The sequence below is a fragment of the Drosophila willistoni genome, assembly GCF_018902025.1.
Source record: "Drosophila willistoni isolate 14030-0811.24 chromosome 2L unlocalized genomic scaffold, UCI_dwil_1.1 Seg168, whole genome shotgun sequence".
NCBI lineage: Eukaryota > Metazoa > Arthropoda > Insecta > Diptera > Drosophilidae > Drosophila > Drosophila willistoni.
The window spans coordinates 5,719,908-5,791,505 of NW_025814047.1; the positions used below are offsets into that span (position 1 = coordinate 5,719,908).

The window sequence follows — 71,598 nt, forward strand, 5'->3', positions numbered from 1 at the left end:
CATATATATTAAAATGTATATATAACCTTTTTTTTGTTGTTTTCTTTGTTTTTTTTTTTTTTTTGTATTTTGTAATTCAAAGTGAAAACGTCTGCTAAAAGGACGATCGAACCTTTAAGGATTCGTTATTCTTTTTTCTGCTAATGCATTTTAAACATTTACAATTATATAAGCCGAAGAAAAGAAGATCTCTCTATATATGTTTTTGGGGAGGGGAACAGGATCCTTGTTTGGTTTTTTGTTTGTTTTTTTTTGGAGGGTTTGGGATTTTGGGTGGCATCCGGGGGCGGAAATATATTTATACTTGTATTTGTATATGTATATGTAAGTAAGTATGTAGAAATGTATGTGTATGAGTGTGTGTGTATATGAATGGTGTGTAGATGTTTTTACGTACAAACCTAGAAAGAAAATGTTGTTGTTTGTTTTTTGACTGGAAATTATGTATTTAACTTATTTTTATGGGGGGAGGAGGAGGTTTTTTTTCTTATTTTTCTTTTTTCTTAGGTTTGGTTTAAGTTTTAAGGATTGTATATTTTTTTGTATAATTTTCTTAATTTTTTTTCTTGCTCATTTTTTACTTAAAAAATTACATTAATAAAATGTATTTTAAAACTGATGCAAAGATTTTTCTTTGTATTATTTGTTTGTATTGTGGAGTGGGAGGGAGGAGAAAGTGGTGGAGTGGATGGTTTTTGGGTATGTGTGTGTGATCTACTCGCTCTCATCGTCCTCTTCTTCCTCGGAGGAATCTTTCTTCTTGGCCTTCTTTGGCGCTGGCTTGTTGGCAATCTTCTTTCGCTTCTTTGGCGCACCGGAATCGGTGCCACCATTTGCCTCATACTCCTTAACTGCCTTGTTGTATTCTTCCTTCTGTTTGATGGCTTTCTGTTCCCATTCCTAAGGAATAATAAATAATCATAGAGTATAAATCTTTGAATATAATAATTTTTTTTCAGTTTTTATACTACTTACCGTCTTATCCTTAAGGCCACGCCACAGTTCACCGCCACGTTTGGCAATATCTGTGACCTTGCTGCCAGGATTATCTTTTTTGATCTGTTCACGATTCTCGTTCAGCCACAGCATATATGCTGACAGAGGTCTCTTTGGACGTTCACCGCTCATATTGATAGTTTTTTGTGTTTTATTACTTTGACTTTAACGAATTCTGCAATAGAAGATAGAAAATTTAGTTAATAAAACTATTGAAAACTTTTTAAACGGCTTCATATATTCCCATGTCTTCTTTTATAATATAGTTTATGCTTCAAGGTATCTACAAAAAAATTTGTCTTTGCTACACTTACTCGCAAAAAATTAACAAATTTTTTTGATTCTGCTTTTAGAAAACCCTCGGCATTGTTTTGTTTAAAAAGTCTAAATATTCCCGAGTCAACCAGTTCAGAGTTCATAAAGAAGAACCATCTCGCTATCTGCCTTTTACTTGAAGCTCCAAGCGCTCATGGAACAAACAGCTCATCTTATGATTCTGAAGGCATTTCTACATATATGTTATAGTTGTATAATCTGTTTACTTTCCACAAATCTTCTATGTGTATTCAAAAGTAGCTTAAGTACAAAATGTTTGTACACATACGTTAAAAACAGACCGTATAATTTCCAAAGAAACAGACAGACCATTTTATTATACCCTCAGCAAGGGTATAAAAAAATAATAAACAGAAAACGAAATTTAACAATTGCATATTGGCCGTCAGGCAAAACAAATAATAATTAAATTCCAATAAATTGCATTAATAGCAACTGTACAAAAGTTCTCTGAAACTCACACACACGCACACACATCAAAGCACACACAAACACTTACATATGAATGCAATTCTCATTTTATATGTATATAATGTATTTATTTATGCAATTTATGTATTGGCATTTATTTTGTATGTGAAATAACTCCAATTTACTTTTGATCCTGTTGATGGGTGAGAAATTGAAGTGCCCAGGGCTGCGGGTTTGGGGGGAGGCACTTATGTACATACATATATACCAATTTGTATATAATGTAATTATATATAATTGACTTCCAGTGGTCAGTTTCTCTACCTAGATTTTCCTATATACATTAATAGCCATACATGCAATAGGTGTGAGTGTGTGTGTGTATGGTGTATGTGTTATGTGGCCTTTGAACTCTATCTTAAGGGTTAGATTAAAAAGGATTGATTAAGAGGTTTGAGTGAGCGAGAAACAAACACACAGAAAATGCAACTTAAGATAGCAAATTGAATTGTTGCGGCTATCAAATTTGATAGACGTTTTGAATAGCTAAAATTGGGTTCAAAATATACAAAAATTAATCGACTATAACATATGTAAAAACATATATATAAACTTTGTTTAAATAAAAGTTAATTCAAGACTAATGAGTGATTTAGATATGTATATAGAGATATTTTTGTACCTAACTACCCAAACTAACTAATTCGAAATATTACTATTAGTTAGATTTAAAAATATCTTTATATAAACCCATTCATAGTTTTTTGAATCTCAATCGCTTCTTCATAGATTTTCTAATGTAAGACTTAAACTAATTAAAGAACTATGCAATTTTTCTGCAGAAAAACTTAAAAACTCGAACTCCCAATCAAGGATTTTTTTTTGTATTTGGGTAATGATTAATTAGACTGATTGATGGGTTGATTGATTTATTGATTGAAGGAATATTTGGATTATGAATACAAAATGCACGATATAAGTAAATATTAACCTCATCTAGCCAATTCAATCTTATATAAGTCGCATTTGCCTAATGTCAAATTCCCCTAAAATAAATTAACTAAACATATAGACTAGACTTTTGATTTTGATTAAGAATAATGAATTTCTAGGCTCTTTCTTTTAAATACTTTATAAATATTTCAAGTAGAATTAAAATTTATTAAAAATTCAATTGAAATGTTTTGAAATCATCTTTAACCAAGTTAAATGCACTTGACCTAGATATGAGCAAATGGAGTTAACAGCTGAGAAAATGCACGAGACGATGGTCTCTTTGTTGTTGTTATTATTGCGACGACAACAACAAGGATAACGATGTGAATTGGGTTAGCAAACGACTTGAACACAGCTAAAAGTGGAGGTTGATAGGTAGGATACAACCACACAGGCAGACAGACGGACAGAAAGAGAGACAGAGGGACAGAGAAGATAGACAAGCGAAGCATAAATCAACAGGGAGTTGGCATATCAATCACACCTCTCCTAGCTAAAGTTGGACGCACACAACAACGTCATTATCATCATCATCATCGTCATCATCATCAACAACAACGTCAACTGGCCACCATTCTGTGTGTATGTGTGCCTATTAGCCTGGAGGAGTCTGTTGGCAGAAGGCGTCATCATTTTGTTGCTATTTTCACGCGTCTCGCGCACACGCATATCCTTCACACAAATACAAAACACACACACACAAAACACGTGATGCAGCAGCAAGGATTCATTCCTCTTCTTACCAAGGCAACCTAGAAAATTGAAAGCGAAATTTATGCTCCATGTCTGGGTGGCAAAACATACACACGCACACTTATATATCGTTAGATATATGTGACTGAGTGGGTGTTTTGAGTTTAGAGGAAGTTAGAGGAAGAAGGACGAAGGAGTGGAAAAAGCAAAGATTTGATGACATAATTGGTCATTTTCAAATCAAAATTAAAATAAACCAAAATTAAGACGAACATTTTATACAATTTGAGAAAAAAAACAATTGATTTTCCCCCCAAACACACACAAAATACGCATATGAAGAGAAAATGTTACGCATACGCAGCGTATTACGTGGGGCATAATAAATACTTGGAAAAAGGCAAGTCTCATTTTAAATGGCATATGAAATGAGATGGGCAGAGAAAAGGACAGACCACCCAAGCAAACGTTTCTAGATCTAAAATTGAAAAAGCCAACGACGACAACGTCGATGCCTACGTCGACGTCAGCGCTCAGCCGCATCTCTGCCGACGTCGCTGTCATCATCAACTGGAAACTGTAGACTGGAATGAACGAAAAATAAGAGAAGTCAGCTCGTTCTCAATTGTCTCATGGAGGAAATTTTTTATGGGCCCCTCTCTCTACACCGCACCACCCCACAATAAACACTTTAACCGAAAAATGAGTCAGCAGCGACGTTGACAGCGCTGCTGCGAGTGGTTGTTCCTGCTGCCGTTGGCGCTGCAACCACCCGAACAAAATTCACGCTAGTGCGCAGTAACAGCATTCGATAGATACTTTGACAGGGATTTGCGCAGTGGAAGGCAAAATGGAACAACCGTTATATGTACAGCCAGTCGTATGTAAGCAATGTTTCAGGCATTTACCGTTAAAAAAAAGGTTGAACCGAGAGAGAGACTCAGCAACATACACAGCCATACACACAGAGAGCCCTCTGTGAACGCACAGTGGTGACTTTTAATGGCAAAAAAGGATACATACCTTAAATCTATGTACATAGCCCGTAAATGTGGGCTATAAAATTGTCTCTGACGCTTTCGGACAGTGTATTAGTTACATACAAGCGTCAAAAAGTACAGTACAAATAATCAACTTATATTATTGTTATTAAATGCCTTGAAATTTCAACTACAACAAACACAAAAAATGAAACAAAAAAGGGTTTTTTCCTGCAGGGCCTACTGGGTTTTTATCAAAATTGCGTCTTAAAATTAAATGATGGTTAAAATAGTAATAAAAAAAACTACAAGAAACGACTATCTACACATAAAAATCTAGGTGTTAAAATGGGTTCCCTTTTTATTTAATTGACTTTTTGTCTGATAATTCTATGGCGCATGTCTGTTTTAGCCCTAACTTATTAAGTAAATAAGTTAAATATATTTAGTCGAATGGCCACATTCTTGAAGTCATTTATTAGATTAATGAATTGTTTAGCTTTAAAATTGTATGCAAACTCAAAATAAGTTAAATGCTAATAAATCGATTGAATATTTTCAAAACTAGTTTTTATGGTCTAAGAATGATATACACTTTAGCTTTAACTAACTATTTAAACAAAATTGTAACTTCTTACCAATAAAATCATTTTCGTATGTAAAATTTTTAAAGTAAAAATGATAAGTTCTAAAAATGGCGATACAAAAACCTTTTAAAAGCAAATATTAGAAAATGTATTGGAGTTTCTTTCCTTGTAGTCGAATTCTAATTAAAAAAAGTTAAATTTTTTTTATTAACCAAGGGTGAAAACCATAACTTAAAACTAACAACAACCAAACAGAAGAGTTTTTTGTTCTTGTCTAATATCCTTTAATCCTAAATAATGTGTTCCTTCTTTTAAACTATTTTTGCATTTGATATATAATATTATTTTTTTTATGGGATAACGAAAGTTTGTAAGCTTTAGAAGCAGAGATTATTATTTTTTTTTAATTTTTGTATTATCTATTTCACCGTTACAAATGAAAAGAAACAATCTAACTTCAAGGTTTGGTATCAAAAAAATTTTTCTCGCTTCTTGTTTTAAACCTTAAACAGTAGATGAAGAAGAATGTGTCTCATTTCAGTTTCAATTAGAAACTAAAAATAAACATGAGCTTATACCTTTAAGGATCTTCTTATCTTTCTTCCTCTATTTGCTGTCAACCACGAAGCTACCAAAGTAAGAAGTATCTTCTAATCGAGTATTATATTTTTATCCTTCCACAACGAAGCTTTTTCTTTACCCATCATCTTTAACCTTTACCTGAGAACTATTTAAAATCAAAGTTTAAAAGCTTTAAATGAAATAATTTTCATCCAATTTTGGACAAAGATTCTCATTTATATATTCATCCATCAAACATAGTTCAAAACCATTTAAAATCGAAATCTGTTAGCTTTAAACAAAGAGATCATCTTTTCTTAGTGTTTGTCTTATCACTTGATATTGATCCTTTAATACTTCTTACCAATACGGAGCTTTCAGTGCACTGAGCAGTTAAACAAGCTTTATTCTAATCAATTAACAATAAAAATGAACAAAAATTTAAACTACATAGAAAAAACGACAAACGAAGATTTGGTACCTTTGGTCGTTTGTCAAAATGACTCAATAATTTATTAAAAAATCATTTCGATTAACCTTCAGTGCACACGGGAATATCAACAACAATGAAGAAAAATGGCGCGAAAAGAGCTTTATAACTGTAAAATGCAAGCTTCTTACGCTCAGTAGTCGCGTAGGTGTGGGTCTGTGTGTGTTTTGTGTAAGAGTGTATGAGTGTATATTGAGGGGGGTATAAAAAAAACACACAACACTTTTGGCGGCATTTTTAGTTTTTGCTGCGATGCGAGAAGAGGGCAACACGCGAAAATGCGCGCGAAGAAGGAAAAATAAGAATAACAAACGGAATTGGAGGAGAAAGTGGGTGGCAATAAGAGGATAAACAGAAAGAAGGGATACCTACAACATCCTGTTACGACAACTTAAAAATTTCCAAAAAGATCTTTTAAAAATCCCAGCATATCGATATTCCAAAACCATATCCATTAACTTAAACCTGCGGCCCATTTGCCCCACTGCCCCCTGAGGAACCCATGGAAACATTGCAAAATGCATTCTAATGCAAAATAAACAGACGAAACGTGACCAGCGACAAGTGAAGCGATTTGGCGACACTTTTACCCAGACATGTGACTGGGTCTAAGAGTCAGCCGGAAGCCTCGCGCGGGTGCCACAAATCCTGCGCAAGAGGGGGACAAAGAGAGGGGGAATAAGAGAGATGAGTTGTCGACAGGTGGCTGATGGCTATAACACAAAAAGTCAACTTGGATTTTGACCAGAAGGACTAACAGCTAACCACATACATTTATGTAGGTTGGCCACAGTGCCTTGCAAAAGTTTGACAACCAATCATGAAATATAAAATGCAAGAGAAGATACTTTTAAATGAATGAAATCGGTCTTGTATATGGGAAACTGACAAGTTCCTTATATGTATAAAAAAGGTAATTAAATGATTAAAAATTACTTTATGAGGGGACTAATTTCACACCTCACACCTCGAAACCTGAAATTAGTTTGAGTGGGAAATATCTTTTAGATATCTGTTTAAGCTGTAAACTACCGTTTTTGGAAAATAAATTTTCTTAATTACCTCAAAATCTGCCAATGACAAAAAATTAATCACAAATTATTAATACAATTAACTAAATATTCAATTGATTTTTTGCTATACAAATGCTTAATGAAACGTAAACCAATTGATTTTTAATGCCATATTTTCTCAACCATATTTAGCTAATCAACAACAAATTTACTGATAAGAATCATTGAGAGGGGCGAAAAAACAAAAAATAAATACACATGTTGTACCATGAATTTGACGCTCACTGTACTGGGGCCCAGTAAAACGTTAAACGAGAATCGACTAATGACAAAATTATACTCATATTCCAAAATGTATCTGTATCTACATATATGTTTGTACGTACATTTTTGCCTTGGGTTTACACTTTTTGCTTCACTCGTCTGCTTCTGCTTCTACTTCTGCTGCTTCTTGGCCCGGCTGATGATGAAAAATCTACCTCATACAAAACACAGGCGAAAAAGCCGAACAAAATGTACTGCGAGCGTCTATAGAAAACTGAACTGAACTGAAATTCAACTGAAGCAGCTGTACCCAAGGCATACACAGAGAGTAGAGCGACCACGACAACGACGACGGCGACGAACAAGCGACGAGACCATCAAATAGTCAGTACAGGCGGCAGCTAAAGCAAAAGTATCTGTATCTGAGAGTCGAACGAACGACCAGCCATACAGCTATACAGGCAGCCAGCCAGCCATACAGCCAGCCAGGCCAGGCCAGGCCAACCAACCAACAAACAGCAGCAACGTAAAGTGAGTGAGTCGTGAGAGAGCGGAGAGTGAAGTGGGGGGAGGGGTGTGAAGGCGACAGCCGCAGCCACATCGAATGTATTACAGTGCTGGTCGCAACGAGTGTGTACAGAGAGAGAGAAAGAGCACAAGCAAGCGAGCGAAGCCCTCTATGTATCTGTATCTGCTGCTGTGAACGAATACAGACACCGACCCAAAAAATCGTTCCAGCTGCTTGGCAATAGAGAATACAAAATTGCTCACAGAGCGCATGCACAGTGCTGGCGCTGAATATTGGAAAAGCCCAAAAACAAAATATGCTATATAAATCATAAAGTTAGAAGCCATAATGAATGAATGAAAAATCATTTCTAGTAACTTTTTTAAACAAACTGATTCTTAAGAGTAGAGACAATTTTTAAAATTTGAGTCTAAAGATTAGAGACTAAAGAAAGTAAATAATAGAATGACGAAAACTATAATTTCTAGCCTTAAACTTAACCTTTACTTTTAAAAATCTGGCATTCACATTATTTACATAGGAATTTACTTTGTGTGAAGGAATTTTTCTTTATAGAGCTATAATTAAAACTGTAATTTTAAAAACGTTCTAGGTCTTTTATCTTTGAAATAGTTAAGATAAAAATGTTTTAAATTTTGTATTTCAATTTACACAATATTCATAATATTTAATTTGGCAACTTACAGTGAATTTGGACAGTTTTAAAAAACTACGACTATCGAAAGTGTTTGGAGAACTTAGTTTTTAAATATTTTATGAAAAAATTGATTGATATAATTGAAAAATATCATAATAAATTGAGTAGGCAAATTGGAAAAATTGTTATAAACTGGAAATAAAAACAAAGTAGCCCTTCACTGGAAAATAATTATATTTAGGCATGACAATATCATTTCCCAAAGACTATTTGCGAATCAAGTTTTGTTTTCAGAGTAATAATGATGAAATAGCAGGCCGATTTCCAGTTCGTTTGGCATTGTGTCATTGATTTTTGCCGCGACTGTACCTCATAATAGTACTGTGTGTGTCTGCCTGCTGTTTGCCTGCCTTCTGGCTGGCTGCCTGCTTATATTGCTCACCCATATACATATACAGAGATATGTATATATATATATTTATATATATATATGTGTGTGTGAGTGTGTGTATAAAAGCGTGGAGCGAGTTTTGTGCGAACGAAACGAAATGAAATGCCAGTAGCATTTGGCGGCGACGGAGGCGCCGCTGCCAGTTCACCCCTCACCGCCCCCCTCCGTCCCCCTCCTCGGCTCCACCTCACCTACACTAAATGTTTACCCCTAGAGCCCGCCTCGCTGTTGCCCATTTTGACGCCCACCTGCCCCTCCCCCACCCCATCTCTCTCTAACCCCTCTCCTTTACTGCCTTCCCCCCGCATTCCTAACTCTCTATCCCTGTCTCTTTCACTCTCTCTATCTCTCTTTCTCTTAGTTGCCCTCTCCTACTCTTTCTCTATCACTTTCTGCCTCTTTAAGACAAACAACACAAAAAAAAACAAAAACAATTTTACAACTTTACAAAATAATCAAAAAAAAAAAAATATCAAATTAATTTTTGTCTTAATATTATTAATTTCCTACCTATTTTGACCTCTGTAACTTCCCTGCCCCTCTCTTGATAAAGTTAATATTTTGTTCGATTTTCAAATAATAACCGTCAATATAAATTGCGCGCCCGCCATTCAAAAATTTGAAATTTCAATGACTACACCGCCAACGACTACACGACTACCAAACCAAAACCAGAGACCCCAAGAACAGAAAAATGAGAAGAAAAAAAAAACCGTACAGAAAAATCGCACAGAGCCACATAAAGGCGCTCCTCCATACAAAATTGTACGACAGAACTGGCCGATCAGAAATTGGGTCGTTTAGTTTATTTAGCAAAATTTATATAATAAATGACCAAAATGATGGGACATTTTGATCAATATATCTAGCGAATTTAATGATAAATCAATCATAGTGAAACACTTTGCACTCACCCGTATAAAATAGTCGCGAAAATTGCGTTTCAATTTGGCTAATATGTTGTATTTTTCTTCTGGGTTGTGTATATAAAAATGTTTTTTCTTTTTGCTACAGCCAACACACCACACACAGAAAATCGTTCACAGAAGCGCGTTCACTTTATAAAATTTTCTTCTACTATACTGCTGCTGCCTGGTGAACAGAGAAACAAGCAACCAACAAAAAAAACTCAAGTCTTTTCGGTTTTGCCTTGCCTTGCTAGTTGTATGTAGTACGTAGTACAGCTTTTGCCTTCAGTGGAATACAGAACGAATGCCCAGCTATAGTCAGAGCACCAGAGCCAAAGCCAGATACCACCAGCTACAAATTTCAGTACCGAAGCATAGCCGAGTACGACGCAAACGCAGGCAAATGTATGTGTTGGTGTGTGTGTATCTGTGTATCTGTGTGTGTGCCTATATGGGAAACTCACACACCGATTGTATGTAACTGAACTGTATCTGTGTATATCAGCCCTGGTTGTTATTTAACATGTATTGGTGACTTATTTGTGGGTGTATGTGTATCTCTGTCTCTGTATTTCGAGGTACTGTAGCTGCTGCTGTAGCGCGCTGAATACGTCGTGTGTTCGTTATATGAACACACACAACACACGCGGTTGAGATGGATAGAGTATGGGAGAGAGAGTGAGGTAACAAGGGGCTGTCCGTGTGGCGCGGGGGGAGGGGTGGTCCGGGCCCAGAGCGCAGAGTCAGAGTGTTGAATATGTTTTGCCTTGTGATTGCGGCTGGTTTAATAATGCCCTCCTCATATGTACCACCACCACCCCCTTTACCCTCTCCCCCCCCAAAAAAAAACCCCTCTTCTTTCATTTGGTTACTTTTTCTGGTCATTTTGGATGATAGACTCCATTTGAGTATTATCACCGTAAACCTTTTTTTTGGCCATTTATGACCCATATTTGCATTGGGGGATCTTTTCTGATAAGACTGTAACTATTCACTAGATAAAGATACAATCGATAGATCAAATCAAAATATATCTTTTCCTTTAATATTTTTGGATGTTGGGCTTCATTTCAATATTAGAACCATGAAGGACTACTATTTTTGACCATAATGCAATTTTTGATCCATATTTACACATGAAAATTTTAGTTATCTTTTAACAAGGTCATGATACGGACACCGTCTCAAGTTGTTCTCCTTGGGAAATACTACATAAACTAAAACACTGCAAATTATTCCAATTTTGAACCATCATTAACCCTAATTTATTTCAAAGTTTTTAAAATTCTTTTTTATGTGGAAATTTTGAGAGAAAAGTATCATTAATTGGCTAAGGATAAAGTCATTACCTCTAGAATAGACTACAAAGGATATAATTCTTATACTACTGGACGCCTTAAAACAGCAAAGTAGTGTCACTACTACAGATACTTTGGAAAAACTAGAACCTGCAGAAAAATGCAATTTCTTCGAATTTTAACCATTTATGACCAATATTTATATGACAATTTTTTAAGAAGTAAGTTTTATATGGAAATCTTGATTAGAAAGTATCTAAAGATCGACTCTCCATACTACTAGAAACAGAAAAATACTGTTTGTTCCAAATTTTCACCATTAATTAGCCATATTTACTAATATGAAACTATTTAAAAAATATATTTTATACCAAAAATTTGATAAGTATTTAAAGACAGTGCCGTCAAGTCTTTGAATTTGCCATCTTCACAAAAGAAAAAAATATCAAATTTTTCGCCAATTTGTTAGCATAAATTTCACTTGTTAATAAGAAAATCTTGATAAGATGTAATGTATCTTTATCTACTTAATAACAGTGGAGCTACCTTAAATTATAGCTCTTCTAAAAGACTGCAAACGAATATTACTCAAAAAATCTGTCACAGTGGAAAAACATTAAAATTTCTGCCAATTTCATACTAAAAGTGACCAATAATTATTTACGAATTTTGATAAGAACGTATCTTTTGCTAGCTAAAGATAGTGCTCCTACCTCTAGGTTTTTGCTTTTTGATGGACTCTACATTAGTGGGGCCAAATAAAGCAATAACTTACCAAAAAAAAAATATTTTTTCCAATTTTTGATCATAAGCGATATGTAAATGTACTTTGGTAAGCCTTTATATTAAGAAAGTACCTCTTTATTAAGTAAAAATTACCCTTATTCTTGTTTTTGACCCTCTGACTTTACTTAATTTACCAATAAAATTGGGAAAAACATTTGTAAACATGTTTGTAAACAACTTTTGCGAAATGAATAGCAATTTTCAAGGGGTTTTTGGAATGTTTTTAAACAACTGAATATCCTAAAAAATAGGTTCCTTTCCACCAACTAACTAACTACTTTCAACATTTTTCATGAATTTAATTAAATTTTAAACCATTTCTAAAACATTTTTTAAGGTAAAGAATTGCATTTTTTTTTCTGTTCTAAGAAATAGGGGATTTGTGATTTCGAGCAAACTGATGACTGGTTTTCAGCCCCGTTTTGCCTTTGCCTGCTGCGAGTGTGGCTACAATATCTCGCTCTATAGAGAGCTCTATGTGGTGAGGGTACAGCTACGGCAATACAGACAGCAGCAGCAGCAACAACAGCAGCAGTAGGCAGAGCTCTTACCGAACGAACCGAATGAACGAGTGCAATACACACAAACACACGCAGACACACAGTGAGAGAGAGAAATATAATGGATGAATGAGGGGGTGTATGAAGTCGGGGGGGTAATCGTATCGTATCGTTGTCGCAGTCGTTTGCCGTTGCCGTTGCTCTGGCGTAAATTTGTATCTGTATCTATGCGAACAACAGCCAAACTACCATTACTTATGAGGGGGCCTTCACAGAGATATACATACGTTTAGGTTTTAACGATTCACCCTATGCATTTGAGTGTAGGGTATACATTTCCATTCAATGTAAACAACATTGAAAACATCTCTAAATATCCAGGCTCTATATAAATACATATGTATAGGTATAGTTAACTAAAATTCAAGACTTTGAGACATTGAGACGATTCGAATACAAATATTAATTGGCTAACGAACAAAAGGTCATTGACCTTCAATGAAATGGAAAAAAAAGGCTTCGAAAGATTATAATAAGCTAATTCCTTGCCATCCACAAGTGAAAAAATATCGTATCCTAAACCGATAATCTGTTGCTTTTTTAGACTGAAAATCTCATGGATATTTCAGGGCATTGGGCTTACCATTCAGAGAGGTTGGGGGAGGGTTTCACAGTGCCGCCAGTGGGTCGATTATCATGGTTGTTGTTGTTGTTGTTTGTCGTCTTATTTCAGCCGTGTCGGTGTCTGTGTAAAGCTAACAGGCCGATGATATCGTCAATCGGTAGGGTGGGGTGGTAGGGGGTTGGGTGGATTGTGAGGTGAGGTGCGGGAGGGTGGGGGTAACTATGGGAGGATTCGGGTTCGGGCCTTTTGGGTAAGAGAGAGAGTGATACTCTGACGTCGTCGTACTGATGTCGCCGTTGCTGTCGCTGTCGCTGCCTGCCTGCTGCCTTCTGACTGCTTTTGGTGGTGGCAATTGTCAGGCCTCTGTGTGTATGCAAAAAGGAGAAGCTGAAACAGGGAAACAAAAAAAAGAAGAAAAAATAACCGAAAGAATGAAGAAACCCAACGCAGGCCAAGCGGTAGGCAACGCAGAGGCAAAACGTGAGCCGGAGAGCTAACGAACCGAGCACTTTCTGTCGACAGGATGTGAATATAACGATGCAAAAGAGAAAAAGAAAGCATAGAAACAAAGTGCAAACTGGTAGACGCATTATACCTACAATCTGCCCGTGACAAATTCTTTTTCAAAACTATTCTTATAGAACACAAAATGCTCTTTCGAAATTGAAAAAATAATTTCATAAACTTCAAAAGAACTTTTGGCGTAAAATTATCTTTTACTGACCTATCCTAATACTTGTATACTATTTCAGCAAACTACCAGGGCAAAAGGGTTTTCAATTTGTTATTCAATTGTTATCAAGATCTTAGATTTTTTGACAAAAACATCCTTGTAATAGAATTTTTACTGACCTATTGCAGCAATTTTCTTTAACTTTCTCTAAATAAATGTCTAGGATAAGGAAGATTTCGAGTTTTCTTACGCTTTAAGTCACTATCCTAAGTTCATAAGGATAAATAAATTATGAATGAATAAATTATTTCTTTCAAGGAAGATAAAAAAAATTACTACAGGTCCTTCCTAACCTCTTAACATTTGCTAAGATCAGAAATTGTTTATATAAATTTGCCAGTTTGTCTTTGATTTATTTTATTTCTGCTATATTACTTTTCATAAGGCTTCTTTCACAGGATATTTGTTATTTTGTAAGGAGTTCTTTCAAGATTTATTTTAGAAGGCATATCCTACCAAAATAGGTTGCCATTTGTTACCTAAAATGAGTTCAAACCTGTCTAACCTTTTTTGATACACCTTGAACATATTAGACATAATTTACTTTAGGAATATTTCCCAATCTTAACTTTTGTCATGGAAATTGTTTTCTACATTATTCGAAAGTGTATAACTTATGTCATTGAACGACCTGTTCTGTTGTTGAGGGAGCTTAGTTGCATTCCTCAACGCCTTTAGTACTGGGTAGTACTTGGCATTTGTGTGTTGGGTATGAGTATGCGTTTTTACTCCCTGGCGTTGAGTAAGTGAATCTTGCAGTAGTCTCAAACACAGTGAGAGACACAAACACACACACACACACACACTTCAATCTACAAGTACTTGAGCACAGCAGGATGTTCTGGCCAGACCAGACCAGACCAGGCCAAGGCACTTGTTGTTGTTGCGCTGCTGCTGCTGCTATATTTTCCCCCATTTTTAGTTTGATGGAGTCTCTTGTTGGCTTTTGTAAATATGCTAGCCATATGGATGTAATATACATGCCTGAATAATACGTAGGTACATACTGAATGCAATTAGGTTGTAAGTTTTTCATTAAAAAGTGATCTAAAGGCAAATGACTTAACCAAAAAGGATCTTGTATTGATTTTCGATCTGTACCTCCAAATATTGTTCTATAAACAGGTGGTAAGGCCAACCACCTGCAATACAATTGAGTCATAAAGCATTTTATTCTGGTTCTCTTCGACTTTCGTTGTCGTTCGTTTTACACCCGAACAGCTGAGTGGGAGAGCTCCGTGTCTATGTGTCAGTGTCTGCTGGTTGTTTGGGTCTGGCTGTGTCTGTATCTGTGTGTGTCTCTATATATGTATCGGCTGCTGCCGGCCGGCCAAAACACCAAAACCGATTGGCCCCCACAGTGTCTTTCAAAGGCCAAGTTCAGTATCTTAAACACATTTCATAGCGCCAATTGTTGTGCCCGGTTGGGTTCGCTGTTGCAGATGATGCGCGATTTGGAAACCAAACAGGAAGAGGACCCGACACATCCAGAGCCGCCTGCACTTCTGCTGCATGTGACCCAATTTCCTGTGACAAGCAGGAGCATGAAAAGTTGGAGGAAGAGAGTAGGTGGCTGTACGCGAAAGTGAAGCCCAGCGGGTAAAATGACTTGACTCCTTGGACCATGTCGATACCATAGAACTATGCATTCGACTGCATAGGGCATGCATGTATTTACTTCTGTGTGTGTGTGTGTGTGTGTGTGTGTGTGTGGGTGCATCACGATTGTTTATTGAGGGCAAGGGCATTCTATAAATTGTTTAACCTGGAGATCTTTAAACACGCAAGAGAGCTCGAGCACATTTAAATCAGTAGATCTTTAATATTTTAATTAAACAAAAAAGTATGTATATAGAGTGAAAACTCATGTATTTAAAAGATTCTTGTCGGCCTCTATAAGCTAAGCCAATAAGAACTGAAATCGTCTCTAATTATCTCCCTCTAAAATACACAGCTCCTTAAGGGATAAAAAGTGGATAGAAAAAGAGGGAGAGAGATTTATTATTAATTTAATATTAATTATTTAGTAAACCTTATTTACCCATGTACTTGTGGGAAGTGATCTCTTATGATTACTTTATTAATTCGTCTGTATTCGTTTTTTCACAAGAACGACTAGGCTAGTATACTCAGACTCTGATATTTCGCCATTAAATCATTTGTGATTTTTATCTTTTTTTTTCTCAAAAATAAAAGTCTTGCGTTGAGGGAATAAATAAGGGAATAAAATATTATCGATTTTAACTGGAATAGACATAAAATTTTAAGACGACGTAACTTTGCACGTATTGGCTTTATCATTTTTGACACTGCTTGTTGGGCACTGCTTGAAACTTGTAGTTTTTTTGGATATTGCTTGCTAACAACATTGTTATATTTGTATTCATTTTTCGATTTCTCGCGCATAACTTCAAAAATTTTTCGCTTCTGCTTGAATTATTTTATATTAATACACCTGTATAAAATTGATTTGTTATTACCGTATCGTCTATTCCATCAATCACATATTGTATTAGCAAAGAGTCTTCAATATTTCCGATCGTTTGACAAAAATAACCTTTTGTAACTCGTTCCAACACATAACTGTTGCCATATCTTCAAAATCTTGGACTCATACTTCGATAGATAGATTGTCTATGTATCTATCAAAGTATGAGCCCACTCTTAGTTTTAGGAATATTTCTTTTAAGCCCGTCGTATTTTCTTTAACTTTACACTTTTATGAAACACTTCCTTTAATTTTTTCGTTATACGTTTTTTTCAGTAGTTCCCTTATGTAGAGCCTCAAAATGTGTGGGCCTTTTCTTTTATACTTAACTCTTATACACTTTTGCTTCTTTTACACTTTTAGCTCTTTTTTTTAGGTTAAGCCCCAAAAAATGTGTGGGACTGGGGCATTGATTAATGCCCCGATATAGTTATATGGTTATTTTATTTAATATTGGGATAAGTATTAATTTTTAGATAATACTAGATTTAGATGAATTAATGTTTATTGTCTTTCGTCGTTTTTGTTAACTTCTTTTGTCGTCTTTAATTCGTCTTTTCGTCTTACTCTTACGGCATTTTTTTGTGCGTCGTTCCACACTTCGTCTTTTTTCACACTATGTCTGGCCGGCATGCCTTCCTTTTCTTCAATCTGCTGACTTAGCTAGGGCTGGTTAATTAGGATTGCCAAACCATTCCATTTTAATCAGAATTTCTCTGAAATCTGATCAATCTTTCTACTAATTGTTGAACGAAACATTTGACTTACGAAACTTTATAAAGATAGTCATTATTATTACTATGTGTAATGTTGGTAAAGTTGATGACTTACTTAATTACTTCATTTAAACAGTGTATTATTTTTAAACGAGATCAGCCATATATTAATGGTAAAGGAAAGTCTCCCTGCTCTTACTAAATCCGCTCCTCCTTCATTGTGCGATCGCTTTGTAGAGTATCATATTATGCGTCAAAGCCGAATGGCTGATAAAAAAAAATTCAACAAGCAAGACCAAAAACAACAAGCTGTCAGCAATTTTGTTATTGTGTCCGATTTCCGATTCCCGGAGTGTAAACACATGCATATGTACATGTATGGATGTATGTATCTGTGAGCATACGTAGCGTGTTTGTGATTCATGTTTACCGAATACATTGGCGTTGCTTTTAAATCAGAAATCGTCAATTTGGCAATAATTTGACAAACATTTCATTTTTTTCTTACACACACATAAATTCTAATGTGCAAACTGAACGAAACTGCAAAAAACAACAACAACTACGACAACGAGAATCGCAAATCACCCACACACACACGCATACACAAATAAACCTTTGCTCTTTATCACTCTCTGAATGGTTTTAGCTCTCTCTTTCAATTGAATCTCCTTGTACAGTTTTTAGATGCGTGATACAGTGGGCATTCCACTTAATATTTTCAAAATACAAAACATTCAAATTTTTTTAAAAACAAAAATTTGTTCAGACTTTATAGAAATATTTAAAAAAAATACAATGGAGAGTATTGTTAACAACTAAAAAACATTAAAATAAATTCACATCAGTCGTATGGCCATTTATCTTGCGACGTTCCATGGATAGTAAGTACTGTATTTTCGATTGCATAATCATGGCGCTCTCTAGCGGCATATTGCGAAGTTGGGCCGCAACGCTTAGGCCAAAGAATGTAAACTCATCTTCCGAATGCCGTCGCCCACCTCCTCCTCCTCCGCCTTCTCCACCACATCCTTCATTTGGTGGCATTTTCGTTGGGCTTATCTCGCAGAAATGCGAAACTGAAGATGAAACCACCGGAGGCGGCGGTGGATGTGTAATAATGGCAGGTACCAAAGGAGTCGGAGGCGGAGGCATCGGAGCTGGCAATGTTGTAAATGGTGTACGTTTTGGCTCCTCAACTGTCACAAGAACTCCTTCAGGTTCTAGTTTAATCTGAGTTGGTAATGGAAGTTGCTTCAAGCGTGTTAGTCTAATTTTAAATTGTTTCAATTGTGGCGACGACAAGTCTCTTTTTGGATCCTAAAACAAAGCAAACAAGAACAAAGGCTACAGAAAACAAGATCGTTTTCAGAAATTGATAACATACCAGAGAATCAGAGAATTCGCCAAGAAAGGCATGCAGTGGTTCAAACCATGAAAATTTTGGTTTATAATTTTGATTCAAGTGCATCTTTCTCAATTCCTGTGTGTAAAGACGTCGCATATCCGATATTTTGATCTTAACACCATCTAAATGCAGTGGAGCCTCGCGACTCATAAGTTGAGCATTTAAGCCGGCTTGTATGCGCTTAAGAGCAGCATTTCTGGCTCTCATTGAATATGGTCGCTGGTTCCAGAGACATGGCTCACGGCCTAAAAGTTCCACAAATAAAACATTTCGTTCATCTGTGAAACGGAACGTGGCTAGATGACGGCGATTCCCATCAGATCCGGATCTAGCAACAGCACTCATTTGTGCGCCGTCACTTTAAACCGGTCAAATCGAGTGTTCTTCGGGTACTGGTCGTGCGGGAGCCGCGAGTAGCTTTTGTTTTTGTCGCTTTTGGCTGACTCTTGCTCTCTGTGCTCAATATTGGTTCGGCAGGTACCGTTAGCCGCGACTCTCTCTCACCTACGCAAACGCTAACATGTGATTGCCGACGCATTTAAAAAAAAGCAACAGCTGAAAATATCTTCCTACCTTCTGGAAAAGAATTTTGGAAAAATAAGTAAAGTAATTTCTTTAAAAATCAAAATTAAGCTTTCCAATGTTTTTGCTGTTGTGATGAGAAAACTACATACACACATAAATATATTTCCTTTATGTACTGCAAGAAACAATCTTTTTGTTTGCTGGAAATTGCATCAGAATTCTCCCCTCCTGTGTCTCTTTCAGTTGCAGTCTCTTATGCTGCACATATTATCCCATCATTCTCACCGAAGGTCCTATGCCAACCCAGCTTAGCTAGAAATTGCACACAGACACACACACACATGCCAAGGACCTTCTGCCTTGTTCTCGGTCTCTTTTGGTCCTTTCTACCCGTGTTTATCGTAAGCGTCCGTCTCATCGCATAGCCTTGTCGTTCATTGTGAACTTCAAACAGCGCGTGACATCGTTATCCTTTTGTACGCAGGAAAACTGCAACACAACGTTTCAGTATACATTTTCCTTTTGGCTTCATTTTGGTTTCCCATTATGAGTTTTTTTTGAGCGGGAAAATGTATCCTAGCATCGTGCGCGTCCTGACCCTGTTAAACCCCTGTTCACCAATCCATACAGAATAACCATAAGAAACACATCTGTACCTACATTCTTATGGGATATGTTTCTTTGAAATATGTCCTTTTTTTTAATTCCTTTATTTAAATTGGTACAGATATGCTGTACCTATTCTTATGTAGCATTTATGACGTCACATACACTTTCCGTTTTACCCTCTTAAAATTTCTTAACTTGCCTGTTGTTTGTCTACATGACAATTAGCTGAATGCTATGGCACAATATTTCACAAGTTTAATATTATTTTTTAATTTTATGTTTTTTAGAGTGGTAACTAAACAATATTATATAATTATCTTACGAAATCATTTAGAACAAATCAATAAGATTAAATCAATGTACAGTGAATGTCACTGAAAATCGTACACTTTTTGTGGATTTATAATTTGCTTCATAACTTTTAAAGTAAACATCATTTTTGTACAAAATATGCTTTAAAACAGCGGTGAACTAAAATATTTTAATAATATTAGATTGGATTGGCAATCCCATTTTTTCTCAAAATGTTTTAATACTCAGAAATGTACGAAAACATGCTGTCACTGAAAATCGTACAGTTGACTCTATAAGTTCTTTTTTTTTTGGGAATTCTTCTGCTTTTCCAATTGAAATTTGGAATTTTATTAACTTATAATGTTTTAAATGATTTAACAATATTTTAAAATAGTTTATAGCACTAGTGGCTTTGTGTAAAAACCGAAAATTAGCTATCCCAACTGTGATGTTTGGCCATAAGTTCCAGACATGATAACTATGGGTCTCAAGTATATTTCCAAAATTTTACTAATGTAAAAGAATTCAATGTATTAGGCCCCAGTCCAGCGTTAACAGAACCACAACAGAGCTCTGTTATCTTACAAACGGGAGATAAAGCGAAAGCAAAAACAATTTATGCGAAGGGACAATAAAATAATTATTAATTATGCGAGGACGGTTCTAAAAATGAATTTTGAATGAAACATATGCCAAAATAAACTAATAAATTATTCACACTCTCTACAAGTGTTGCTTTTAAAGATAATTAGAGATAATTACGGAATTAAGCTACTGAAACTTATGTATGTAGAAGTAGTTTACTTCTATCAACATTCTTTGCTCCATCATCTTAGTCAATGATGATTTTGCTAGGGCATTAGTTAATAACAAAATTTAATTAAATTATTGTCTGATACACAAAACGTTCTTAACATTTTGGCGCCATTTTTAAAAGAAGAGGCCAGCAGAGGCCCAGAGCAAATTGAGAGGCGGCTTGCTTGTGCTCACCACGGTGTTGTATGTATGCGTAAAACGTTGTGAAACTCCACCTAAGAGCCAATTATTCAACCATACATATAATCGAGTAAAATTTTCTTGAAATACTTTTTTCAAAAAAATGATTCTATTATTGCAGGATATGTATTCCCCAATGCATTATCAATTTGCCTGATTTCCAATTTCCTAAGCGTTTTATTTGTTTTTACATTGTTATTTATCTTGTATTCCGTTTTAACATTTATTTTCACTCTCTCACGCGCTCTCTCATGCTCTCTCTCTCGCTCTCTTTCTGTGTGTTTCTTCTTACCTCTCCGCTCCCCTGTTGATGACATTGCTGCTGCTGCCGCTGGCTCTGCCGGCATCGCAGATTTTTTTTTTTTTTTTTTACCTACTCGCTTTCCTTTTGCCGAACGACGCTAAGGTCCGTACAGTACAATTTGAGCAACTCACGAATAAGGTTGGTGAATTCTTCTAATAAAAATAATAATTGTGCAAAATCACATACACACAGAAAAACATTGATTAATGGAAACAAAAAATAATACAAAAAAAAAAAACAAAACAGTGTTATCTACAAGACTTTGTGTGAAAAATAACGACTTTTAAACTCAGTTTTGCCTATAAATTCATAAGATTTCTCTGAAAACGAGGTTTCTCATTATTTTTTTTTCTTGTTTTACATTTTCGCCTCTTGACTACATACTGTTAGTTTTAGAATGTGTTAATATATGTATTGTGGCTGGAACAACAAAAAAAGAAGAAAAAAACAGAAAAAAGCAAAAATTTCAGTGCTGGGGCTGTACCCCATATAGAGTTGAGTCGACGAGAGAAAGCAAAGGCAAAAAGCGCTTGGTCTGCTTCGTTCGTCGAGTGTGTGTTAAGTATGCGTGTGTCTGCTGTGCTCCTCTAGTACAAGATGGCTGCCTACAAGAAAAAGAAACGAAAATGTCTCAGCATTATTTCATCAAAAAAAGAAAAACTTTTGTTTAACTTTTGTTTAATTGTTTCAAAGCGCGCGCCATAGATCAAAAATGCGCGCCTTTTTATGTTTCTCATATATAATTTTTTCTGCATAGTTTTCTATATATTTGCTGTATTTGTTTTTCTCTTTTAATTCGCCGGTTCCGCAGAGAGCGAGAGAGCACAGTTAGCGAGAGAGAGTAAAAGATAAAAAGAGAGGCATTTTGTTAGAGCTGCCAACAAAGGTTCATTTTCTATTGGTTCTTATCAAAATATTACAACCAAAATATACAGTTTAAACTAAAACAAAGTTTTTTTTTTTTTTAAAAGATTTTACAATTTGTACCTAGTTTTTTGTTTCACCTTTAACTATATATTTATCTGTATACACACGTAAATACTTGAAACGAGTTTCTCTCTACAAACGAACTAGTTCCGTTACCTACCCCCCCCTCGCAAACAGCCTACGCTTGAAAACATCTGCCGCGTTTTCTTTGCATCTCTGCTAACGTCGCTGCTTCTGATACTTCTGCTCTGCTGTGTGTGCCTTCGTTTTGTTCAGCGCAAAGCAAAACCGTACAGTTATATTCAAGTAGTACACGAGCAAGGTTGGTTTTTTGGTGCAATTCCCTTTGCCAAAATAAAAAAAAATATAAAGTTTAATAAAAATAAGAAAGAAAAAGATACAATCTATTAGCAAACGTTTAAAATAAACAACATTGAAAGTGGAGTTCCTAATAAGTGCTAGTAAAACAAACAACATGTCTTAACTAAAAGCAAACTTTTTGGTGTAACTTGGCTTGTGTACAGCCCCAGCAATTACACAAATACAGACGGCATTTAAATAATTAATTTAATTTTTGCCATTTCTGTAAAGTTTTTCTTTAATAAATTCTTTTTTTTTTCTGTTTGGTTGGCTAGCATTTTTTCTTTCAATCTCGCTTCGTTGAGAGCGCGCGCCTGTACCCCAGTGTATTACGCTGCATACAGAAAAAGAAAAAAGTGTGGCCATTTGCCTTAGAGCAACACTCGTTGGTGTTTTCACCTAAATCGAGCTTGTGTGTGTTAAATTATTAAAAAATTTTGCTTAATTAAAAATTAAATATTTTCACTCTATATTAATTATGCGCACTGCAATTAATTACATGGAAATTATTGAGTGGCGCGCGCGTTTAAGTTTAATTGAAATTGGAAAATGATAAGAGCGCGCGCGCGCAATTTATGCGCTGGTCTCTCTCTCTCTCTCTCTCTCTTTCTCTCTTCGGTTGTGGTCTGCTTGACGCCTGGCTTGGACGCTTGTATAGCCATCTCTCTTTTCAATAAGTATTAGTAGTAAAGGGAGAGTATCACAGTAAGAGAGGGAGAGAGAGAGAGAGAGAGGGAGCAAGCTTAGGCAACGCCGTCAGCCATTGGGTTTTTGTTGAACGTCGGCAGCTGCTGCTACTTTGCGTTAACGTTTATTGTTGTTGTTATTGAAGAAATATGGCGCTAACTTTTTTTTGCGGTTTTTCTTCTACTTGCAGCTCTTCTCTTCTTAATTACATTTTGAAATTACATTAAAAAACATAATATAAAATGGCCGATAAACCAAAACGCCCACTCTCCGCCTACATGCTGTGGCTTAACAGTGCCCGCGACTCGATCAAGCGTGAGAATCCTGGCATTAAGGTTACCGAGGTCGCCAAACGTGGTGGTGAATTATGGCGGGCCATGAAGGACAAGTCGGTGAGTAATCAATCCATCAAACAAACAAATACTAAAACAAAACCACATTTTGAAACTCAAACTAAAATTGATCAATTTTTTGTTTCTTTCCCCCGCTTTAGGAATGGGAGGCAAAGGCTGCCAAGGCCAAGGATGACTATGATCGTGCCGTCAAAGAATTTGAGGCCAATGGTGGCAGCAGTGCTGCCAATGGCGGTGCCAAGAAACGATCAAAACCAACGAAAAAGGTGGCAAAGAAGAGCAAGAAGGATGATTCCGATGAGGATGATGATGATGAAAGCGAGTAGATATTGTATTTGATAATTGAAATACACTCTCTTCTCTCACCACCACCACCACCAACAACAACACACACTCTCTTCAAAATGTAACAAAAAATAGAAAACACAAACTCATCGACAAGTCACAATCAATAAGGGAATTGCAAGGATTCTCACAAAAAAAAACTCCATTTAAATAGATTACAAATCCATAAACACACACACATAAACACATATACACACACAAAAGAAGAGCGAACAGAATAATGTATTTATAAATAAGAATTTAAGTTTATTGTAGTCGTTTCTTTTTAATATACCTTTATATATACAAAAAGAAGAAGGAGACAAAAACCCATCATCATAATATGAGAGAACAAAAACAAAAAAAAAAGCAAGGAACACAATTTTTGTAAGAAGCAAAAGAAAGTCAAGAATGAGCGCGTCTTTCTTTCCCTCCACGTTGTCCCTCTTTGCGGGGATCGTGGGTGGGGGTGAAGCGTGCCGAGGCGATGATTTATCTAAAATTGTAAAGTAATTCCAATTAAAACAAAACAAAAAAAAAAAACAAACGAAAAAAAAAACAAGAAAAAAAACTAAATAAAACAAAGAATTATATTAAAAAAACGAAAAAAAAACAAACAAATAAGAATTGTAAAAACCCCAAGTTTTGGAGTATAGAAGAAGATTTCACAGTTATTGCAGAGAGCCAACGAGAGAGAGAAATGGAGAAGGAGAGGATTTGGATCCAAATGTTCTTTTTTTTTCGTTTTGGGGAATATATTTATATGTATACAAAATGTATAAAAAGTATAGCGAAATACCAATTGTAACATTTAAACATTTTTTGATGTGGAAGAGAGTGTACAAAAAAAAAGATAAACGAAATTTCGCTCAGGTTTATTCGCAAATATTCTCACACTTCCCCACTCCCAAAAACAACAAACAATTCCCTCAAATTTCTCCTTCACCTTACCCGAAACCCAAAAAAAAAAAAAAAAAAACCAATACGTTCGTCTTGTTAGCTAAAGATTTATATAGCAGAAGCGTGTAAGAAAAAAGATAAAGTCATGATGTTATGGAGCTGATGTAACTGCATTTAATCGGTAGACTTAATTTAATAACAACAACTATATACGATGACGACGACGACGATGAAGCAGGGCAGTTTGAATAAAAACATATTTTTTTCGGCAAAAAAAAAAAAACTAAGAGTTTTATTTTCATGGAGTTCTAGTCCGTATCTAGATTATAGGACAAAATACAAATTTGTTTTTAAATAGAAAACTTAATTTATCTTTAAGTCCTTTTAGTTGAGGCATTATGAAAATCATCGTTAGAGAAAAATTGAAAATTAGACTTTGTAAAATCGTTTCTTTTCGATTTTGAATTAGTTTATTCTTATTTTAATTGGTTGAAGATAACTTAAATTCATTTTAGTATAGCATAGATCACTTTTTTCGGCTAAAAACGATATATTACCTCTTGAACTATTAATATTTCAATACCCAAGAACTATTTCCTATTTAAATTACCGCAAAACTGATTTTTGTCAAGCTGTAATCATATTTAACGACCTAAATGTCCTTTTTGATACTCTTTACGTCTAAATGGCATATAATTTGATTAAAAACAGAATATTTTAAACGTTAATGGATAATGGTAAAGAAGGTGGATTAAAGAAGTAACGTCCAACTTGTTTAAAATTTGTTTAACAGTTTTTGTTGTCATCTTTCTGGGTTTATGGTAAAATAGGGTTTATAATCAAAGAAAGACAGAATTTAGAAATTTTACTCTCGTAAGCTCAAATTACAAATTTCAAATTCCAAAAGTACAATTCCCAAGATATTCTTTTTCTTCGAATTCGGGGCAAATTCCCCTTCAATCGCATGGACCGCCGTATCCATTGAATAAATAAATTAAAAATTTAGATTTTCGAATAAAAAAACACAAATCAGTTGATCAAAGCGAAAATATGACTTCATTAGTAAGATTGAAATCAAAGTTAAATGAGTTTCGACCTATTGGGGCTAATATGTACCGATTTTGTTTGAATTTTCAATAACAAAGGCCAACAAAACTCTTACCCAGAGACCAGAATACAATATTTTATAGGATTATGAATTCGAGTCCGACGTCCGAATGTTTAGATTGGCTTTGGGATTAGGGTATATAGTATTTCAAAAGCTAAGATAAAACACTTTTGTTTTAGACATCTGCAAGGATCATTTTCCAACATTTCTTAAAGTAAATGTATTCGAACAGGGTTAAGTTTGAATGAATGCGAAAGATACCAGCAAATTAATATCTACGGATTTAAGATCTTCATCATTATGATAGCATAATAGCTTACTGAGTAAAAGGAATGAGTATAAAGGAAAAATCTAAACGAATGAATTCAAATAAGTTAATGACACTAAATTCAAAACAAGGCCCTGAGAGTCATGTCCGATGCCAACATTCTTACGTTCAATCCACAGTACGCTGGGAATTCCATGGGTAACGGACGAAATTACAAGGCTGACCAGAGCCCACCTGGACCGCCTTGACAGGCACTTGAATCCCCTGGCCATCAATTTGCTTGACAACAGTTCTACCACCAGACGACTAAGAAGGCTCCACGTTCTTGACCTGTCGCATGGAGTGGACTAAACAACAGCTTGCTCCCACCCCCCTATTAATCCAATTCTCATCATTTTGAAATTTTAAAATTATAAAATGTTATATGTACCTTTTCTTTTTACATGTATAACCTTCCAAATGTCCCGTTTGTCACTGATTTTCGCTGATTACCCACTTTTTGGATAGATTGCAGAAAGAGGACTCTCCCCGCAATTCTTGAATTGCTAAATTCTTCATGGCTTCCTCTAAAGTTTATGTTAAGTATGGTCCTATACTTTATATATTTAAAACTTTCTTACAGAACTGAATAAGTTAAGTCCAAGATTAAATACATATAAGCATTAAGCAAAGTATGGCAGCCTTTTAAGGCAATGTTTTTAAATGAATTTTGATTTCAAAAAAGTAAAATGGAAACTATCCTTTCACAGATGGATTAAATTACATAAATTATGAAAAACAAAATTTTAGAGAAATTTCATTGAAAGTTGAAACAATTAGTCCTAAAATGTCTCAAAGTTAACACTCAAGGATAAAGTGCATCAAGGCATTGAATATTTACTTGAGATATATACATTCAGTATCATATTGAAGCAAAATAAAAGGGTCTTAATTCATATATCTTTATATTGTTTAATTATGCCATTGAAGTGACGTTTTAATGCTCTTTATCTTGGTATTGGGACAGTAAGGAATTAAAAAATTCATTCGACATTTTCAACCTTATTCATTAAGGTTCTAAAGTTCTTGTTAGTTTCCTAATCATTCAAACCACTAATTGTGTTTATAAGATTGTTAATAACTTTTAGAACAATATTTTGTTGTTTAAGCTACTTTCCATTTGATTTTTATTGAATGCTCAGTGTTTGTTTAAATGTATTCATTTATTAAATCGATTCACATGGCTAAATACTAAAAAAATGATTTCCAAGTAATATCTTCAACATTCTCTTATTTTTGGTTAGATGAAAGTGAATTGGGATTGCTTGTTATGTGTTTAGTTTTTATATATATTATATATTTATAATTTTTGTTTATCTAATTGGTAGGTAGTTATTTTTTTTATCATATATATTATGTATAATCGTATGGGATACAAATACCACTTTTTTCTGTTTCGCTTTGGGATTACTAATTAATTAATGTTTAACAACAATTGGTTTCAGGTTTTTGCTTCCTTTTCATGTTTTTTGTTTTCAATTAATTCTAGAAATAGTTTAAAAATAAGCACACATATGACATTTTTCACTTTTTTTTTTTTTGGGATCTCTTCAGATCATTTTCTTTTTTGTTCACAAAAATGGGATTGGTTTTCGTTATTAAAGCTTAGTTTTGGTGGTAAATTAATGTTGTTGCATCTATTCAAAATTGTTGTTGTTGTGAATGTTGCGCTTATTTATTAAGACAGGATGTAGAGGAAGAACCTTAAAAATTTAACAAAACTATGGCAAACGAGAAAAAAATTAAATTATCGTCTCTCTCAGAGCCAAACCGCAAAAGAAAAATGAAAAAAAATAACTATAGATAACATTTTTGAACTTGAAATTAAAATGTTGTAGATGTCCAAGTTGTTGTTGTTGCTGTTGTTGCTTGTTGATGATGATCATGTGTTGCCCCCCCGCGTCGGTCTTTTATAATTTTTAGTTGCGATTCAACCAGAATATGGTCTTTAGAACAAAATATGCCAAGCCCAGGCAATAGACAATCTTTTCACGCTGAACACGTTGCTCATTATTGATCTCGATATTAAGGACTCGGCGATTCAGTTTGGCCAATTGGCGACGTAAGTACAAGATCTCCTCGTGGGGTGTCAGCTCGCCCATGGGTGTGCCTTCACGTTGGGCCAGAAGGGAAGAGTCCAGATTGTATTGCGTCTGATGTTGTTGATGTTGCGGAAGCTGCGAACGTTTGCTGGCACTGCCCGTGGTAAGCTAAAGAGAAACGGAGACAAAAGCTGGTTAGAAAGGACTATAAAGAAATTTATAAATAAATATATTCGCCTACATTAGATTTTGGATAGACCATTTTGAAAATATATACATATATGAAATATATATCAAATATTATTTCAATTCAATTGACATACAACAACAGAGTAAAATAAATTCCTATACTAGAAAAATTTCAATAAAATTTTCTGTCCCACCGCACCATCTGAAATCACAATGTCCTGCAAAACAACAAATTTTCTTCCCCCCGACGAGGAGGCAGAGGATTTACCCAAATTGGAGTCCATAATCAATGCCTTGAAATGTGAACAAAGTGGCCATATTATGGAGGCCATACTCCTCTATGAGGAGAGCATCCACAAGCTGAACCAAATGGCCACAGCTGAGCCGAATAAAAAGCAATTGTGTGGCAAATATCTCAAGACATACGAGAGTCGTGCCAAACAATTGCGGGATCAGGTTAAAACGCATTTGCATGCGAGCAAATTGTTGGATCACTTAAGTATCGAACGGGATGCTCGTGGCAGAAGCTATCAGCGTCTATTTGGTCCATATTTGGATGATAGTGTCAAGGAGGCCCATTTAAATGAACCTCATCTTACGGAGCAGCAACATTATCGTAATCTAGTGAATTTTTTCGAAGTTCTTGTCAAGAATTGTCGTTATCTGAAGTATATACGTCTGACAACACGGCCCGATCCAGTTGTCCCCAAGAATCAAATGCATATATTGCAGCAAATACGTTCCGATTTGGCCACTGGCAATATACAAATGAATTTCCAACTCGATGATACTCTACACGATCGTAAGATTGTCCTTAGCTCCGGAGTAGTCATTAAAATTGGACGTGGTTTGCATTATTTTGAGAATTGCGAGGATATTCATTCGTTGGGCATGTGTGATTTTGATTTTCGCAAATGTCTGGCCACCGACGTGGATATATGGAAGTGTCGTGCCTTTGCCAAGAGGCCACGCATCACAGATCACGAGGATCAGGTTGACGATCGAAATGATGACGAAGACAATGATGATGATGATGAGTATCAAGAGCGTTGCTCCAAAGATGACAGCAGGCAGAGGGCAACAGCTGCAGCCATGTCGCATGCTGCCTACTCCAGTGAATAAACTTTAAATGAAACACTCAACACTCACTTCTTCTTTTCTGGCACTACAAGTAAATATCATGTTAGAACTTTATACACGATATGATCATTAAATTCTAAAATATTCTACTCAATTTGCAAATAACTGAAGTATTATAACTGAATAATTCAAGTTCTTTGGCTCAAACTATAAGATCAGAACATTTCGAATTCAGTTTAGTAAAAAAAAGTATCTTAACATATTGGGAACTATAACAAAATCAAGAGGGTGATCTATTGTGGGGTCTTCAAGTAATAAATTTTCGAATGACATTGTCTTGAAATCAAGACAATAGAAAATTGCCAGTTTCCCGCTTTGTAAGGAGAAATTTCCCACTGTGTCTTGAACTATAGTAAAAAAAAAACTTTTTTTGTGAGGAAACTATATGAACTTTTTGTTACTTAAGGTCGAGAAAGGCTAATTCGCTCAGTTTTTCGGTTTAGGTAAGGGAAATTTAAAAGGAAACTTTTTTATAAGAAAACTATATGAAATTTTCTTTAGTTAATGATTAAGAAAAGCAAAATGGGTTAGTTTTTATGCATTTGGATAGGCAATTTTGAACTATAGTTCAACAGGAAACTTTTTATTAGAAAACAATGTGAAATTTTCTTTAGTTAAGGATCGAGAAAAGCTAAATCGATCAGTCTTTCCGCTTTAGAAGAGGGAAATTTTAAAATTTTCATCATATAACTTGAAACAAAAGCCCAAAGTGCAACTTTTTCTTGGAAAAACAATAGGAAATTTTCTACAGTTATGATCAAGATCGTGTTTTTATAGCTTAACCTGTTAAGAAGCGAATCTAAATGCGAAATTTAAGAAATTTCAGCCACATATGCATATTAATAAACATCAATCCCAATTTCATTTCAGGTCCCAGTTTTTCTGATTTGCCCTCTACATAGGCATTCACTAAACATTTTTGGATGCAATCGAAATATAATTGATAGATTAGACTAAAATGGTTCCCTTGTAGGGCAAACTAGATCACTGAAAGATCCAAGAATTGATTTAAAAGTTCGAAAATCGCCAGATCTATAGGAGAATTCGCTATTTTAGCAGTCCAAAAGGTAAATAAATCAATCATTGAGAAGGAAATTTCCTCATATTGGATCTGTAGCTGAATTAGTTTACATTTTTCCATATATTCACCTAATTTCAAATAAATTCTACTCATTTAAATTGTTGTTAACCTTATCAATAAAAAGCAAATTGATTACGCTAAGCTTAGTATAAGCGATTAGCGTCATATTACCGCACTTTGATATGTGCTTTCTAATCTTTCCATGTGCATATACAAATTGCCCCGAATATCGAAGAAATTTCGTCATAAATTGCTTGTTGTTGTTGTTATCTCTTTTACCTGTGAATCGGATTCAACTGAATTGGCATCGTTATTGGTATGGAAACCCATGCGGGCATGACCATTGGCTCTTACATATTGTGTGGCATGTAATTCATCATCCTCATCATCGTCATTGTCATTGTGATGGTATCTGGGTCGAGATAGTGGGGAATTCTCCTCCGATGCAGATGGGAAATGATGATCCGTCAGTGTGATGACACGCGGTGGTGTCTGTACTCGTGCATAGCCCGCAGAAGGTGGATTTTTGGGTAATATGGAGTTCTCCAATTGAATCTCACGTGGAGCCGAACGCGTTTCCAAGTGTTGATTGTGCCCCAGGACGACAATACGTTCGGGTACATTCATATCGATTTTATCATGATAATTCCAGGAGTGAATTAAACCATTTTGATTCGATAGCAAGAGATCTTCATCGGAATATTCACCGGTGGCCTTTATACGTTTCGGTACACGCATTTTGTCATTGATCTCATGGGCGAATTTTGCATCCGTATAGAGATCATCGTCCAGTCCATTGAACATTGGAGTCGGCGACTGTGGGGTAACCATATTTTGTCTCTCTCTCTCTCTCTGCCTCTCACGCTTGTTCTCTCCGGGATTGTGTTATGGGGGGATGCAGCTGTTCTTCTTTCTCTTCCTCGTCGTCTTTTGGCAACAAGCAGCAGGCGTTTGTTTTTTGTTTTTTTTTAGATCTTATTCAACTTTTTTCTCTGGGAGGCGTTGAGAGAGACGTTTTTTTTGGGAAAGAAAAATTATACGAAAACAATTAGCATTTGGAATTTTGGTTCTTGCAACATTTTGCGCTGTGTGTTGTAGGTGTGAGTGTGTGTGCGTAACTGTTTATGTAATACTTACAATATTAATGTTTTCCTTTTACACAATTGACAAGGAAAACTTCGTCTAGATTTATGAATTTTTCAAGTTTTTTTTTTTTTGGTTTTTTTCTTTTGTTATGTGTGCGGAGCAGTGTGACCAGATGGGTCCAAAAACTGCTATGCTTATAATTAGGGTGGCCCAAACAGTTGTAAGCAAACGATAGTTGTTAATAATAGATTTAAATTAGACAACGATAGCTTTAGTTTAGCGATAATAAAGTTTTAAGAAGTTTCATTTTCCATCGAAAATTATATTTGAAAATGAGAGAAATTCAACTAACCAGCGGAACCTTTCAATACAATTTATCGACAGTTTCGATAAAAAATCAGTTCAAATTTTGCTCACTTAAACTGTTAATTTCTTTACCGGTTTTTATAAGTAAAGTCTATATGACTTTATTTTAAATACAATAATTCATTTGTATTTATTATGAACATTTTTATAATAACTTTAAGTATAAGAAATTAAATAAAAATGTTAAAAAAGTTAGTAGTTGTTTAACTATTAATATTAATATATTTGGAACCAAATGGCACATCGATACTTCTTTCAACAAGAAAAGCATCAAAAAGCGCTTAATAGATACAAAAAATTCGAATATCAAATTAAAACAACAAATTTATTAATTTTTAATTTCGGAATTGGTTGCGAGCTGATAAAACATATTTTGGCGCCTAACTCATTTTGAGCTGTTAACGTCTCAGGCTGTACTGTTAAGCGCAACTCTAACGACTGTTAACAGCAACACATTGCCGCGAGTTGGCCTTCCTCATTTTACAACAAAAAAAGTATTCTACTGTCGACGCCGCCGCTTTTGGACGCGCGTCTATTTCTGTTTTTATTTTAAATATAAAGTGTATTTACGCGTTGAAAATATATATAAAGTGTTTAAATTATACAAATTGTGGATATTAAAGTGTTTAACAAGAATATTCTTGTTAACAAATTGAACAACATTGCTGGAAATTGTAAGTAAAAAGTGTTATGGAAGTCTGCGCTGCTGTCAGCGTCGCTGTCGACGCAACCGGGTACAGTTGCTGTTGGCGCGTAAACTGTGAATCTGTGTGTATGAATGTGTGTGAGTGTGTGTGATAGTGTGCGGGAGAGAGAACTAAAAATAAAATAAGCCAGTTTAAAGAGCGAGACAAAGATACTGATAATAATTATATATATTACACAGGACAAAAGAATTTTGTAAGAAATTATGGATCGAAGGCTAAGAAGGCCACGAAAAACGGAGGATTTGCCTGCAGCAGCTCCTCCAACATCTGCCAGTCTTTTGCCAATATCTTCGAAGCGTGCCGGCTCTATAACCACCCGTACACGTGCTTCACCCTCTGGCATAGTCAAGGTCGCTCCACCAGTGGATCAGGATTTACGGCCGCGTACCCGTCGCTCCAGTCGTGGACCACCCACAGTGGCTGCAGCAGCCCCACCACCCCTAATCAAGGCCAGTGTAAAGGTTCCCACACCCATACGAGAGGTGCCAGAGGTAGGTCTGATTTCTAAACGACATCCTTTCCCTCTTACTAATCCAGATATCTGTCCTTTCCTAAGGTTCCTTCACCGGTGCGTCAATCTACTAGCAATTTACCCATGACCCTGACCACAAATACATCGAGTCGGGCGCCAAATAAATCTCTAATAACCAATTCGGTTAATAGTAACAGTTTTAGCACCACCACCACGACCACAACTAGCCAACATATATTGATACAACACGAGGGCGACACTGGTGGTGCGGAAGTGGATACGGAATCCATACGTAAACGTCTGACAGAACGTTTACGTCGCTCTGTATCCAAGACTATCTCAAATCTAACCAATACCGAAGGCAGTCGCTATAGTCGCAGTGTCTCACGTTCGGTCTATGGCGAGGAAGATGATGGCAAATCATCGAAACGTAGTTACTCCACAGGAATTGAAGAGGACTCGCTGGATGAGGAGGACGATGTACAGGAGGATAATTTCAAGAGTTTTCAACGCGGTCAAACAGCAAGTCCTCAACTTAATGTGGATTGCCGTAAGCTACAGACACCAAGAGAATTTGGTGGTTGGCTGGGTGCAGTTTTCCTTCTCCTCTTTGTGCCCAGTTGGGTGTACTATCTAACCTGGAGTTGCACGTCACGCAATAGTTGTCAATTTAAGCGTGTGAATCTCACCGCTCTCGTGGATTGGTCATATCTGGGACGTCAAGTGTTCCAAAATCATGTCATTGGCGTTTATGTGGCCTATCAAGTTGTGGTATTTCTGCTGGTGGCCCTTCTGCCTGGACGTCGTGTGCATTTAACCCGAGAAACATATACATTTAATGCACTGGGCGTGGCAGTGACCCTCTTACTTGCTGGCGGATTGGCGGAATATCTAAAATATCCTGTCGTGAATTTCGTACTACGCCATTATTTGAGATTCTGCATCTATGGACTGATTAGTGCCTTTGTGGCTGCTCTATGGAGCTATTGGCGTGTGGATACCACTAAATATAATGTCCTGCGTCAGACATTGACCAACGATTATGGACGAAGTGGTGAATTTATGATAGATTTCGCCTTGGGCCGTCAATTGAATCCCAAATGGTTGGGTCGTGTCGATTGGAAGCAATACTATTATCGCCTCTCAATGGTAACCACTCTGATATATGCCTCTTGCTATATCTATCAGATTTTACAATGGCCCAAATGGCCAGTTGCGGAGAATGCCGAGGAAGAGCAAGTTGGAGGTTTCTTGTATTTGGTCAACTATTTCTATCAGAATGTAAACTATGATAAGGGCTCTTTGTTATGTGCCAGTTGCCTATTGGCCTATATCTTGGATGCCATAATCTTTGAGCATCATTTGAGTTCATCCTTTGAGCTGCAACATGAGGGTTACGGTTGTCTCTTACTTCTCCGCTATGCCTCCACCCCATATCTCCTATCCGGAGTAACTAAATATTTCTATGAGCAACGTGTACCCATTACCTGTTGGTATGCACCCATTGGAGTGGTTCTCCTCCTTCTGGTGGGTCTCTTTGTGAAACGTTTTAGCTGTGCATACAAGTACAAATATCGCCTAAACTCACAGAGTCCCATATTTGCCAATATCGAGACTATACACACCTATCAGGGCAGTCGGTTGCTCTTGAGTGGCCTGTGGGGACATTTGCGTCAACCCAATTATCTGGGTGACATCATTGCTCTTGTGGCTCTGGGTACTCCCATGGTCATGCGCCCCGCTTGGCCTCCATTGTTGGGTTTGGCTTTGCTCGTTCTGGTTCTCTTGCATCGTGCCACCCGGGCTAATGTTAGGAATCAGGAGCGTTATCACTCTTCATGGCATCGCTATTGCTCGCAAGTGCGTTACTATATTCTACCCAAGATCTTTTAAAATCAAACAAAGGACTTTTGTGTGTATGTCCATTTTTTTTTTCGTCTGATTTTTTATTTTATTTTTAGTTATTTTGCCCACCGATTTTTAGGACGTTAGCCCGCATTTTTTCGAATTTGTATATATTATATATTCATGAAATCCTCAAAAAAAACCAAAAAACAAAAAAAACTCCCATCTCCAATTCACCCAATTGATTAGTACAAAATTATTTTTCATCCCCCCTCCCCGCACCCAAAAAAAGGGAAAGTTCATTTATATTTTTTATTTGTGTACACTTAGCTAAAGAAAAGAAAAAAACAAAAAGGACAAACTATGATTACATTTATTTGATTTAAGTAAAATTACATTTAGTCTATAACTTTATATTTTATGCCTAAATCTATCTAAAGCAAATTTAAACAAAACAAAAAAAACCTTAAATAACCTAGGATCTATGTAAATAGCAGTAATATTATCATATTTACATTTTATATTAATAAATCTTATATAACTTATAAACTTTAGTTTCTAAAGTTTAAGAAAATTTAGTTAATTATTTGGCTAATGGGTTGGAAACACGATTTTACAGAATTTTAAAAGTAGCAGAAGTCACTACTTAAATAATTAAAACAAAAAATTAAATAATAAAATGCAAAAATCGGCCGCAAAGTAATTTGTTTTCATAATGTTTTGGATTCTTAGTTCTGTGTAATTATTGTTTTCGATCGGGAAACTAGAGAAAGTATTTATTTATTTTGCAAGCATTATTAACAAAAATTTTGTATAGTATTATGAATGATTTTGTTAATAAGATTGTTTTTGACTTGAGAACTGCTCTTGACGTGAACTCTGATTTGAGAATTATTTATTGATGGAAAAGTTATAGGTTTGAATGGGATTTTAATAAGATAATAAGATAAACTAGTTATGCTTCAAGGGTGTATAGTAATATTTTCCCCCAAAAGTATGCAAGGAAAACACAAACTATAAAGGTCAAGATAATGTTTTATGACATGAATAAGCTCAAATTAGAACAGTTTCTTAATCCCGATTGAAAAGATTTGTTGCAATTGTTTTAAAGCAAGGGTGGGCACGAAAATTTAACTTGGGAGCCAGAGCATCAGCAGCAGAGGCTGGGCAGAGAAAAAGGTCATTTTTTGGTCTCGACGCGTTCCTTTTTCCCCCTCCCCGCAAAATTCGGGACTTGTCCGTCCCTCTGCCCATAAGTTCGACGACGATCGCTCGCTCGACCCAAAAAAGGTCGTTTTATGACCCGTCATAAAACTCGAGGCACACAAATTTTTGTGTGCGTCGACTCGCAAAAGTGACCTTCTTCTCTGCCCAGCCTCTGCCGGTAAAGAGCCACGGGAGCCAAAAGAGCCACTACGTGTCCATCCTTGTTTTAAAGGAATAGATCCGTAATTAGTATTTATTAAAATTATAATAATTAATATAATTATAAAATTTTCTACCACTTTAAATTAACCAAATTAGTATCTACATTTATTAAAATTTCTTTAAAAAAATTAATTTTGGCAAGTTTATAAAATACATGAAAAACAAACCAAAATTAAGCATTTACTGTTATTTGAGATTATATCATTATTAACATTATTTTAACCTTTTGACCATTTGAAAAATTAATGTATTCCCAACTAAAATACATGTTCATCATTTTCAAAACAGTATTAGTTTTCATTCGATTAAAAACTCACGCTCATTAGTTAACATTTCCATTCAAAACGAAAAGAAGCAAAGTCGCAGATTTATCAAATTTCGAAAGGAATGTACAATTACTCTCTAATAGAACTTACTTCGATAAAGAGAAAGAGACCACATATTCGGCATGCTTGGTTCACTTTTTAACTCTTTCTTCACTTGCCGAAAGTCGCGTGAGAATATTAGTCGCAGAAATTTGTGTCTTACGGCCTAATTTAAGAAAACCAAATTCTAGCGTTTAAATTCGATTAATAATAATTATTTTCAATACAACAATTAAAAAGTCGTAGTTTTGTTAAACAAATTAATAATTTGTTTTATTGAAATGCAAAATATTAAAAGGCAAAACCTAAAAGTAACGGGACCGCCTGCGCAGCTGAATAAAAAGCGCCAATGACGTCGACGTCGGCGCAGCAGCAGATGAAAACGTCAACGCTGCGCCAGCGTTACTGCATCTCCTTTTGAGTTGAAATTGCATTGTGTTTTTGTTAGTGTGCGGGAGTGTGTTTCTCTCTCTTTTTTTTTTTTTTTTCTTAAGAGAGCATGTAATTTTTTGTTGGTTTTTGTAGAAGTGAGCTTCAATGAAGTTGTTTTTTTGTTTTTTGTTAAAGTGAAGTGAGAGTTATTATGGAAGAGCGAATGAGATAAAAAATAAAGTACTATTTTCATAAAAGAGCAGGCTAAATGTGTAACTTAAAATTACGGTAAGGTAAGTAAAACTTTTATTTTTATTTTCTTTATTCCTTTTAAATTTAATTTTCACAAACACAACACGTTCATCTGTGTTTTGAAATTACCAAAAACAAAAAAAAAACAAAATCATTTCAATTTAAGGGGTCACTTTAACTTGAATGGGAATAATGAAATATTATATGGCGTATTTCATGGCACAGCACACCAAAAATGTTGATGATGATGAATGTCAACGGCATAGAAAAGAAGTAATTTTGTGTAAAAATGGTGGCAACCCTCCTTCTGTCCGTCCCTCCTTCTCTCGCCTTCCTTGAAGTTCCCTTTACCCCGCACCGCACTGTTACAACTGTTAATGACATTTACGAATGTTTGCCGGCAATGGAGCAAGGAGCAAACGAGCAGCCACCCATACAACCGTATGAAACGCCGCATATAATGCCAAAATAATGGCCCCCTCACCCTGCTTCTGCCCCCACAACCGACACCATTCACCATTACAATCTGCCTCCCCTAACCACTAACCGTCTAACTGTCGTCTGAAGCCCAACTCCATCTTCTCCTCCCATCCGAAAAATATGCAATAGAAAAATGACGCGGAAACTGTCAAAAACCCCAACAAAAAACAAGAAAAAACGTAAGAGGTCTTGGTTAATTTTGAGCATACATACATAAACTTTTTATACTCTTATTTGTTTGGTTGATATATTTTTTTAAAAGATCTTTAAAGTATAAAATTTTTAAAGCATGTTATGGTCAACTTGTCCTATAACTTCCTGGAAAAATAGTCTTGAGTGAAATAGGAGAATATTAAGAAACCAAAATTATATACATACATTCAGCATCCAAAAACTTGTTATCTGAATTATTTACATTACGACAAGTTAAATGTGTATTTTTTTTCAGCTATTCTATATGAAGGTCTAAAATCTCCTGATTTAAATTTTTTGGTATAGAAATATAATATTTTCATCTTTTTTCTGTTCCTTTAAAAATTTAATATTCTAAAAATTTTAAACAATTTTTGTATTTTCAAATAAATTTTCAAATATGTATAGTATTTCATGATAGCAGCCTTAAAACAGATGGACAGACCGATTATTAACGAATTTTATGGTATTGAAATGTTTTTTTTTCGAATTGCATACCTTGACCATCTGATAAAATCTAAATATATCCTTTACAGAGTTGTAAATGATATTTTATATTCTGAAAGCGGCCCAAACAGGTGTACGAAGAACCCTAGTTTCTATGTTATAGATCACACAAAATACAGTGGGGGATCTGAATCATTATTTTTGTTGGGAGAAATTGGGTATTATGGGGGTATCAAAATTTGACCAGTTTTAGAGGTAAATATCGATTTTGGGATGGCAATTTCCATATTTCCCCCCCAATTCAGCTGACAGGCCAGCCTAAGATCACCTAACTTCAGAAGACTTGTATAGATTCTTTAAAGGACTATCTCAAAGTGTCTATGCCTTTAATTGTTCCTTCAAGATCATAAATTGGAATTTTAACTCTCACCAAAAACCCTTTTACAAAGTCGATGTCAAAACGAATATACCTTGCTGGCAAAAAAGGAAAAAAAAACCCACCAAATGCCGCAGACTTTTGCGGTTTTGGTCATACAAATGAGCGACCAGCGTAGACGGACCACGCCCCCACCGTGACCAAAAAAAAAAAAAAAATGGCGTCAACATTAGCAAATTGTTCGCTTGTAGTTTCCAGGTTTTTTCTCTTTTCCGTTCGTTGGCTTTTCCTTTAATGAGCGTTTAAATTGCGGTTCTTGGTCAAATGAAATGATTTTTTTTGTACTCTTCTGCGTTGGGGTTTTTCCGGGGATTTATTGTGACTTTTTGATTGATTGTGTTCATGCGGTATGATGGGGTCGCTGTGTGTGTGTGAGTGTGGCGTAAAAAAAGCTACGGAAATTAAATATTTGTTAAGCCTCCAAAAAATTGTTAAGTATTTTTGCCTAGGTAGATGATAGTTGCCTTTGCTTGCCATTTAGTTTCTACCCACACATTTTGAATTTATTTATATTCTCTTTCAGCCCTTTAACTGGCTTTAACTGGGCTTAGTAAATCACGCCTTTTGTCAACATCAGATAACATTTGGCATAAATTTAAGTTTAATTGACTTAATGCTTGTTCCCTGCACTCGTTTATTTTGCTCACTTTTTGCATTTATCAAATAATTAATTACTTCAACTAACTGACTAGGCGATTTCAGGCTGACTGAAGGTGTTAGCATAGATAGCAGGCAAGCAGGCAGTTAAACGACAGACAGACTGACGAACTGACTCTGTGCGATGTCACTCAAAGTTTTATAAGCTGCCCCTTTGTATTTACATATTATCACACTATATATTGAGGGCTACAATAACTTACATCAATTCACTAAGAGAGAATCTTAGTAATTAGTTTTAGACACATCATTCTTTGTTTTAATTAACTAACAAACTTCTTTTTCGATTACTTTTTAGGTTTTTATTTGATGTGATTTTGTCAATAAAATTGTAAAAATTGCAAAAAATGAAATCTCATGGACTGTTTTCAAAAAATATGTTTCTCTCATGAGATATTTCAATACTCTAAAAGTCTAAAAGCTTCTTCCCAAAACATTAAATCTTTAATATAAAATATATCAAATAAAAACGACTTGGTTTGTAATTTTCAATTTTTGCAATATATTTCGGGTATTATGAAGATTTTATTTTTCAGAAGTCGTGCATTTGTCTGTTTTGAAAACCTTAGAATAAAAAGTATTATTTATTCCAAGGAATTTCTTTAGAATGAAAGAGATGACAGATATATACTTAATCCATATAAAACGTGTTATTGTTATTTTATTTGGTTTTCGAAATAAGAACTTTTTGAATTCTTACAATATTTTTAAAATGAAGTCTGCAGTTGAAATCTTTGCTATTCTTTTGTCGCTTTGGTTAGTTTGGATACCCAAGTTTTTGCATTAAATATGTCGTATAGCCATTAAAAATCCTTTATCCTTTAGAAAAGTAAAGTATCCTTCAGATCAACAAGAAGATTAACTAGAAAAACAGAAATAAGATAGATGTATTTCCTAAAATATATATTTAGTGTATTTATTTAATTACTTATTTTGTAGTTGTCCTCAATTACCACAAGCAAATGGTAAATGAATTCTAATTAAAAAAATGCTAGTAAAATAAATTGAAATTGAAAATTGTTATTTAACAACTTCGGTACAAGTTGTAGCCCTGGTTGTAAGTTCATATTGTTGTACATTTAGCAGAATGATTGGTTGTTGTCTGTCTGTTGAGTGTCTGGGCTATATGTGCTTTTATTTGTGGTGGGATGGGGTGGGATAAGGGGGGAGTCTTTGGAAGATTGCATTGTCAACGACGCATGACTTTGGCTTTCAGTCGTTTAGAAGGAATCGCTTCAAAATGCCTTCAACTAGCCTGTGGGCAGAGAAATGTTGTCATGAAGTTTTGCGTGGGTGCCTCGATGTCTACAGCTGCTGCGGCTGCTGCTGCTGCAACTGAGTGCCACCAACGAGTCGTTCCACCTCCCCTTGCCTCTTCTGACCCTTCCTTTGCCATGGCTAATTGCAAAGTTTTCTATAAATTTAACTTTGCCTCGTGGCGGAAGTCAATGCATTTTGTTGTAGTTTTGTAATTGGCCCATGTCAACAAGTAAAAATAAATAAGAGGAATCGATAAAATTGTTATTGAATGTAATTGGGTTTCTGTAATTGAGTTATTTTTCTATATAGTGCACCATTTCACTCTGATTGATTGATGGAAATTGAAAGTGAATTTGAGGAGACTCTATAAATTGATTTAGCAAAAAAAAGAGAGGAAATACAATTCCTCGCATATTTTTTGTTACTAAGACGACAAAACTCTTGACAAAGGACAAGACGTCCTTTTGTTTTGACCACCCCCATTTATCTTCATCAAAAAGTGAGCTTAGAGGCTAAGTTTGCATTTAAATTGGTAATTAACACGCACAAAATAAAACAACAACAAAGAAAAACCAAAAGTCAAAAAGTGTACAAAAAGAAAATCCCAGAAAAATGTGAACAAACACAAAGGAAAACACAACATAGAGAAAACAAAAGAAAAGAATAGCGGAAACAATCATTTACACCAAAACGGAAACGTTTATAATACGTGGACAGAAAAAAAAACCAAGACGTCAAAAGGACCTTGAGGATTATATTATTTTTTGGGTAATGTTAGCCAAGGCCAAATCGAGCATGATAAAAAATCTCGTTTAAGCGCGAAATTGATTATCAAAAGAAAAAAAATAACAAGCAGAGGCAAAGAAATACTAGAGAAACCAAATGATACACTAAGACAAAAATACAAAAGACGATTCTAGAAAAGTTCAGAAAAGGACCAAATACTAACACAACAATAGAAGGTTACTCCTTGTTGAGGCCTATCATTTTGAAACAAAAATTTTATAAGACAAAAAGTATAATGGTTAAATGATTTTAAAGGAAGTTTTGACCCACGTTTTTGCGTTTAAACATGTGTTTTAACCATGAATACAAAAAATGTGTTGATTAAGTGCTATGAATCCATTGAAGAAGTTGTTGCTCTAGTAAGTTTAAAAAATGTTTGATAAAACTGTTTGATATGTCCTTGAATATCCTCAAAGGACGATGATTTTTCATACCTTTTTTTGGGTCTTTCGGCTTTGTTTCCATTTACGCCTTAAATTGATCTTAAAGTGTATTATACCAAGGATATTCTTGGCTTTTGCCCTTTGTTAAAAGTATTTCTTTTTGATTTCTTTCAGTGTAAAATGTCTTCTGGCAAATGTCACAAAAAAAGAGACAAAAAACACGTAATGACAATAAAATTTATACCATTTTCCGTTTGTGTTACTGCTGCTTACTTTATCATGCTCTTCTATTTCCACGGTAGTTCAGCGTACGTTATCATTTCATTAAATCAAAAAAGAGACAAAAATAGAGAGAGAGAGAGAGAGGAAGAAGAGGAGACACGTCCTTGCTGCCAATTGAGTTTTGCCAATTGAATGTAAATAAAGGAACTTTCCACAGCAAAATGAATATGAATGAGACTAAGAGTGAGCACTCACAAAAGGACACCAAAAAGGACTCAAGTCGTTACTGGCTTTCACTTGCTTAATGAGAGTTTAGTTTAGTCAAAGATTTGCTTGCTAATGAAGCCATCATCAAAAGTGACATGCAATTTATTAGTCAGTCAATTTCCATTTTCCATTTGCAAACCCAAAAAAAAAAATAAAGAAGAGAAAAGCTTATGTATATATAAAAATGTTTGGCAAATTGAATTTGTTTAAAGTAAACCTTTTAACAACAATTAGAGCAACAATTTTCTTCGACTCGTTTCTATCTCTAACTCTCTCTTTCTCTTGTCGTCTTGTCTGAACTGGTCTTGACCATAAAATTTAACGTCAAATTGTATGTTGAGGCAGAAAAAGCAAACTTAATTGTCTGCTCAGTTTTATTTACTTGCCTCTAAAGGATGTGTCTCTCCTTTGCCTCAACTTCTACTTGTGTGCTTGTAATTACTGTGCAACGATCCCAAGTATACTGACCCCTCCCCGACCCCCCATTCCTTCCTCAATCGCTCCCCAACTTCACCTGCTAGCTGCTCTTCATTTAACGGACATGACCAAGTCTGAGCAAAACAATAGGCCTGGACTTCCGAACATGAACATAGAGAGCAGGCTTAGAGCACTACAAGAACTACATACATACATACATGCTTTGTGCAAGGACTAACTGATTGTCTAATAAATACCTTACACTGAAAATAAAGTTTTTTGGCATACAAAATTTATCATTTACCCTAGAAAGGAACAACACGGAGTTGGTTTCGGATTTATTTTTAAGAGTTTACCCATTTGCAGCTTCACTATTTCAAGAAGCAACTGGTTTCTCCTGAATCTTTTATCAAAGAGCAAGAACACTTAAATAGAACAACTTTTGTCAAAGCAAAGGCAGTTGTTTTTAGGAAGGTCCATATTTACTTAAGCTACTCGGGCCCAAAACGCTTAGATTATAATGTAATGAATAATTATTCATAACTTCGCAAAAAATGTTTGGAAATGCCCTTTTTTTTGGGCTTTAACACCTTACCCGCTTAAGGACTAGTTGCTGCATTTGGCACATTTTAAACATATTCAGACGTTTTGTATCATCTAAATAAAGAAGTACAAACCAAAGAACGCTTCTCCATGAACTGAAAAATATTTTTAATCCAAATTTTGGTAAGTTCTCAACTTCTTTATTTTAATTTCGTAAACATACATTTTAGAAAATATATTTCAGTGCATTAGTTTTTGTCTGGTTTTGTGGTCTTTAACAATAGATTTGACCAAAGACATGATGATGATGTGGATGTGGATGTGGATGATGATGCTGATGCTGATGTGTGGTTGTTGTTGCTCAAATGGTTTGGGTTTGGGTCCCCTTCATGTGCGCTTTATGCTTGGCCAGTCACTCTGAGTGGTAACAAGTCTGTGGTCATGTTGTAGGTGTTGTTATCTATATTTGCATGCCATTGGATCGTCGTACTGCCCCCCTTTCACTTCTTGCCAACTTGCTCCTTTTGTGCTGCCAATAACTCAATCAGTGGCGCATTGCAGACCATACATCATAAGAGCGGAGACAAAATATTAATCGAAAACCTGGGGCAAGGCTAAGTGGTTATGGATTCATTTATTGCGATTATGTCACAGCCAACAGGCCAACACAGGAACAGGACCAGGAACAGGACCAGGAGTAGGAGCAAGAGTTTACAATTTATAATTGTCTGCGAGATGCGACGGAAACTTGCGCCGACAAATGGCACCAAGGAGACGGAGGAGGAGAAAGGGACTAACCGATGATTTATGGCCAAAGGAAATTGACTTGTGATATATCGTTCGATATCGCAACAAAACGAAGACCTTGAAAACAATTGTAACAACTGCGCATTGTGGACATTTAAGTCAATCTGGTACATTAATTGATCAGTTAAAAGTTAAATGTTTTTAATTGATTTTTAATTTTTAATTGACAAGTTTAAAACAAACTTGGCAATATTTAAAATACATATATGTGCGTTGTTTGATAAATTCATAATTTCAATTTCAATTTTATGAGGTTACTTTCTTTATCTACTGTGACTACTGTGCCATGTGGAGGATCCGACTTTTAAAATTGAAAGTCAGGTATTTAAAATTCCATTAACTTTTAGCACTTTTGCTTTAAATGCAACATTCATAACTCATTGTCAAGTGAAAACCAACTTAACCACAAATGTCCCGTACTTTTACCGCACCCGCCGCCTTCTTGCCTCCCCCCCCAGCACATCCTTGTTGAAGTTTACCTTTTAATGAGGCGCTTAAGTTGTGGCCAGCCACATAACGATGCTTCATTATGAGGCAAACACTTCCCCATCACGTCCTTTCCAACTGCCAACTGACTTGACTGTATTGTGATTTTAATTAGAAAACTTAATAAACGGTGGTTCGCTATGCGGTGCTTTGATAGTTTTGGTGGTTCGTTGGATTGCTAAACTCGTTTTCATGTCAAAATATTTTTGCTCTGTACAACGATTTGCCAGCTCGAAAAAATATTTCAAATTTTTATAAAAATTGTGAGTCTGTGAGGCGGGAAGAACAAAATAGAAATGTTTTTCAACAAAGAATTTGAGCATGGAAAACTAGCCAAAAAGTATGCAACACTTCATGTTGTTACACACAGGATACTAAAACGAAGCCAGGGCCAGGTGTTGGAGCTTGCTAAAGGATTTCGCAAGCCCAACCACAAGCCTCTCTGGACTCTCTCTCTCTCTTTATCTATGTATGTATCTCTATGGCAAAAGTATCAAGTTCGTTTGTTTCTGCTCCTTTTTTTCCCTTCTCTCTCTCAGTTTAGGTATTTTTTTCAACACCCTCTCATCCTGCCTTTTTTGGGTATTCTAACCAATGTATGGTATATGCAAGTATTTTGTTGTCCAGGCTTGGGGGAGCCATATGCGAAATTGTTTTATAGCTGCCCAGCACCAGGAGCAACAACAGCAACAACAAGGACCTCAACTGGTCAGCAAGCAGGAGCAAAGAAGGAACTAGGAGCGTTTGTTGAGTTGGTTTATGGACGGATGTTGCCTTTAAGTTGTATATCCGTAGCTCAAAGTTTTTTGGTTTTTATCCTTTTACTTTTTTTTTGTTGTTGTTGTTGTTGTTGTTGCTGTTGCAGTTTTATGCTGAAGCGTTTAACAAAGCGACGTAAATTGCACTAGTTCGCTTCGTTCCCTTCTAACTTCTCCTTTTAGTCCTCCTTCTAGTCTCTACTGCTCCTCCTTCTAAATGTATGTGATATGTTACCGAGCCTGAAGACCATTTTATTGAGGTTCTTTTTCTTCTTCTTTTTTTTTACATTTTTTAGTTTGTGGTTTTAGTTAAACTTTTATTATTGGGAAAGGGGGAGAATATGATGGCTCTTGGGAAGGTAACAATTTGTGTGTGGTTTTTTCTTTAACTTTATTATTTTGCTTAACAAAAAGTTGTCAAATGAAAAATAAAAAGCCTAATAGGAAATAATTTAAATGGTTTTACTTTATATACAAATTTTAGATGCAAATAGTTATACTTCACAAATTTCTTGTTAAAAAGTAAATGAAAATAGAATTTAATTTTTATAAAATAATAAATTCTAACTAATAAAATGTTATTTAAATGTTTCAAACTGTTTTTAGATATTATTTGAGGAAAAGAATTTATAATTGGTTGAACTAATCGTTTCTCGTACTCTGTTCTAAGCATTCACTTTATCGAAATAGTCTCATTACTTACATATTTATCGAGAGTTATTAGAAATACGAATGAAAAGAAAATGATATTCATCCAAAAACTGTTCGAAAATAAATTACATTTTACGTTGTTATCGATACTTTCTAAAAAGAATTGAATTAATTTATCGAATATGTTCCACAGTCTGTAACAAGAAGCAAAATGTTTGATTCGATTTATGTAATGTATACAAATATTAGAGAGTAGCCAAATATATTCAGTCTGTTCCATAAACTGCCGTACACATGGACTGAAAATGTCGAAAATTTTTGATATAGGATATTCATATATGATAATATTTTTCAAATCTGTAATAGAAAAACGAGACAACTTTAATGATAGTTAAGAAAAAACAAGAAAAAAAAGATAAATAAATACTTTCAATGTTTTCTAAACTTGTGTGTTGATCGATATATTTGATTTGATTGCGCCTATCGATATTTTTATAGTATCGATACATATTTAACTCCTCCTGGATTAGATCCTAGGAGTATGGTCAACCATTCTATTCTTAGTTGCAACAAAAGTTGTCAAGTCAAAAGTTGTTGGCTTTTTCTTTCATCTTTGCAAGTACTTTATCTTCCAATGCCAAATCCCCAAGTTGCTCCTTCAACACGTTGACTAACTTGACAATGAACAATAACAAATGAAACATCAACAATATGACAGAAACAACAACAGCAACAGCGACTGCAACAAATGAACTTTGCATAAACGATGTTCGAACAACAATTCACCTGACAAACAGGCAACTCGTCGAAAAATAGTCGCAGAGTGCCAGCCGCTTTTGTGTTATTGCAACAACAACAACAAAAACAAACAATTTGCCACTGCAGTGCCTCATCCTCATCATCATCCTCTTCCTCTCAGTCCCCTACTCTTCCTCCATCAGTTACATTGCCTCTTACTTGGCTACATCCTCTCTTCTCTTGGCCAACCAGAAGCGCTACATTTTGCGCTTTATGCACATTGTTTATGAATTTTCGCGCACAGAAAAGTTTGCCCATGAGATGTGGAGGAGGAGGAGATTGACGCTGGTTGGTGGTGGGCTGGGACCCAGCCTTGGCTATGGCGTTGAATGGTTTTACGATTATTAACCCATAAAGTATTCATTGAAGTGAGTTGAGTGCCTGCGCCTGGGCCTGAGCTCAAACTCGAACTCGAGTCAGCGGCTGGGCACGCAAAAGTGCAATAACAAACAGACGAGGCCAGGCAAAAGCCAGCAACAACAAAAGGCGCCACAAGTTGCAGCCTTTGACCCCGCCTGCACCGCCCATCGCGCAACGTCCGCTTGTCCCCCACTTACAGTTTTTTCGGTTCATCTTCTTTCATGCTTCATACGCTTTTGTGCACTTTCAAAATACCCTACAGTCGGTTGGAAATATAGGTTTTTTTTAAGGCTTGATCAACCAAGTAGAAGACATTGCGATTCAAGAACGATCTTGAAAATAAATAGTTGAATAAATACTAAATCGAAGTCCTGTTTAAATTAGGCAAGGCCATATAAAGTTATCTAAAATCATGCGGACGGATTAATGAACATGGCTAGTCTATCTGACTAGGTTGATCAAGAATATATGTATATGCTTTATAGGGTTGCTAAACACCTTTTTTTTTTAAGTTTCAGTAAGTAAGTTCCATAATAAGTAAGCGGAACAAAGACATTATTTTTCTATATTTCGTGATTCACAAATGAGGAAGATAGTGTCGAAAAGTACCAAAAGGATTTCGATTTGCACTTGCTTTAAGAAGTAAGTAACAAGTGGAACAAGTTTCCTAGCTTTCATTTGTGGATAAAGTATTTTAGAATTCAGCATTTTTGTTTAAACTATTGAAATTATCAAAATCGAGTGAGTTTCGTTTCAAATGTACATTCGTTGCTATTGAAATTTAGTGTTTTTTCTTAACAAATGACAAGTTTTAATTATCTGATGATAAGAAAAGATCGGTTAAAAATATTGGTTTTAATTTTTGGAACCTCTTTCTATTCAAAATTTGTGTTAATGAAATGTTCAAAATTTAATTACTTTTATTGCCATGCAACTTTTATTAAGATTGAAAACAGAAACAATTTAAATTGGATATTAAATCAAAGTTTCTATGAAAGAAAATATGAAAAAGAACTTAAATTCTTCGATTTTCATATACACATCAAAACGTTTAGTTTTACATATCGATATAAGAATAAGATGAATGAATTTTTACATCTATAAAAATTAAGCCTTAAAAATGGGTTAACAAATGGTTCCAAATTCCTAAAATTCTTACGAATTTCTGCAGTTTCGGTTTTAAAATAAAAATCATACAAAAATCTTGCAGTTTTGTTACAGGATAATTCAATTTGTAACTGGTAATGCCTTTTTGAATGAAGCCTACAAGTTTTGTTGCAAATTTTCCACCTATTTTCCAGAACGTAAAGGGTATTTATAGGCCGTCTTTTGGTTTTTTGTTTTTTTTTATTTTAATATAAAAGGGAAGGATGGATGAGCATAGGGGCAATGTGGATGGAATCACGCGGCACTCTTCACTCCTTTTTTTTTGTTTTTTTGGAGGGCTTTTTCCTTGTTGGTTTTCTTGTCTTTTCTGTTTTCTGTGCTTTAGCTACATTTTGTGTGTGTGTGTGTATATGGATGGATTTTGTTTTTGGTATTTCGCTTTGTGCATTTTCAACTGACCAACCAAGCACTCTTTCTCTTCCCCTTTTGACCCTTATCTTTACCGCCCCCCGTTGCCACTTTGCTGTCGCCTCCTTTCAGTCTTTTTTGAGAGTGCCTTAATTTATGCAACCCATAGCAAACGAAACGAGTGAATATTAAAAGTTTTCAATGTATTTGTCTGTCTTTATCTACCTTCTTCTGGTGTGGCTTATGGTGGTGGTTCATCGTGATGGTGGTGGTGGTGCTGCTGCTGCTTGTGGTTGGCGGCGGTTTGTCTGTAAGCGTGGGTTTGCTCTTGGTCTCTAGGAGTTGCTCTTCCGCTCTTCAGTAGATGATTATGATTACCCATAGACATGTTAATATGAAAGCAAGAAAATAGCAACAGAGAAGCAGTGGTTAAAAAGGTGCGGAGTGGATAGGGATTTAGGGAATACTTAACGATTTTATTAGTAAATTGAAATCATAATTTAATTGTTATAATTGTTGTACAAGAATTTTGATCTTCTCCTTTCGTTTATTAATTATTTGTTCAAATTGGTTAATGAGTTTAAATTTGGTTTTAGTTTCAGAAATAGACAATGAACACAGAGGATAAACCTACCAAATATCATACAGACATAGTATTAGGCTCACTTCATAAGTAATTAATGTTAAAAAAGTTTTAGTAGATAAGACCGTATTTTTTTTTTTTTTTAAGAACTTTTTCTAACATTTGTTTCTACTATTGAAGATTTTGCCTACTTTTTGATTTAAAATTGACCTTCTACTTTTACCTTGTTTTATTTTATTGCTGAGCCATTCCCATAACTCAGCATTACACGAGCAAAAAGGAAGGGAAGCAAAAAAACTGACCCCGGACTACGTTTAATGGTTTCTTTTGATAATCAACCGGGTAGATTGCACCCCAACCAAGCGTATAAAAACTCCATTCGATACACCTAAAATATGACATGAAAAAAGGCAAAAAAAAAAGAGGATGGCAGACCAGAAAGGAAACCAAAATTCGCATAGGGAAATTGGATGAGCGACTTTTAGATACCTTTCAGCGTAATATGTAACAGGACTCTATTATGAAATGGCATGTCTGGAGGGCAGATGGATATAAGTTTTTCCATTTTATTACGAAAAAATGCGCAGAAACTAAGTATTAGGTAAAATTTGTATTTGGGTTGATGTTTTATTTTCCCTGTTATCAAATGTTTACAATTAAATTAGCTATGTAATTTACTGATTTTATCGAGGAACATTCGACCCTTTTGAACATCCCTTCAAATTCAGATAGTTCCTAGAAAAAAAGGGAGGATTACCAGAAGGCTAAACAGGTGCAAGGAATGAATGATGATCTATCTATAACAAATTATAGAGACATATTCGAAGGGCAAAAAATAAACTGAAGCTAAACAAATCATTACGAGAATGAATAGATAATAGGAGTAAATGATGATCGAGCTTTGTATCTATATCTATAGTCTAAAAAACAAAAAATCTAAAGAGACAAGAGTAAACAGAGGACAAAAAAATACATAGTACGAACCCCAATAACACGTGTATAAAATGATAAAAGCACTAATCACTATACGATCAACAATATCAAAGACATAGTCAAATAGTCCTTTAACTAACATTCGTCTTGGTTACATACCATTTATCGTGCTCTATATAAACATTTTATCCCAGAAACTACAGGGTAAACGAAAAATTGCACACAAATCTTCTTGCCCATCTTTGCTTTACGTAAATAGAATTTATCAAATTTAATTTCACGCTTTGTGCGCTCATTTCTATTTAAGTTTTCAAGTGTCGTTTCTAGTCCCAGGCAAAAAAAAAAACCCAAACCAAAAAAAAAAAAAAAGGAAGAAAAATAAAAATAAAAAGGGCCAATGAATGTCAAAAAAATTGTGACCATAAATGACATGCCTTGACATCATCTTCACACCAACTACCACACCCAACCTGTTACTCCCACTCTCGGCTCTTTCCATTGGCAATGAGAACTATAAATCTGGCCAAAAAGATAGCCGGAAAAATGCTAACGAGCCAAAAGGCACACACCAAACCAAAGCGAAAGAAAAGTGCCATCAAAATGATAAAGGAAGCGGCACAAGAGAATGAGAGGCAGAGAGAATGAGAGACAAAGGACGGACAGATACAAACACTCAAAAGTTTAAAGTTATGAACAAATATTTGAACATTTTTGAACACATGCTTGCAAGAGAGTTTTCGTCCCACTCACCCACCCACCGACCCATAACAACTTTTCCAACGTATTCCCTACAACCTCAAAAGAAAACGCAAATTTTCCATGTCAAGTGTTGTTCAGCTTGACTTGCTTTTTGACTAGGGGTTTGGCGCTACATGCCCCCACACTCCGCCCACATACCCCTAAACCATATATTCATAATCAAAAATGTATTTAAATTGTTTTTTTTTCTGTTAACTTTTTTTTGCCTATAAATTTTTGATATATGTGTCATGTACGGGTCGGATGATATGGTGTGGAAAATTACTTTGTATTTAAATGAGTTGAGATTTAAGTTGGACGGAGAGTAGATTAGGCCTGGGATAGCTTTAAATGTGTGAATATAAAATAACTTTAGTGTTGGCCTAATCAAAGCGAAACTTGACCTCTCTCTCTCTCTCGCTCTTTTTGGGCATGGTCTCTGATGTTCGACAACATTTAGGCCAAATTTTCCAAGTGTTTGCACTAAAAAGCAATTAAAATTTTACACGAACATTTTCCTGCACAAGACAATTATGAGAAGCCAGCAAAAGGACGACCAACCGACATCGTCAACATAGCTCAAGACAATAAAACCAAGAGCCCAAGAGCTAAGAGAAGTTGGCCACATGCCACAACACACTGTAAAACCAGAACGTGGATGGGACCGCCTGTTGTTTAACTCTTATGTTACTCGTCGCATACCTAACAGGCATAACACCCCACAATTTCCACACAGTTTATACATGGGAGGCAAAAAAAAAAGGAACGCCACACAGGAGAAGCAAAACAACAAGAAAAAGGCCAAAAGGAAATGTGTGTGCCCACTGCAAATTGAATTGTAACCAAAGTCGATGGTGGCACGGACGAGAAAAAAAAAACAAAATAACATAGTAGGAGAAAAAATAAAGAACACGGGGCATAAAACCTTTAGGGGACTCTATATTATGGCTAAGCGAAGTCTGACCAGAGAATACACCGAGCGAATGCGCTGCTAAGAGAAGTCGCTTATTAGCCATTATTAAAAAACTAGTTGGCAATTAATAAGAACAGGGAGAGAAAAGAAATGGTAGCCTGTTGTTTTGAAACATAAAACTGTGTTCTTTGCGAATCGTTTGGAGATTTTATAAACTTCGAAGGCTAGAAACGATAGCGATTTGATATATTCAACTTCGATTTTGACAAATTAATTGGAAAACGAAAAAGAGAATACGCTTAGCTTGTATGCTCTTACTACAAACCTATGATTCTTTGGTTTAAAATTCAGAGCCTTTTCTTTTTAGCATTTAATTAGTACCAAAATTATCGTTAGAGATGCGATAACCTGCGACTATTTTGAATCTAATTAATTTTTATCCAACACCGATTATATTGATATCTTTAATATATGTATTGCCACCAAACATCGATAAATTACGAGATTTGTAATCTAATCAATCGATATGTTACATCGACTTTTTAATGTATGATGTATAATATATATATTATCCTTACATTTGCGTAATATTGCATACAGATATTGATAAATTGCGAGATAATGTCAATAGTCAGCAATAAATAGGTATATTTAGCTAAAATACATCGATACATTCCGATATATCGACAACAGGCAGCGATAAATTACAACAGCCATTGATTTTTACATTAAATCGATTAATTACTTGAAATTAAAAGTCTATATTTATTATTTCGTATATATGCCTATGTATTGTATTCTCTAGGAAATAAAAGGGTAGATAAAGGAATGATTAACCTTTGTATAAAACATATAGTTTGCTTTTTTGAGAGATTTCAGAGAACACCTAATCTTCTTAAGTAAATTAGTGTGTCATTTATTTCAGTCTCTTATTTTTTTAAAAGATTTATTGCGAAATTTATGAAATCTCAACTGCTACCATTAAATTGGCTATTTTTTGAGCTTTTCTAATGTCTTTCATTGATTTCTTTAAGTGTATTACTGTGTGGCATTTGGTACCCATTAGTTGGCAGCAAGTTATGACTCTATTAAAAAAGCAACGCCTCACTGCACTTGGCGCTTTGCCGCTTTCTCGCTCTGGCAATGAATGCCAGGCGGAAGTTTTAACATTTGGCGCATCGGTCCGAATCCTAGGGACCTATATATTCTTTTATTGCATATGTATATTGCACACTCTGTATGAGAATCTGTTTCAGTTGCCAATTCGGTCAGCATTTGGAGAGCCGCCCAAGACTTGTGCCAGAGACACTGAAAAGTGGTCCATCTGATCCCTGCAGGGGTTTTGATTACAGCCTATAATAAAAATTTGCATTACAGGTAGCCAAAGATCATAGATTAAATGCTTTAATGGTTCGTTCGTTCGGTTTCTTAAAATGGCTATTGCCCAAGGGCAACGAAAAAAGTGCAAATGTTTTAATTATACTTTATGACAGACACAATATGTGAAGCAGACTGAAGTCTGTATTAAAGGAAACTGATCGAATTACTTTGCCTGAGTTGGAAGACATTTATGGCAAAAAAAAATAATGATTTAGAGTGCGAAATACCAAAAGGAATTTTTGAGGTGGTTACATTTATTTCGTTTACTTTGATAACTTTATTGTCGGTAAGTTTATAAGGTGAGAATATATTATTTATTACCTATATAAATTAGTTATACAAGGGACTGAAAATTCCTTTCTCAAAAGTCAAATTAAAGTCCCATTTTCTGTAATTTACGCTTATCTTTAAAGCATCCCTGATCAATATAAACTTAAACTATTAAAACTATATAATTGGTTTTTTATAAAACTTTTTTTTTACTTTTTACTTCTTATTGTAAGCATTTCTTAAAACAATACCAATAAGAGCCTTGATTAATTGTCCAATAATACAAATAAAGAAAAGAAAATAAAAAAATATTGAAAATTAAGAATTAAAGCCGAATTATAATCGATTTTCAGTTTGAATTTTTGAAGACGTCAAACCGAATTTGTTTTTTTTTTTTGAGTTTCTGATATTTAAAACAAATTGACAAGCACATTGTATACATTTACTTAGACAGGTTTACTTATATTTCCTCATTAACTTATTGAAAAAATGTGTACAACAAAATTTGCATTTCTTTCAACGCACTGCTTAAGCAATTATCTTTCCAAGTCAAATAGAAGGCCATTAATTATTTTCACCAATTTTCGAGTGTTAATATATCACTCTCTCTCTCTCTGTCTCGAAGGTTCTAAGCGTTAATCATTTATTTTTTCTTTTTGGTTACTGCTCCTGTAAATGATATTTCACACAAAATAAAACTTAGTTACTTTTGTTTATTGCACAAGCTTGGAAAATTTTTCTGTCCCCCCTCTCTCTATATGCCCTTGTTGCTACTTTGGGGAAAAACTCTCGACAATTTATCAAATGTACATAACAATGGCAATTAATTTCTACCTTCGTCTTTTATAAATCAAATGTAACGAGCGTGTAAAACCTGATGAGTTCAGGTATAGCATCAGCCCCAACCCATCCCTCAATCTGCCAACTCAACCCCTAACCAGACCAAAACGCTTTGGGGGTTATTTTCGGAAAGAGCAGCGCAACAACAAGAACTTTTCAAATAAAAACTCAATGGGGAAAAATATTTACAATTGACTCTCCTTCCTCTCTTCCTTCATCACTTTGGGTTTTGTTTCAATGTCATGAAGAGACTGAGAATAAGGGTAGCTAAAGAGGAGGTCGATGATGTCTGGATGAAGGGGCGTATGAGTTATTTATTTTTGAATTATTGGCATTTGAAACTTTTTCTTCGGGTGTTAATGCCGCTGCCGATTCAAAGCGAAAACAAAGCTTACCGAGCGTTGCTCGATTTGATGGATTTTTATTGTTTTTTGAAAATGTTGGAAAAATATCGTAATACTCAGGTTTGAATGATTAACAATTAAAAATGAATCAGAAGTTACTTTATGTGGGGGGATAACTTGGAATCCCTAATGAAATCTGCTTAAGATTTGTTATTAGTAGTTTTTATTTGATTGAGAACTCTATTGAGTTATCTAATATGAAGTGTTTAGTTTTGAATTTATGAAAACCCATTTAACACTTTTCATTATTATAACAGAATTTCCATTTTTCTTTAGCGAAAAACTTTCTATTTTAGTTCTATATCGATATTACATTTTGGCATCTACTTATGAATCACAATTTCTTAAATTATTAAAATGAAATAAAATGGTGATGGCAAAGGAAAAAAAACATTTAAAATGATTTAAGTAAAGAATTGGCATAGAAATAAAATTCTTGGCTCTAGTTTTGAATACCTCCAAATATACTTTTCAAAAAACTGGTTTTTGTTGGTCTTAAATTACATTTTTTACTCCTTTGATTAGTGAACTTTTGTTTTAACTTTTAATTTACCTCGATTTTATTTTTTTTTTGTCTGCGTGTCTTGTTTGAAAATAATAAGAATCTTAATTTATTTTCTTCAACATTTCGTTCTTTGGTTTGTTTCCTTTCTGCACTAATACTCGACCCTTAACCGTGCTCTTACCCTTTGTCCAGTTGTTTTAACATTTCTCTTAATTTGTTTTGCAATAATGCGAATTCCAAAATGAGAGCAAAAAAACAGAAAACGGTGGAGAAACCTATACAAAAGAGAAATAAATAAACAATATTTCTTTTTTTTTGTTTTTAGCAGTCAGTTTCTTGTTAAGCGGCGCCAGCGGAAATGAAAACTTAACGCTTATTTGAACCTTTAACTGTGCACATAAATCACCAGACTGATGTTGGTGTTGTCCTTCTGCTGCTGCTCCCAGTTTCAGTTCTGTTTGGTCCTTTTCTCGGCTGCTTAGCAGCAGCAGCAGCAGCAGAAAGAAAGCAGCTTAAATATTATTTTGTAGAGTCTTTCCCTCGCCTTCTTTCTGTCTCTCTCTGTCTGTCTATACAAATGTTTTGCAGGAATTATTATTATGTTGGGCATATGTGCGTGAAGAGCGTACACATATTTAGCTTGTTTCATTCACCAAAATGTGCAACTTCCGTTTCCGTTTCACACATTGCCCCACACACTTGGCCGCCCACTCCGCTGCCCTCCCTCGCATTGGCACTTTCGCTGATTGTTGAAAGATATTTTGGCAAGCGGCGAACTCATTTGTATATTTCAATTATTAAACAACCCTTAAGAACGCCAGACAATCGTTGAACATATATATCTTTGCTTCCCCCCCCCCATTACTTGCTCCCCAATTTCTCTCTTTCGCTTTACCAGTCATCAGTCTGTTCGTCCATCCATTCATTCATCTATCCTTGCCATCCGAGCGAAACATTTTCAAGTAATCTCAAATTTTTGCTCATTTGATTCAATTATACCTTTGGGTGTAGTAATTTTTTTTCCTTTCTTCCTAGAAAGATGTTAGAAAAAGAAATAGAAATAGAACAAATAAGTGCACGAAGATGGCTAAAAGGAAGTAAAAGATACGTCCGTTTGGCACTTTAAGTAAAGTGTACATGGACGTGCATACTAGGTCATTACACTGAGCAAAATTATTCGAAAATTATATATTATTTTAATTTGGAGTTCAATGCATGATCTAAATCAAACTAACTAAAGACTTGAGTTAAATCATAAAGTAATTGGAAATACGAAATGTTAAAATTCATTACCTTGTATAAAATTTTTCTGCTACATATACTTTATACTGTAAAGTATTCATTGTCTAACTGATAACTGTAAAAGAGTTAAATAGTATGTTAAAGTCGGTTAAGATTTCGAAGTATTTTTAAAAGCTTTTATGTCTAAATGGAAGAATAAATATAATTTTCACCCTAAAATCACTTTGGAAGTTAGCGAAATAGTTAATTTTGAATTGTTTTGTTTTTATTTCCAATTTTAACCATTAAACGGTTTTTCGTTTGTTTTTCTTTCAGTGTCTACTTGCCCTTTGAGCTCATTTGGTGCTGCTGTTTTCTCCATTGGTAAACACAAAGAATTTCGCGCTACTTTTTATTCAACATTGCTGCTAATTTGATGCAACAACATTGCAGAGAACCCCCCAAAATACACACACACACACACACACATACACTCACAAACAGTTTTCCCCCCTCGACTTTTGCCCTTTTGCAGCTCTTGGCCATTATTAGCAGCCTCCTGTTACGCCCCCCACACTCACACACACACACACACACAACCGTCAAAGCGCCTCTTGAAGCCAGGCTAGCATGAAAGCTGCTGCTGCTGCTGCTGCGGTCGCGGCTGCGGCTGCAGTTTATTTTCGCAAAGTCGCCTTTTAGGTTTTAGCTTTAATTTCATGCTTACTTTAATGCGAACAAGGCAGGCGAAACAAACAGCGAAAGAGCCGGAAAGTGTAAGGGGAAGGGAGGAGGGAACAAAATCTAACCCTCATTCAGCTGTATGTAGTTAACGGCTTTGGCTTTCGCTCGGTCTTTGGCTTGGGGTTGGCTTTTTCGGAGGAGGTTAACTACTTTTCATGAGCTTAATTTTAAATTGAGGCTGCTGCGGCTCGACAGTCGACAGCTTCAGCGGCTTCATTTAGGAGACGCAACTTTGTAGCCAGGGCACAACTTTTTACGCGAAACTTTTCCATTCTCTTTACTTGACTTTGTTGTTGTTGTCTTTTTTTATTAATTTTTTTCTATTAGTTAGATGGATGGAAACGATTCGAACAGGTTTCTGTTGTTGTTGCCCATTGAGTTATTAAGCCAAATAATTGCTTATTTGCACAAAATGGGAAAAAGTCAGCTAGATTGCAATTTGCACTCAGCGCGAAAAATGACCAAATACACGCCCATATTTCAGTTGGCTTAGAAAAGGGGCGTCAATCTGATAGCCAACTTCAAGTGGAGGTAAACGCCTCCCTCAGAGTCTACAAAGAGGGAGATGAAGAAAAAAAAAACTTGTGATTAAAAAAAAAAACTAAAAAGAATTCTTTTCTCCTACGTGAGTTTAATTAAAGTTTCTTGCGTCTGCGCATCCACCTGAGAAATTGTTTTTTTTTCTTCTGTCTCATCTTATGGCATGTTGTTGATGACTCTATCAAAGATTATATGGCTAACTATATATAACCATATCAATTCATCTATTTGCAGTTGAGTAAATATTAACTTTAGCCATGCCAACAAAGAACTGCTATTTGGCATTTGAGAGTTTCTTTTCCCAATTTGCCATAAATTATGTTTGTAAATTAAGACATTTTATAGAAATATCCAATATATGTTTGTATGGATTGTAGGTGAACCTGAAAAAAGGGGAAGAAAATTTATGTCTATATTTTTTAAGGGCAGATTAAAGTTATACAAGCTGTTAATACTTTCTTAACTTCTTTTCGTAGCAATGAGTATTTTTGGGATATTTAAAGATATTTTTTATGACATTTGTTGGGCTCGATTTTGGAGCATTTTTTGACGATCGATTTGGTCCTAAATTTTGGTTAATTTCTTATTACAAAATGGATACAAAAAAGTAATCAGAGGATTTACTTGACTAATGATTTTTATGTTAAAAATGTCAAGGAAGAATTAAATTTTCAATTTAGATTTTTCAGGACTTAAAAATAAAGCCATTGTCAATCTAATCTTTTTAATCCTTTTGTGTTTACCTAAACATAGAAATTGAAGAGCTTGAAGCCTCATTATTTTGACTTAAATTCGTTTAAAGACATTTTGAAACAATAGTACATATTGCAGATTTAAAAAAGACATACACAAATTAAATATAACTTGAAAAATGTCAAAAATTCAACAATCAAAATCTTAATAACCAATTGGAATCTACTTTGCTATCATATAAAACAACTGCTAAAAGGTGATGTGTTGGCTAATGGACTGAATGTACCTTTCCATTGCCATAAACCAAAAGCCAGAAGTCTAATTAAAAAAAACGTAGCAACTTTTCCAGACATTTTCATACTTAAATTTCTATATTAATTTAAGTTATACTCTTCGTTTCTCCCTCTCCCACACTCCCTTGTGTCTGCTGTTGCTGCTGCATATGGATAAACTTTGGCCAAAAAGAAAACCACTTAAATTCATTTTAATTCAAGCGGCATGTAAACGCAACTTCCTCGGCTTGGTTAAGCTAACCCTCTTGCTGCCTTCCCCTACACCTACACAACCTACGCTAGGTCTTACCTTTCTTTTGGGGGTTATATCACACCACGACACGTCGCCAGACCTAGACTAACTCATAATATTTTCACATTGCATACACTTGCCGTAAAATAATTTTCATACATTTTCTGTTTGCCATTTTCCTTTTTTTTTCGGTCCATATCATACATGTATGTATATATATATATATTTCTTTTACTACATTCTTGTTCACTTTGGCAAAGAACAAAAGGCGTAGTATTGCATATTTAAGGGGGCTACCCGATACTAGAAATAGCTGCATATTAATAAATGTTGTTTATCAATTAAGAAAATGAAGTTCTTTTAAAATATATAAGCACTAGTTTAAAATCTGTTTAATTTAGATCGCATTATGTTTATCTAAAGAACCTATATTATCTATGCAAAAGGCCCAAATCACCAAAAGTTTCAAAAAAGATATAATGCTGTTTTTAAAAAACAACATTTCACTTTTAATTGAATTTAATGAACTTTAGGGTTGTTTTCGAACCTGAATAGTTCAATAATTTTCATTTTTTCGTGACGTTTCAGTTTGATGAACAATTGGTAATATATGGCAACCACATATGAAGTCTTTAGAGGGCTCCACAAGGTAAGTGCTTTCTGTTTAATATACTTAAAATAAAATCATATCGCCTATATATTCTATTAATTTTTATAGTTATCATCATTCTAGCCATTCGGCACCCATGTAAATTTGTGGTTTTCGTTTGTCTCAAAGGGTTTCACACTTTGTGTGCATATGAAAATATTTGTTAAGGTTTTCTCGTTTCTTTTTTTTTTTTACATCTTTGTTTTTTTTTATTTTTTATTTTTAGGGGTTTTCTGTATCATTTTATTGCAATGTGGCAACAATTTATGAGGTTGACTTGGTCTGAGCTGTGGGGAACAGCTATATGAATATTTAAAACCTATATATAATTTTTTTTCTTTTAGTTTGTTTTTCTTTTTGTTTGTTTTTCTTTTTGTTGTTAGGGGTAAAGATGAATTTAATTGCAGCATTTTTATTTATGTAAGCTTTGGGATAAGAATTGTGAATTGTGTGTCTGATAAAACTCACAGACTTGAAATAACTAAAAAAACGATTATGCAAAGATTATTAACTAAAAGAGTAAAGAAATATTTTTTAAAGAATGAAAAAAGAAGGCTAGATATGCGTTTATCAAATGCTTTTGTGATTAGCCAATGTTTTGTTTAAATTTGTTTTTGGTTATATTGTTTTTTGGTCAATTGGTTATACAATTGTTAGAGTTTTGCTTATTTGTGTAATGAAATTAGTTTAAATGACTTTCAAATCTTACTATTGAAAATAGTTTTAGGTTAAGATTTGATATATTTTATTTATTTTATAAAAAATTTTTCATCAAGTTTAGTTTAAGTTAATTGATAATGTGGTTAAGTAATCAATTTAAAATTCAAAAGGTACATATAAAATGATAATAAATCGGGTCTAAAAGCAGCTCGTTAAGTTCGTGTTTCGCGGTTTTCATTGAGACCTGTCCGTGTGCCATCCTCCTTCTTCAGAGAGACTTATTCTGATTTATCTTCCTGTACTTTAATTAAGAAGGCTTCATTTTGGTATCATCATTCTCAATAAACTGATCAATGGTTAAGTTACTTCATTTACTAGATAGTCTATAGTCTAGACATTACTGTTAGCTTACATCGACTCAGATATTATTTTCCTATTAACCTTAACAGATGTTTTACTAAATGCTCCCAAAATAATTTGCCAATATTTGAACAACTTTCTTCATCTAATTTCTTCTCATTTTTCTGCCTCTTTATTTTGCTTGAATATTACTCTAGCTAATATTAATTGATTTATAATTAATAATCCATAAAACTGCATTGTTCTCCTTTAAGAGTTTCATTTTAGATCCCTAAGTTACATATAATTCCCAATCAGTTGCCTCAACTTGCATTTGTTATGCCTAATTGGTTGACCCAAATTCATTCCTCGTGCAAACTAACCACCCACTCGGCCGATTTATCCCGTCTGCCTACATTTGCATGTATATCATTCATCCTCATTGATGAAATATAAAACGATAAATGTTTTGTTTTTTCCTCTTTTGGTTGGGTTGTGTACTTTTTGAGGGTGATTGCAGTTTGTTTTGCATTCATACAAAATATTTGCATTTAACTGCAGTTTTTTGACTATGTCGTACCGTTAATATTTGAGTTTTTGTTCAATGTTCAATGTTGCTGCTGCTGCACTTAAATCGATTTCTGCATTTTCGCATTGTTTGTCAGCAATTTTTGTGCCAACACAGTTTATCTGTGGCAAACGAAATTAATTTGCGTAAATTGTATTAAAAATGTTTTGGTTCGAGCATAAAAATTGTGCAGAAATTTTAATTGAATGCCTTTTGTTTGGCACAAAAATTTTGTTGTTTCGTTTGGCCAACAATTGAATGAATTTTTTTCTTTCTTGGATTAAATGATAAACTAACTAATTGGTTTACGATTTTTTATTATTTTTCAATTTGAATAAAATATATAATATTTTTGTGTTTGAATTTTTTAGCGGAATTCATCAATCACTTTGTTTAATCGAATTGGCACATATAACTGGAGTAATATAATTCTTCTATGTGTATTATTTTTCATCTGTTTTAATTAAAATTGTACATTGTGAATTTCGCTTGTTAAATAGATGAGCAGATAAATAAATCTTAAAATACTAAATTAGTAAAATGTCACTTTCGCTTTCAAGTGAAGCAAGTGTGCAAAGGTCCAAAGAGAATTCCTTTCGCATTGTTGCTTCTGTCGCGCGGCATTGGATCAAAGTCCCAGACACTGGAACCACATAAATTATCACTAACAAACAACGTGGAGTGGTGGTCTATGAATGGGAGGAATGAGGTGGTTGGTTTGGGTTGCGTCGGGGACTGGGGAAAATGGTGTAAGATCAGTAGCGGCTGGTGTCGTGTGAAATGTTGCACATGTGGCAGGCAAAATGCATTGGCATACTTCAAAGTATTTTGCAGCAGAAGCAAAAGGGAATGAATCTCTTAGGAATCAATGGGGGTAAGGTTGGTAGACGACACAGGGACAGGAACTAAAAGAGGGATCCATCTTTACTCTACTAAGCTAAAAGTAACCATTTGTCTTTTAATAAGTTGTAATATAGATAGTAAAATTGACTTACTTATAAGATTTTCAATTATATAGTATTCATAATGAACTAGAAGAAAAATGATTGAACATAAAATAGGTATTTTCGTATTAATATATTAATATTCGGGAAGGCCAAATAATCCTTCCATGAATTACATGGAAGTAACTTAATATAAAAAAATAAAAAAAAATATATATATTAATATTAATTTACCAATAAATTCCAAAATAACTATTTATATTACTATTTATAATACTAATACCTTACTTGATTAAAACTTACTTTATATAGGCCTCATATAGGCAGTTTTCAATTTCAATCGATGTAGTTTTGTTGTTCAATCATTTTTTTTTAGGTTTATATATTTTTTTCTTTCGGTTTTTTGTTTATAAAAAAGTTTATATTACTTCTTGCCTATATTATTGATTGTTGTTCGGCCATTGTTTGCATTCTTTCTTGCTTGAAATTGTTATATTTTTTAATCATTGATTATGAATTAAATAATTGAGTTTGGGTTATTAATTTGCTATAATTTTTGTAGTTGGATCGTTTAAACTATTTTCAGTGTTTTTATATTCGTTAGACAAATGAATAATTAATTTATATGTTTGAATATTTTATTCTGAAGAAATTTAATGAACGAAATCTAGTAAACTTATAACATATTATATAAGTCTAGTGTTTAGTTTAGTGCTTAAATCTTTTTAAATTTTCGAGTGTTTTATATAAAAGCAAAGCATTCAGAGTAGACCAAAACTTTAGTTAAACTACGCCTCTGGTTTCCCTTTATATGTTTTACTGAGGATTATCTCTTGATATGGCATATTAGATATATGCACGTATATTTGCTTTTTCTCTACCCAATGCTTGAGAAAAGGCGCCAGGGCGTGACAAATGTAATTCCTTAAGGCAGCAGGCTGTCCCTCTATTTCTCCTTTTCCCCTCTTTCGCTATAGCTTTGGCAAATCAAACCAAAAGTGGAGTTAATTGAGAGTTTATTAATTAGCCAACTGGCCACTGGCATTGGCCAAGCATTTGGCATTTGGCCAAAAAAGGCGTAAAAGTCAAGTTAATTAGAGGTCATCTTGGGAAGCTTAACTTTTTTCTCTCTTGAACTGGATAGTGGATCATTGAAATTGATTATAGATGAACTATTAGAAAAGTTGACCATTTTGAACCATCTTCTGAGAACGTGACTAACCCACTTTACTTTTTGAAGTCCATCAAAGTTGCTTGCCAACTTGCAACTAAAAACTAAAGTATCTTGTTATAACTCGTTGCCATTTTAAAACACATGTCACGCACTCACTCACACTCACTCAGTGACCACATAAATGGTCTCCCACGTATAAATGGCCTAAGCCTAAGGCTGCTGCCCACACACAACAAAATGTAAGTAAAACTTGCAGAATAATGAAAATCAAAACATTTTGCGGACAAATGCAAATTGTCAAGCAGGATGAAGAGGACAAAACTTGGTTTATTCTACAGTGATGCGAAATATTGTATAGAGTGTCAGTTGACAATCATACCTCAAAAATAGTTAAAAAAGGATAAGCTAGTTACTCAAATCAAATGTAAAATATCATTCACAAATATTGTTAAATGTAAGATCGGAGCCATGTTTCAGTCAAGATAAAAGTTCAGTTTTATAATATTTAAAAAAATCACCCATATTTTGTTCTATTTTATGAAGATTTACAATGATCCTGAGCTTAAGCTTTCGATGTGTTTTTAGACACATAAAATTTAGTTTATGGTAAGACGAAAATTGTGAAATTGGATCATAGGTTCCGTTGGAATTTTGAATACATTCCAAGATCATTGAAAACTAACTCCAAATGTATTTATTGCATTACAAAACTATTAAAATTTATGGCCAAGTATACAAATTTTAGCCTATAGAAATGGCTATATACACATTTCTGGTCATAATTTGCGGCTAAGGCACTTGAAAAGCATGCAAACGCTAGCGGCGGCGCCTCTGCAGTTGGCAAAGAGAAGAAGCTACTTGAAGACACTTGTTGGCTGCTTGCCAGCCGAAGAATAACTTGGCAGCAGCCAGAGGGGGCAGCCCACAAAATGCATACAAAACGGGAGTTGATGATAGAAATGATGATGATGATGATGATGATGATGACGATGATGATGACGATCATGGCCGACGACAGCATAACAAATGAACATTTAAATGGAAACGCAGGCAAATGCCAGACGTTAAGAAAGGAGGACCTTTTGGAGGAGAAGCATTTCGAAGCTTTAATCAAGCATCAAGTGTGCGTGTGTTAGGCTAAGCAAAAGTTGGTCTTCTTACTCGTCAGCTTCAGTTACTCTGCCTTCTTTATCCTCCTTCATCTGATTCACTGCCCTATCCCTTAAGTCGTCCCCACCCCCCTTGAATTGGCTTTTATTAAATGTTGGCTTGTCAGGCTCAGATTGGTTTTGCCCAGCTGCTGATGCACTGCATCAGCATGGCGATGAGTTGTTGAAAAGTTTAAATGGTTTTCCCTAACCAAACAACAACAACAACAACAACATCAACAAAAATGCAAGAGCAAAAAGAAAACTTTTTAATAGCCAACGTGGTTTTTTTTTCTCTTCTCTCCTCTCCTCTTATTTGTTGAACTTGTAATTATGAGATTTTCTTTGGGCTAACTAAGGTAAGCTTAAAAGTGTTGGAATAAAAACAAAAGCGATATATATATATTAAAGAAAATTCATTAATCAATAAAATCAACTTGGAAAATTCTCTTTTATTTTATAATCTCAAAAAAGTTCTTTCTCTCACTCTTTCCTTAGAAATTTTCACAATTATAAACTTCTTATTGTTTTCCTCTTGGTGGAAACTTTACGAAATTCCAAATATTTTGCAACAACACTTTTTCCTCATTGACTTTTATCAAACAAACTCATATTAAACACAATGGTTAACTTCCATCCCCTCCCTTCCATTCCTCAAATACTACTTTAGCCCTTTCTTCTATAAAAAAACGAAGACGTCAAATCACAATAAACGTCTAGACATTGGTAAATATACAAAAAGCGAAGAAGAACAAAAGGCTTTGCTTCACAGTTTTAAAGGGAAAATAGTGAAAACTTTTGGCATTTTCCTTACTACCAGCTAACTGCAACAATAATCTACATAATTGACATTTGATTGTTACTCCTAACAAAAAAGAAAAAAAAAAAAACTAAACCAAGGCGGAGATTGCCAAAGTTTTAGTCACAATTAAAAGTTGACACTAAAATTCTAAAATAAAGGAACATTTTTATAGAAATGTATATTGTCTTCAAAGAGCTTTTCACTAGAGATAAAATGAAAATAAACAAGAACAATTTAGAATTAACATAAACGGATCATTAAAAAAATTGTATAAATCCAGTTAAATCTGAATCTTGAAGAATACCAAGAGAAATTTCCAACTAAGGCTTGGTGTAAACTATTGAAACTATTTTATTGTGAGAAAGAGAATAGAAATAAAAATACTGAAAATTTATTATTGTATTCTTATTATTACTTTAAAAGATCAATGAGAAAATGAAGTATTTTTGATATTGTTAATAGTTAAAAATAAATTATTTCACATGTAAACACATCTAAAAAAGTTCAAGTTGTTTTAAATAAGTTCAATTTTGTTTAAATGGTTTTAGTGTAAAAACATTTTGCTTTTAAAATTGTTTGAGCTACATTTTAACTTAACTTCTTTATATAAACAAAAACTATTACAACTTAAAAGACTTTGAGCGAAAGCGACTTCAATAAAAATAACATGACACATATTAAAAACCCCTAACTAACATTTAACTAACCTCTACTCAAATTATAAATACTAAGTTGCATGTAAGATAAATGGCAAAATTGATATCTAATTCGTTAATACCAGATAAGGAGTTTGTCTAAGCTTTTTTTCTCTCTCTCTCTTCTTTGACGTCTATTCCTCTTCACTGCGAAAAAATTCGCTAAGCAATTTGCAATTTATATTTGGTTAACCAACTTGACAAGCTACCTGAGACAATTGCAAACACACACTCTGCCAACACACACACAGCACACACATCCGAGCTGAAATTAGTTAAATTACAGGCGCTTCTCTTACGGTTTAGTTGATTAGAAAAAGTGGCAGGCAGAGTCAGAGGCAGAGTTGGCTTGGCATCTTGAGCATTCAGTCTCGAACAACAACAACTAGAAACTTGCAACATGGAACTTGCATCTGTGCTGTGTCTTTCCATGCCGCTAACGAAGCGCAATTCGAGCGCCAAATTGAAATTGATTGTGACATTTGATCATGCATTTCGTTTCCCTTCTCTTTCTCGTTTTTTCTTTTTGCTTTTAGTTTCTGTTCCCATCCCAAGAAAAGAGCAAGAGTTAGGAATTTGTTGCGGAAAATTGGTAGAAAGAAAAGAGGTAGGCACATTTTGCTTTGGCTTTTGCCTCCGATGCAACGTCGTTACGCATAGGATTAATTGAGAGACTGAAAGAAAGAGGAGGAGGATGATGATGAAAAGGAGAAGAGATGGAATGACAGGCTGTTAGGCAGGTGGCTAAAATGGAAAGTTGGTTAACTTAAATTGTTTTGCCTCAGGCCAAAGAGGATATATTGTCAGATTTAGCTCAAGTTGTGGTTCTGTGAATTTTTAAAAACTAAAAGTTGCTTCGGTTTCACTTTAATGTTTGATCTAGTATAGCTTAAAGTCCTTTATGAATGGCTTTTTCTAGTTCATTTTTTATTTTTTAACTGTCAGAGTGCTTTATTAGATAAATTATAGATAGGTATATAGATGATGGATATATGATAGATAGATGATAGATAGATGAAAGAAAATGAAATATAGTTATGTGATAGGTAAGCACCATCTTTAATCTATCTAATTTTTTTAACCTCGTTCATATCCTTGCATTAAGATTTATAAAGCACATTTCCGAAAAGTTCTTCGTGTAACTGTGCTTTGTTTCCGCCTTTGTTCACACTTATCATCAATTCCGGCCATTCTTAAGCTGCAAAAAGTCCTTCTTAAGAACTATGCAAATATATACTTGTATATGTATAAAGGGATAACCTACTTACTTAGTGCTTAAAGAACTTCTGCTTCATTTTCATCTTCTGGCAACACATTTATCTGTCGGAAAAAGGCATTTTAGCCTCCTCATGGAAAATCCCCACATGAATAATTACACGCGTACGCAGGTTCATTTAATTTCACTTTCTTGAGAGAGCTTTAACCCTTTTTATTTTAATGAAGAAATTTATAACAAAGTTGTAACAAATGACAAAGAATAGAATAGAAATAGGGAGAGGAAGTATAGAGAAACAGCAGCCACCAAGACTCTGTGTGTGAAGGCAAAAAATTATGAACATTAAATGCAAATTAAGCTAATCAATTAAGAAATGAAATGGGCTTAAGATTGGCAATGGCCGCGACTCGGCGAATTTGAGTTCAAAGTACGCCAAGGCAATTTCTGCCCCATTTGGCGGACTAACAATTAGGCAACGCGACCAGAAGCAACCCTCTCTACTCTTTCCCCCCCCCCCCTCAGTTTAAATGACCCACATTAAGTCAAAGTGTAAGGGTGTGTGTCTATACAACCCTTTACCACTGCGTGTTCACAACGTATATGAACAATACATACTATATATGTATGTATATATACTCCAACCTACCTACCATTATGGGTCAGGCATTGTATTGCATGGCATTTGAAGTTTGCATAGTTAAACTTAATGATTGGAAATTAATTTGACAGGCTGAAGCATTTGCTGTGTGTAGATGCTTAAGACAAATTGTTGTCGATTAACCAGCCATAGGAGCTCATACAAAAGGTATTGTTTAGCCATATATGTGTTCCGTTCTACTCGTTATAAGTGTATGTGCATATAGAATAATTCTTAGGTAGTTAATATGAGATTCATTTAAATTGTTAAGACCCAACTAATTTTCTCTCCAACTTTATTGGCCATGAAGTCAGGCTAGAAGCTTTTCTGTTTGTCCATTCTTTACATGAGGCTGATCCTCTAGTAACTAGAAAAAAAACTCTAACAAAACTCCCAAAACTTTTTAAAAGTGATCTCGAACCTTTATTTTTTATATAATAATTTTCTTTTAAATAACAGAAAGTATGGAAAATTAGCTTCCTATTGAATTGAGATAGCATAAGTTCAAAGATCATGAATGATTATGAAGAGGACGAGTTTTTTATCTCTAATACTACATTACTTCAAGTAAAACCATCTTTAACTAGATGTCCTCTAAGTTAATACGCTAGTATTTAAATTATTTAAACAATTTTAAGAACTTTTACTATGTCCTCTACCTTTGCCATTCAGTACTACCAAATAGATTACTGCCAATTTTTTTCCTCTTAATCAAGGGAAAGAATTATCCTTTAGGTTAATCACTATATACATTTCCTTTTTAAAAATAATTACATTTGTCATAGTACATACTTAAATTAGGCCCTGAGAACATTTTCACAATTTAACATCAATGAACATTATGCAAAACCTACTTTAGTTGCAAAGCATTTTCCACTCCAAACTCCAATCCTCTTTAGTGCCAATTGGTTGCAAAGTATATTCAAATAGTTTAGAAATTATAGCCTCCGTCAAGGATTTGCTTTAGTTCAGCCGTAGTTTATAGCTTAAACTCTACCACAAAACGCATTTAATAGCCCAAATAATAGTTATGGGCGGATGTTTGAATGCACAATGAAAATTTTAATGACCGTCTCAAACGAACTGAAAAATCCATGACGGCAAACCAAAAAGGGAAAACCCGTCCAAAATGGAACAATGAAAAGGCGTCATTTTCGTTTCCTTTTCCTTTTCGTTTTCGTTTTCGTTTTTGTGTGCACGGCAAGTTGAATGGGCCTAATCAAATTAAGTACTAATCCTTGAGAAAAACCGCGAACAATTTCAAAATGATTGTTAAGTAAATTTCCCAAAACAATTAAGAGTAGAAATTACAATTTGAGACGTGGCTTGTTCTGGCCTCTCTCTCTCTCTCTCTCTCTCTGTCTCTGTCTCTCCCTGTCTCTCCAACTCTCACGCAGGCGCTTTGAGAGGATTAAGAATATGCTTTTAATTCCTCTAGCATGCGATAAAATTTGTGTGTAGGAATTGAATTTAGTTATTCGAAATTTTACATATGTTTTAAACCAGAGAAATGTTGCTCTTGTTGTTGTCCTCTAAACAATAATGAGTGCCAGAGATGGAGATAAAAGTTTCTTGAAAGTGTTTCGTGGTGGTGTGAGGAATGCTATGGAATGGATGGATGGAAGGCTGGTTGGTTGGTTGGTTAGAGGATAAACCATTTAGCAACATCGTTGCTGGTGCAGCAAAGAAATTGTTTTATTACAGCCAGAGCCAGTCCAAGCTAGAGTAGCAACCTAACTACCTACACACATACATATATACATCTATACATATGTTGACTGAAAACAAAGGTGAGCACAATAAATTACATTGTTACACGGAAACTTTTGGCACGGACACGGACACGGCAGGAAGTCAGCAACAAGCGCCACGTTAATGAAAAGGATTTCTCCCCTCAAACATACATACATAGGTACATATGTGTCGTAGTGTCTGCAGTTAGTTTTCACCCATGTTTTAGTCCATCAGCAACCATTCAACCACCCACGCACCCACCCATTCCCACCTTTAGATTATCCTCCTTGTAGTGTCTGCACTTGAAATGACTTTTTCCTGGCAGTAGGAAGAGCATAAGTTGATTTAATATTTAAAGTCTCGGCCAGAGTGAAGATTTACTTTGATGTCTTGCTGCCTGCCATCAGCAGCCCCATTAGTTGAGGCTAAAACTTTTGCATAAATAAACGACGCCTCAGTTCATTAGATAGTTGAAAGTGTCGGGTTATGGGTAACACAACCAAGCCAACAGAATAACCAAAACCCAACAAAAAAAGGGTTTCCGTTTCTGTTTTGTGGTCAAAGTGTCATAAAGTCTATGTCAAAGTGACTAAATAAATGAGCAAATAGTAGTCAAAACCCTTAGAGACTGAGAATTTATAAAAAGGATAAATTATAAATTCAACCTAACGATAGGCATTAGACATAGAGGAAGATTTGTGGCGTTTAGAAAACAGTTAAATTGGATGAATTTCATATTCAACTCTTTTAGGAACTTTGATCAATAAGTAATAGATTCTTTTCTGTCTTTTGAAAACTTTGGTCCATAAGTTTAAGCGTTTCTTTCTATATATTTTTATAATTTTTCTTACATTTTAATATTAAAGATTTTATGTGTAGTAAATCTTTGGTAACTAATAAAGCTTCTTTTGTCTTTTTCAACTTATCAATTTTAATAAATGTTTGAAAAACACTTCAATGATTTTAAAAAATCTTACAAATGACAGTTTTAAATTGTGTTAAACTAGCGTTTATGGATTTTCATTCGATACAATTATGAATTTTTTTTAAAAGAATTAAAGTTAATTGAATACTATTTTCCACAAGAAAGTTATAATCGATTTAGCTGTGTAATTTATACCTGCAATAAACATTTGTGAATTGCATAATTAAAATCAAATTAGGCTGAAACTTGATCAACTTCGCCTTTATTTTAATTAATAGTGAAGCACTTTAAATCCAACGTGTTGAGGAATAAGTGAAATTCGTAAATTTGGCTTAAATCTACATATATTTATTGAAAAGATATAGAATATCAGTTTAACTAGCTTTAAATTGGTTGCAGTCTAAACAATTAAATAAATCAAGAATTTATCTACATAGGGTAACAAGTTTAAAATATGTTTCAATATTCTTGAGCTATGGAGGAACTGGCAAAAATAAGGTTCCTATAAATGTGTTTTGTAGAGTCAATGTATGTATATATTCTTCATTATTTAAGACTTTTAATATGTGTTAATGTTTTGAATTGTTGGATAATTCAAATGTTTAAGTGAATTGGAACGTACTCATATAATTTAATTTAATTTTAACAAAATAATCCCGTAGCTTGATATGTTAGATATTTTGCCCATATAAGATTATAATTGGAAAATTAGATCGGGTATTGAGTCAATATGTAAATTGTTTTGTTACTCTCCTCATATCTATCAATCGTATTTCTTCTCCCAACCTTTACTGCGGGTTCCTAGGAACATTATTTGGCAAAAAAATAAAAAAAAAGTCTGTTCGTTGCTGGACCTTTCAAAATGAATTACATTCACTTTTCGTGCTACCTTTACCGCTTTTCTATAA

At 34.6% G+C, this 71,598-nt stretch overlaps 6 protein-coding genes and 1 long non-coding RNA gene across 11 annotated transcripts; 3 read left to right on the forward strand and 4 right to left on the reverse strand.

The window, feature by feature from the left end:
* Positions 1–334: 334 nt before the first annotated feature.
* On the reverse strand, positions 335–10,151 carry LOC6641052 (high mobility group protein Z). Of its 2 annotated transcripts, none has more exons than XM_002063870.3 (3): positions 9,859–10,151; positions 976–1,171; positions 335–900 (listed from the first exon to the last, which is right to left on the reverse strand). In XM_002063870.3, exons 2-3 carry the CDS (start codon positions 1,126–1,128, stop codon positions 715–717), a joined length of 339 nt encoding a protein of 112 aa, XP_002063906.1. In that variant the 5' UTR covers positions 1,129–1,171; positions 9,859–10,151; the 3' UTR covers positions 335–714. The 2 variants fall into 2 exon arrangements, with proteins under 2 accessions (XP_002063906.1, XP_015034131.1); XM_015178645.3 differs by lacking the exon at positions 9,859–10,151 and adding an exon at positions 7,450–7,633.
* Positions 10,152–17,762: 7,611 nt separating this feature from the next.
* Positions 17,763–18,822, reverse strand: LOC6641053. The gene is made up of 2 exons (XM_002063871.4): positions 18,386–18,822; positions 17,763–18,318 (listed from the first exon to the last, which is right to left on the reverse strand). The coding sequence occupies exons 1-2, from the start codon at positions 18,749–18,751 to the stop codon at positions 17,827–17,829; spliced, it is 858 nt and encodes a 285-aa protein (XP_002063907.1). The 5' UTR covers positions 18,752–18,822; the 3' UTR covers positions 17,763–17,826.
* Positions 18,823–21,255: 2,433 nt separating this feature from the next.
* On the forward strand, positions 21,256–24,730 carry LOC6641054 (high mobility group protein D). The gene is made up of 3 exons (XM_002063872.4): positions 21,256–21,272; positions 23,299–23,500; positions 23,602–24,730. Exons 2-3 carry the CDS (start codon positions 23,351–23,353, stop codon positions 23,785–23,787), a joined length of 336 nt encoding a protein of 111 aa, XP_002063908.1. The 5' UTR covers positions 21,256–21,272; positions 23,299–23,350; the 3' UTR covers positions 23,788–24,730.
* A 557-nt stretch (positions 24,731–25,287) lies between these two features.
* Positions 25,288–26,478, reverse strand: LOC124459936. Its single transcript, XR_006953892.1, has 2 exons — positions 25,848–26,478; positions 25,288–25,790 (listed from the first exon to the last, which is right to left on the reverse strand). It is a non-coding gene; the product is annotated as an uncharacterized LOC124459936 (long non-coding RNA).
* A 1,492-nt stretch (positions 26,479–27,970) lies between these two features.
* LOC6641055 (transport and Golgi organization protein 11) lies at positions 27,971–31,798 on the reverse strand. Of its 4 annotated transcripts, none has more exons than XM_002063873.4 (3): positions 31,690–31,798; positions 30,832–31,544; positions 27,971–28,310 (listed from the first exon to the last, which is right to left on the reverse strand). In XM_002063873.4, the coding sequence occupies exons 2-3, from the start codon at positions 31,381–31,383 to the stop codon at positions 28,020–28,022; spliced, it is 843 nt and encodes a 280-aa protein (XP_002063909.1). In that variant the 5' UTR covers positions 31,384–31,544; positions 31,690–31,798; the 3' UTR covers positions 27,971–28,019. The 4 variants fall into 4 exon arrangements, with proteins under 4 accessions (XP_002063909.1, XP_023030749.1, XP_046865752.1 ...); XM_023174981.2 differs by having other exon boundaries at positions 30,907–31,544; positions 31,690–31,770; XM_047009796.1 differs by lacking the exon at positions 31,690–31,798 and having other exon boundaries at positions 30,832–31,663.
* On the forward strand, positions 28,444–29,565 carry LOC6641056 (MIT domain-containing protein 1). The gene has a single exon (XM_002063874.3). It carries the CDS (start codon positions 28,545–28,547, stop codon positions 29,451–29,453), a length of 909 nt encoding a protein of 302 aa, XP_002063910.1. The 5' UTR covers positions 28,444–28,544; the 3' UTR covers positions 29,454–29,565.
* A 692-nt stretch (positions 31,799–32,490) lies between the features above and the next one.
* Positions 32,491–35,597, forward strand: LOC6641057 (lamin-B receptor). Its single transcript, XM_002063875.3, has 3 exons — positions 32,491–32,678; positions 32,891–33,202; positions 33,268–35,597. Exons 2-3 carry the CDS (start codon positions 32,915–32,917, stop codon positions 35,074–35,076), a joined length of 2,097 nt encoding a protein of 698 aa, XP_002063911.1. The 5' UTR covers positions 32,491–32,678; positions 32,891–32,914; the 3' UTR covers positions 35,077–35,597.
* Positions 35,598–71,598: the final 36,001 nt, after the last annotated feature.

What these genes read in the sequence shown, in the direction of transcription:
- LOC6641055 (XM_002063873.4), bottom strand. Translation starts at nt 31,383, where the DNA reads ATGGTTACCCCACAGTCGCCGACTCCAATGTTCAATGGACTGGACGAT. An exon ending in CAGTTGAATCCGATTCACAG is followed by an intron (nt 28,311 to 30,831) that starts GTAAAAGAGATA and finishes GTTTCTCTTTAG; the next exon opens with CTTACCACGGGCAGTGCCAG.
- LOC6641057 (XM_002063875.3), top strand. Translation starts at nt 32,915, where the DNA reads ATGGATCGAAGGCTAAGAAGGCCACGAAAAACGGAGGATTTGCCTGCA. An exon ending in CCATACGAGAGGTGCCAGAG is followed by an intron (nt 33,203 to 33,267) that starts GTAGGTCTGATT and finishes TCCTTTCCTAAG; the next exon opens with GTTCCTTCACCGGTGCGTCA.
- LOC6641053 (XM_002063871.4), bottom strand. Translation starts at nt 18,751, where the DNA reads ATGAGTGCTGTTGCTAGATCCGGATCTGATGGGAATCGCCGTCATCTA. An exon ending in GCGAATTCTCTGATTCTCTG is followed by an intron (nt 18,319 to 18,385) that starts GTATGTTATCAA and finishes GCTTTGTTTTAG; the next exon opens with GATCCAAAAAGAGACTTGTC.
- LOC6641054 (XM_002063872.4), top strand. Translation starts at nt 23,351, where the DNA reads ATGGCCGATAAACCAAAACGCCCACTCTCCGCCTACATGCTGTGGCTT. An exon ending in GGGCCATGAAGGACAAGTCG is followed by an intron (nt 23,501 to 23,601) that starts GTGAGTAATCAA and finishes CCCCCGCTTTAG; the next exon opens with GAATGGGAGGCAAAGGCTGC.
- LOC6641052 (XM_002063870.3), bottom strand. Translation starts at nt 1,128, where the DNA reads ATGAGCGGTGAACGTCCAAAGAGACCTCTGTCAGCATATATGCTGTGG. An exon ending in GTGGCCTTAAGGATAAGACG is followed by an intron (nt 901 to 975) that starts GTAAGTAGTATA and finishes ATTATTCCTTAG; the next exon opens with GAATGGGAACAGAAAGCCAT.
- LOC6641056 (XM_002063874.3), top strand. Translation starts at nt 28,545, where the DNA reads ATGTCCTGCAAAACAACAAATTTTCTTCCCCCCGACGAGGAGGCAGAG.